At 41.2% G+C, this 72,089-nt stretch overlaps 2 protein-coding genes and 1 long non-coding RNA gene across 6 annotated transcripts; all 3 read right to left on the bottom strand.

The window, feature by feature from the left end:
• Positions 1 to 10,572: 10,572 nt before the first annotated feature.
• On the bottom strand, positions 10,573 to 21,325 carry LOC112259875. Its single transcript, XM_024434558.2, has 5 exons — positions 21,015 to 21,325; positions 15,085 to 15,381; positions 14,696 to 14,941; positions 14,393 to 14,538; positions 10,573 to 11,451 (listed from the first exon to the last, which is right to left on the bottom strand). Exons 1-5 carry the CDS (start codon positions 21,079 to 21,081, stop codon positions 11,089 to 11,091), a joined length of 1,119 nt encoding a protein of 372 aa, XP_024290326.1. The 5' UTR covers positions 21,082 to 21,325; the 3' UTR covers positions 10,573 to 11,088.
• A 9,233-nt stretch (positions 21,326 to 30,558) lies between these two features.
• LOC112259879 (SLAM family member 8-like) lies at positions 30,559 to 48,233 on the bottom strand. Of its 3 annotated transcripts, XM_042328218.1 has the most exons (8): positions 48,015 to 48,231; positions 42,299 to 42,598; positions 41,830 to 42,099; positions 40,933 to 41,052; positions 40,646 to 40,677; positions 38,131 to 38,202; positions 31,711 to 31,773; positions 30,559 to 30,953 (listed from the first exon to the last, which is right to left on the bottom strand). In XM_042328218.1, the coding sequence occupies exons 1-7, from the start codon at positions 48,079 to 48,081 to the stop codon at positions 31,729 to 31,731; spliced, it is 906 nt and encodes a 301-aa protein (XP_042184152.1). In that variant the 5' UTR covers positions 48,082 to 48,231; the 3' UTR covers positions 30,559 to 30,953; positions 31,711 to 31,728. The 3 variants fall into 3 exon arrangements, with proteins under 3 accessions (XP_042184152.1, XP_024290331.1, XP_042184153.1); XM_024434563.2 differs by lacking the exons at positions 30,559 to 30,953; positions 31,711 to 31,773 and adding an exon at positions 37,225 to 37,984 and having other exon boundaries at positions 38,133 to 38,202; positions 48,015 to 48,233; XM_042328219.1 differs by lacking the exons at positions 30,559 to 30,953; positions 31,711 to 31,773 and adding an exon at positions 37,225 to 37,980.
• A 9,310-nt stretch (positions 48,234 to 57,543) lies between these two features.
• Positions 57,544 to 61,338, bottom strand: LOC121847424. Of its 2 annotated transcripts, XR_006084266.1 has the most exons (4): positions 61,218 to 61,338; positions 60,533 to 60,829; positions 59,828 to 60,395; positions 57,544 to 59,677 (listed from the first exon to the last, which is right to left on the bottom strand). It is a non-coding gene; the product is annotated as an uncharacterized LOC121847424 (long non-coding RNA). The 2 variants fall into 2 exon arrangements; XR_006084267.1 differs by lacking the exons at positions 60,533 to 60,829; positions 61,218 to 61,338 and having other exon boundaries at positions 59,828 to 59,976; positions 60,150 to 60,475.
• Positions 61,339 to 72,089: the final 10,751 nt, after the last annotated feature.

Genomic DNA, 72,089 nt, shown 5'->3' with positions numbered 1-72,089 from the left:
CTATAAATACAAACCATATACACTCACTAGTCTACCCCTGTCCGGGGGTATCATCGGATGGGGCCACAGTGTCTCCTGACCCCTCCTGTCTCAGCCTCCAGTATGTATGCTGCAGTAGTTTGTGTCGGGGGGCTAGGGTCAGTTTGTTATATCTGGATTTTTTCTCCTGTCTTATCCGGTGTCCTGTGTGAATTTAAGTATGCTCTCACTAATTATCTCTTTCTCTCTTTCTTTCTCTCTCTCGGAGGACCTGAGCCCTAGGACCATTCCTCAGGACAACCTGTACTTCCGGCGCCGACAGAGATGGCCGCCTCGCTTCGCGTTCCTAGGAAACTATGCAGTTTTTTGTTTTTTTACGTGTTATTTCTTACACTAGTACCCCAGGTCATCTTAGGTTTCTTTACATACAGCCGACAAGAACTACTGAATATAAGATCAGCGTCAACTCACCATCAGTACGACCAAGAATATGTTTTTCGCGACGCGGATCCTGTGTTCTGCCTTACAACCAGTGTAACCGAGTGGATCACATGCAGCGACCAAAAAAAAAACGACTCAGAAAAAGAGGGAAACGAAGCGGTCTTCTGGTCAGACTCCGGAGACGGGCACATCGTGCACCACTCCCTAGCATTCTTCTTGCCAATGTCCAGTCTCTTGACAACAAGGTTGATGAAATCCGAGCAAGGGTAGCATTCCAGAGGGACATCAGAGACTGTAACGTTCTCTGCTTCACGGAAACATGGCTAACTGGAGAGACGCAATCCGAAGCGGTGCAGCCAGCGGGTTTCTCCACGCATCGCGCCGACAGAAACAAACATCTTTCTGGTAAGAAGAGGGGCGGGGGCGTATGTCTTATGGCCAACGTGACATGGTGTGATGAAAGAAACATACAGGAACTCAAATCCTTCTGTTCACCTGATTTAGAATTCCTCACAATCAAATGTAGACCGCATTATCTACCAAGAGAATTCTCTTCGATTATAATCACAGCCGTATATATCCCCCCCAAGCAGACACATCGATGGCTCTGAACGAACTTTATTTAACTCTCTGCAAACTGGAAACGATTTATCCGGAGGCTGCATTCATTGTAGCTGGGGATTTTAACAAGGCTAATCTGAAAACAAGACTCCCTAAATTTTATCAGCATATCGATTGCGCAACCAGGGGTGGAAAGACCCTGGATCATTGTTACTCTAACTTCCGCGACGCATATAAGGCCCTGCCCCGCCCCCCTTTCGGAAAAGCTGACCACGACTCCATTTTGTTGATCCCTGCCTACAGACAGAAACTAAAACAAGAAGCTCCCACGCTGAGGTCTGTCCAACGCTGGTCCGACCAAGCTGACTCCACACTCCAAGACTGCTTCCATCACGTGGACTGGGAGATGTTTCGTATTGCGTCAGACAACAACATTGACGAATACGCTGATACGGTGTGCGAATTCATTAGAACGTGCGTTGAAGATGTCGTTCCCATAGCAACGATTAAAACATTCCCTAACCAGAAACCGTGGATTGATGGCAGCATTCGTGTGAAACTGAAGGCACGAACCACTGCTTTTAATCAGGGCAAGGTGTCTGGTAACATGGCTGAATACAAACAGTGCAGCTATTCCCTCCGCAAGGCTATCAAACAAGCTAAGCGCCAGTACAGAGACAAAGTAGAATCTCAATTCAACGGCTCAGACACAAGAGGTATGTGGCAGGGTCTACAGTCAATCACGGACTACAGGAAGAAACCCAGCCCAGTCACGGACCAGGATGTCTTGCTCCCAGGCAGACTAAATAACTTTTGCCCGCTTTGAGGACAATACAGTGCCACTGACACGGCCTGCAACGGAAACATGCGGTCTCTCCTTCACTGCAGCCGAAGTGAGTAAGACATTTAAACGTGTTAACCCTCGCAAGGCTGCAGGCCCAGACGGCATCCCCAGCCGCGCCCTCAGAGCATGCGCAGACCAGCTGGCCGGTGTGTTTACGGACATATTCAATCAATCCCTATACCAGTCTGCTGTTCCCACATGCTTCAAGAGGGCCACCATTGTTCCTGTTCCCAAGAAAGCTAAGGTAACTGAGCTAAACGACTACCGCCCCGTAGCACTCACATCCGTCATCATGAAGTGCTTTGAGAGACTAGTCAAGGACCATATCACCTCCACCCTACCTGACACCCTTGACCCACTCCAATTTGCTTACCGCCCAAATAGGTCCACAGACGATGCAATCTCAACCACACTGCACACTGCCCTAACCCATCTGGACAAGAGGAATACCTATGTGAGAATGCTGTTCATCGACTACAGCTCGGCATTCAACACCATAGTACCCTCCAAGCTCGTCATCAAGCTCGAGACCCTGGGTCTCGACCCCGCCCTGTGCAACTGGGTACTGGACTTCCTGACGGGCCGCCCCCAGGTGGTGAGGGTAGGCAACAACATCTCCTCCCCGCTGATCCTCAACACTGGGGCCCCACAAGGGTGCGTTCTGAGCCCTCTCCTGTACTCCCTGTTCACCCACGACTGCGTGGCCATGCACGCCTCCAACTCAATCATCAAGTTTGCGGACGACACAACAGTGGTAGGCTTGATTACCAACAACGACGAGACGGCCTACAGGGAGGAGGTGAGGGCCCTCGGAGTGTGGTGTCAGGAAAATAACCTCACACTCAACGTCAACAAAACTAAGGAGATGATTGTGGACTTCAGGAAACAGCAGAGGGAACACCCCCCATCCACATCGATGGAACAGTAGTGGAGAGGGTAGCAAGTTTTAAGTTCCTCGGCATACACATCACAGACAAACTGAATTGGTCCACTCACACAGACAGCATCGTGAGGAAGGCGCAGCAGCGCCTCTTCAACCTCAGGAGGCTGAAGAAATTCGGCTTGTCACCAAAAGCACTCACAAACTTCTACAGATGCACAATCGAGAGCATCCTGGCGGGCTGTATCACCGCCTGGTATGGCAACTGCACCGCCCTCAACCGTAAGGCTCTCCAGAGGGTAGTGAGGTCTGCACAACGCATCACCGGGGGCAAACTACCTGCCCTCCAGGACACCTACACCACCCGATGCTACAGGAAGGCCATAAAGATCATCAAGGACATCAACCACCCGAGCCACTGCCTGTTCACCCCGCTGCCATCCAGAAGGCGAGGTCAGTACAGGTGCATCAAAGCTGGGACCGAGAGACTGAAAAACAGCTTCTATCTCAAGGCCATCAGACTGTTAAACAGCCACCACTAACATTGAGTGGCTACTGCCAACACACTGTCAATGACACTGACTCTACTCCAGCCACTTTAATCATGGGAATCGATGGGAAATGATGTAAATATATCACTAGCCACTTTAAACAATGCTACCTTATATAATGTTACTTACCCTACATTGTTCATCTCATATGCATACGTTGATACTGTACTCTATATCATCGACTGCATCCTTATGTAATACATGTATCACTAGCCACTTTAACTATGCCACTTGGTTTACATACTTATCTCATATGTATATACTGTACTCGATATCATCTACTGTATCTTGCCTATGCTGCTCTGTACCATCACTCATTCATATATCCTTATGTACATATTCTTTATCCCCTTACACTGTGTATGACAGTAGTTTTTTTTGGAATTGTTAGTTAGATTACTTGCTCGTTATTACTGCATTGTCGGAACTAGAAGCACAAGCATTTCGCTACACTCGCATTAACATCTGCTAACCATGTGTATGTGACAAATAAAATTTGATTTGATTTGATTTATGATGACTCCTTGCTGTCCCCAGTCCACCTGGCCGTGCTGCTGCTCCAGTTTCAACTGTTCTGCCTGTGATTATTATTACTTGACCATGCTGGTCATTATGAACATTTGAACATCTTGGCCATGTTCTGTTATAATCTCCACCCGGGACAGCCAGAAGAGGACTGGCCACCCCACATAGCCTGGTTCCTCTCTAGGTTTTTTCCTAGGTTTTGGCCTTTCTAGGGAGTTTTTCCTAGCCACCATGCTTCTACACCTGCATTGCTTGCTGTTTGGGGTTTTAGGCTGGGTTTCTGTACAGCACTTTGAGATATCAGCTGATGTACGAAGGGCTATATAAATACATTTGATTTGATATACAGATCATATACACACACACTCACACACACTACAATGACACTCCCACACAAAACCCCCACACATTCACATACACTACAACGGGTTCATGATTTTACTCTTGTTATTATCAATCCCTATGCCTAGTCACTTTACCCTTCCTTCATGTACAAATCTACCTCAAATACCTCGTACCTCTGCACATTGATCTGGTACTGGTACTCCCTGTATATAGCCTCACATTGATCTGGTACTGGTTCTCCCTGTATATAGCCTCACATTGATCTGGTACTCCCTGTATATAGCCTCACATTGATCTGGTACTGGTACTCCCTGTATATAGCCTCACATTGATCTGGTACTGGTACTCCCTGTATATAGCCTCACATTGATCTGGTACTGGTTCTCCCTGTATATAGCCTCACATTGATCTGGTACTGGTTCTCCCTGTATATAGCCTCACATTGATCTGGTACTGGTACTCCCTGTATATAGCCTCACATTGATCTGGTACTGGTTCTCCCTGTATATAGCCTCACATTGATCTGGTACTGGTACTCCCTGTATATAGCCTCACATTGATCTGGTACTGGTACTCCTGTATATAGCCTCACATTGATCTGGTACTGGTACTCCCTGTATATAGCCTCACATTGATCTGGTACTGGTACTCCCTGTATATAGCCTCACATTGATCTGGTACTCCCTGTATATAGCCTCACATTGATCTGGTACTGGTTCTCCCTGTATATAGCCTCACATTGATCTGGTACTGGTTCTCCCTGTATATAGCCTCACATTGATCTGGTACTGGTTCTCCCTGTATATAGCCTCACATTGATCTGGTACTGGTACTCCCTGTATATAGCCTCACATTGATCTGGTACTGGTTCTCCCTGTATATAGCCTCACATTGATCTGGTACTGGTACTCCCTGTATATAGCCTCACATTGATCTGGTACTGGTACTCTCCCTGTATATAGCCTCACATTGATCTGGTACTGGTATATAGCCTCCATTGATCTGGTACTATAGCCTCACATTGATCTGGTACTGGTACTCCCTGTATATAGCCTCACATTGATCTGGTACTGGTACTCCCTGTATATAGCCTCACATTGATCTGGTACTGGTACTCCCTGTATATAGCCTCACATTGATCTGGTACTGGTACTCCCTGTATATAGCCTCACATTGATCTGGTACTGGTACTCCCTGTATATAGCCTCACATTGATCTGGTACTGGTACTCCCTGTATATAGCCTCACATTGATCTGGTACTGGTACTCCCTGTATATTGCTCCATTCTTTGTTCATTGTGTATTTGATTTTTTTCCTCTTGTGTTACTATTTTAAACTCTGCATTTTGACTCCACTGCTTTTGCCCCCGGTGATGCGTTGTGCAGACCACACTACCCTCTGGAGAGCCTTACGGTTGTGGGCGGAGCAGTTGCCGTACCAGGCGGTGATACAGCCCGACAGGATGCTCTCGATTGTGCATCTGTAGAAGTTTGTGAGTGCTTTTGGTGACAAGCCGAATTTCTTCAGCCTCCTGAGGTTGAAGAGGCGCTGCTGCGCCTTCTTCACGATGCTGTCTGTGTGAGTGGACCAATTCAGTTTGTCTGTGATGTGTACACCGAGGAACTTACAACTTACTACCCTCTCCACTACTGTTCCATCGATGTGGATAGGGGGGTGTTCCCTCTGCTGTTTCCTGAAGTCCACAATCATCTCCTTAGTTTTGTTGACGTTGAGTGTGAGGTTATTTTCCTTACACCACACTCTGAGGGTCCTCACCTCCTCCCTGTAGGCCGTCTCGTCGTTGTTGGTAATCAAGCCTACCACTGTAGTGTCGTTCGCAAACTTGATGATTGAGTTGGAGGCGTGGATGGCCACGCAGTCGTGGGTGGACAGGGAGTATAGGAGAGGGCTCAGAATGCACCCTAGTGGGGCCCCAGTGTTGAGGATCAGTGGGGTGGAGATGTTGTTACCTACCCTCACCACCTGGGGGCGGCCAGTCAGGAAGTCCAGTACCCAGTTGCACAGGGCGGGGTCGAGACCCAGGGTCTCGAGCTTGATGACGGGTTTGGGGGGTACTATGGTGTTAAATGTTGAGCTGTAGTCGATGAACAACATTCTCACATAGGTATTCCTCTTGTCCAGATGGGTTAGGGCAGTGTGCAGTGTGGTTGAGATTGCATCGTCTGTGGACCTATTTGGGCGGTAAGCAAATTGGAGTGGGTCTAGGGTGTCAGGTAGGGTGGAGGTGATATGGTCCTTGACTAGTCTCTCAAAGCACTTCATGATGACGGAAGTGAGTGCTACGGGGCGGTAGTCATTAAGCTCAGTTACCTTGGCTTTCTTGGGAACAGGAACAATGGTGGCCCTCTTGAAGCATGTGGGAACAGCAGACTGGGATAAGGATTGATTGAAAATGTCCGTAAACACACCAGCCAGCTGGTCTGCGCATGCTCTGAGGACACGGCTGGGGATGCCGTCTGGGCCTGCAGCCTTGCGAGGGTTAACATGTTTAAATGTTTTACTCACGTCGGCTGCAGTGAAGGAGAGTCCGCATGTTTTGTTTGCGGTCTGTATCAGTGGCACTGTATTGTCCTCAAAGCGGGCAAAAAAAGAGACTTAGTCTGCCTGGGAGCAAGACATCCTGGTCTGTGACTGGGCTGGTTTTCTTTTTGTAATCCGTGATTGACTGTAGACCCTGCCACATACCTCTTGTGTCTGAGCCTACTTTGTCTCTATACTGAAGCTTAACTTGTTTGATTGCCTTGCGGAGGGAATAGCTACACTGTTTGTATTCGGTCATGTTTCCGGTCCCCTTGCCCTGGTTAAAAGCAGTGGTTCGTTCTTTCAGTTTCACGGAATGCTGCCATCAATCCACGGTTTCTGGTTTGGGAATGTTTTAATTGTTGCTATGGGAATGACATCTTCAATGCACTTTCTAATGAACTCGCTCACCGAATCAGCGTATTCGTCAATGTTGTTGTTGGACACAGTGTGGAACATAACCCAGTCCACGTGATGGAAGCAGTCTTGGAGCGTGGAATCAGAACAGACCAGAGCTCGGGAGCTTCTTGTTTTAGCTTCTGTCTGTAGGCAGGGAGCAACAAAATGGAGTTGTGGTCAGCTTTTCCGAAAGGAGGGTGGGGGAGGGCCTTATATGCATCGCGGGAGTTAGAATAGCAATGATCCAAGGTTTTACCAGCCCTGGTTTGGCAATCGATATGCTGATACAATTTAGGGAGTCTTGTTTTCAGATTAGCCTTGTTAAAATCCCCAGCTACAATGAATACATCCTCAGGATATGTGGTTTCCAGTTTGATCGTCCCCCCCCGATCAATCTACACACAATAACCCATAATGACAAAGCAAAAACAGGTTTTTAGATTTTTTTGAAAAATATAACATTTACATAAGCATTTAGACCCTTTACTCAGTACTTTGTTGGAACACCTTTGGCAGCGATTACAGACTCGAGTCTTCATGGGTATTACGTTACAAGCCTGGCACAGCTGTATTTGGGGAGTTTCTACCATTCTTCTCTGCAGATCCTTTCAAGCTCTGTCAGGTTGGATGGGGAGCATCGCTACACAACAATTTTCAGGTCTCTCCAAATATGTTCAATCGGGTTCAAGTCCGGGTTTTGGCTGGGCCACTTAAAACCTCTTGAGACTCTAGGGGCAGTATTTCATTTTTGGATAAAAAAACGTTCCCGTTTTAAACAAGATATTTTGTCACGAAAAGATGCTTGACTATGCATATAATTGACAGCTTTGGAAAGAAAACACTCTGACGTTTCCAAAACTGCAAAGATATTATCTGTGAGTGCCACAGAACTGATGCTATACAGGTGAAACCAAGATGAAACTTCAAACAGGAAGTGAGCTAAATTTTTGAGGCGCTGTTTTCCATTGTCTCCTTATATGGCTGTGAATGCGCCCTGAACGAGCCTACACTTTCTGCCGTTTCCCCAAGGTGTCTGCAGCATTGTGACGTATTTGTAGGCATATCATTGGAAGATTGGCCATAAGAGACTACATTTACCAGGTGTCCGCCCGGTGTCCTTTGTCGAAATTGGTGCGTAATCTTCAGCTGCAAGCATTCTTCCATGTGATTCAGAGGAGAAAGCAGACTTCCACGAACGATATATCATCGAAGAGATACGTGAAAAACACCTTGAGGATTGATTCTAAACAACGTTTGCCATGTTTCAGTCGATATTATGGAGTTAATTTGGAAAAAAGTTCAGCGTTTTGATGACTGAATTTTCGGGGTTTTTTGGTAGCCAAACGTGATGAACAAAACGGAGCGATTTCTCCTACACAAAGAATCTTTTTGGAAAAACTGAACATTTGCTATCTAACTGAGAGTCTCCTCATTGAAAACATCCAAAGTTCTTCAAAGGTAAATGATTTTATTTGAATGCTTTTCTTGTTTTTGTGAAAATGTTGCCCGCTGAATGCTACGCTAAATGCTACGCTAGCTATCAATACTGTTACACAAATGCTTGTTTTGCTATGGTTGAAAAGCATATTTTGAAAATCTGAGATGACAGTGTTGTTAACAAAAGGCTAAGCTTGAGAGCTAGCATATTTATTTCATTTCATTTGCGATTTTCATGAATAGTTAACGTTGCGTTATGGTAATGAGCTTGAGGCTGTATTCATGATCCCGGATCCGGGATGGCTAGTATCAAAGACTTGTCTCGAAGCCACTCCTGCGTTGTCTTGGCTGTGTGCTTACAGTCGTTGTCCTTTTGGAAGGGGAACTTTCCCCCCCCGTCTGAGGTTCTGAGCACTCTGGAGCAGGTGTTCATCAATAATCTCTCTGTACTTTGCTCCGTTCATCTTTCCCTCGATCCTGACTAGTCTCCAAGCCCCTGCCACTGAAAAACATCCCAACAGCATGATGCTGCCACCACCATGCTTCACCATATGGATACTACCAGGTTTCTTCCAGACGTGACGCTTGGCATTCAGGGCAAAGTGTTATATCTTGGTTCCATCCGACCAGAGAATGTTGTTTCTAATGGTCTGAGAGTCCTATAGGTGCCTTTTGGCAAACTCCAAGCGGGATGTCATGTGCCTTTTACTGAGGAGTGCCTTCCATCTGGCCAATCTACCATAAAGGCCTGATTGGTGGAGTGCTGCAGAAATGGTTGTCCTCCTGGAAGTTTCTCCCATCTCCATAAAGAAACTCTGGAGCTCTGTCAGAGTGACTATTGGGTTCTTGGTCACCTCCCTGACCAAGACCTTTCCCCCTGATTGCTCAGTATGGCCAGTCGGCCAGCTCAAGGAAGAGTCTTGGTGGTTCCCAACTTCTCCCTATTAAGAATTAATGAGTCCACTGTGTTCTTGGGGACCTTTAATGCTGCAGAAATTGGTTTGTATCCTTCCCCGGTTCGTGCCTCGACACAATCTTTTCTCTGAACTCTATGGACAATTACTTTGACCTCATGGCTTGGTTTTTACTGTGACATGTGCTGTCAACTATGGGACCTTAAATTGACAGGTGTGTACCTTTCCAAATCATGTCCAATCAATTGATTTTCCACAGGTGAACTCCAATCAAGTTGTAGAAACATCTCAAGGATGATCAATGGAAACAGGATGCACCTGAGCTCAATTTCAAGTCTCATAGCAAATGATCTGAATACTTAGCGACGATGTCAAAACCTAAACTATACTGAAACTAATTTCACAAATAGAGTAAGCCTATAGACACGACTAAATTGACATAAATATGATGAGTGACCAAATTAGGCGTATCAGTTGTCAAATAATACATGAAGGGATGGGTGTATCTTGTCATTGACATATGCAGGGAAAGCAGCATCACTTTATCAAATCCTCCTTCAGAGTCACATGCAGGTAAAATATTTTATCCATATGTTTTTACACACACACATTATTTCTACGTAGCTGCTGTTCACACTCAACCTCCCTCCACGTTTCTCTCTTTACTCACCATCCTCTGAACCATGATGATGTGGCCAAAGTCTCTGCCTCATTAGAACGAACATTCAAGGCCTTAATGAAGGTTAGAACCTTCTCTGTTTTAATGGCAATTGCAGTTGCACAAGCAGGACGCAGTCTCCACACATTGCATTGGAGCAAAAACAATCTGCGTTGTATGTGATGATGTATGCTAATGGCAGTGGAGAGCTGAGCAGCAGATCTGTAGGCAGCGAAGTAGGCAGCCTCTAAATACATGTATAAAACGATTATCGGGTTTACAGAAAATGCAGAACTGCAGCCAATCCGATATGTGAGCTTTTGTCCACAGGACAAATGCTTTTAGTCAGAATTGACTGCCATATCTGTAGTTCCTCCACATAACCAGGTAGATGTGACAGATACCTTTTATAGTTATATTTGTAAATATAAATTCACATCGTATAAAATAATTAGACATACAGTATGTATGAAAAACAACATTATTACATAGTCGGTAGGTTGTTGCTTGATTTATTTATTAATTGAATGATTGGTTTATGTATATATTTATTGATTGGTCGATTTGATTGATTGATTGAATGGATGGGCTTCCCATTTTCAAACCGCTGCTTTGTGTATAAACACTTTTTTAAAGCATGTATAGCACTACTGTATTCATCTGCATGTTTCCATTTTCGTTTACAGAAAATAAGACTGTTTTACATACTTTCTATCGGGGAAAATCTGAAGGGGAAATCTGCAGTCTAAATAATAACAACACGGGTACCCTGCCACCAATTGTTTTACAAATACAGTTTTAACAAACAATGGAATTAAACAAGCATATGTTGTATTCTGCATGGATTAATAGTTATATACAATTCAATTAAAAGTACGTATGAATTGCAGATTGCCACTTTAAATATGGATGAAATTAGCCGGAAATGTTAAAAACCCATTATCATGATTCTCTCCTTCATAATTTCCCCTGTGTTTGCATTCGGTACCTGAGTCTATGGGTACAATCTTAATCAAAGCAACATCCGTGGGTCTCTGAGAAGGATGGAGGGGTAATATCCTATTGTGCAGTACACCGTGTCTGGTTTCTTTAGATTATTTCCTTTGCCCACTGGGTGGCGCTGTGCTGCAGCTGGTATCTGTAGGGTGCTGTAGAATGTCTCTGCCTGTGGGGGGGACTGTGGTTCTATCCTCTCTTCTGGTGAAGTGTACTCCTTGTCCCCTGGATGCCCCTCTTCTCCTTCTGCTGATGCTGGTACTGCTCCTGGTCTGCCTGCAGTAACGTAGATAGATGTCACCTCAGATCCAGGGGTGTTCTGTGGTTCTGGTCTTCCTGGTATAGTGCTCACTGGGTTGTCAACTTCTGGAACAACGGCCTGTTAGGAGATAAGTAATCATAACATGCAAATTATCATTGTTTAAAATTCTCTAGACTCTAAGACATTGGATGGTGGGGGAATTGCTTTAACATGGTCATACAATGCATCATTTAGATATTTGATATTACATTGTAAATGTTTTGATAAAATATTAAATTTGGCCTTTAGTCCCAAATCCCATAGAAATGCATTGAATAACACATTCATAAATGTGACAGTTAAAAATAAGGAGTACGGTTTTGAAGAGTCTGTCCTATATCTAGGAGATACAATATCTAGGAGGTACATCTCAGGAAATATTTTAGCTTCTCCCCCCCCACATATTTAACTATACCTCCATACTTCCATTATTTTTTTTAACCAGTACCGGTTACCTTCAAACAGGTCATAGAGCAAAATCCCCTTTCCACTGTGGGGTCACATTAGTTTGTAGCCCAAACCATTCAGACGCTACAGATGTTTTCCTGAGACAACGGATTTCAGGGATGTCTCGTGTTCTGACGAACATCGCTGTAGCATGGGCTGCATCTCAATCTACTGCATCTGCCTATTGCGGCCCATGCAAAAAAAACGGATACAGTGGGGAGAACAAGTATTTGAAACACTGACGATTTTGCAGGTTTTCCTACTTACAAAGCATGTAGAGGTCTGTTTTTATCATAGGTACACTTCAACTGTGAGAGACGGAATCTAAAACAAAAATCCAGAAAATCACATTGTATGATTTTTAAGTAATTCATTTGCATTTTATTGCATGAAATAAGTATTTGATCACCTACCAACCAGTAAGAATTCTGGCTCTCACAGACCTGTTAGTTTTTCTTTAAGAATCCCTCCTGTTCTCCACTCATTACCTGTATTAACTGCATCTGTTTGAACTCGTTACCTGTATAAGAGACACCTGTCCACACACTCAATCAAACAGACTCCAACCTCTCCACAATGGCCAAGACCAGAGAGCTGTGTAAGGACATCAGGGCTAAAATTGTACAAGGCTGGGATGGTGTTAATGTAATTTCATAATTCCAATATGTTTTCATTAATTGAATTCACTTAGTCTATTTTATGAGAATGTTTAAGATTCTGATTTGCATAAAATAGACAGAAAAATTAGATAATAGTATTTATTCTCGGAGCGCGCTGCCATGAAACCACGAACAACAGTTTATATACAAAATATGACGTCATAGGTTATAAAATGTCCTTCCTCCTATCGACAAGGGCAGAACAGGTTAAAAAGTTTATTCCAACCCCCTCGCTCGCTCACTCCAGACACACACTTATCAAGATTAACTTCTGAAATCTCACCTTCATCTATCACTATTCAGAAGACAGCTCCAGATAATGGAAAACCTAGGAAAACACTCACTGCCTTATCTAAACATCCCAGAGCTAAGTTGAGTCGGTTCAACCATAGGTTAACGATTCTTTCTGCTTACTTAAAACCCACAATCTAGTCCTCCCCAACCTAGCTGGAATGGTATTTATTTTATTTAATTACCCCCTGTTTCATGCTCCACAATCCCTTCCTTATGAATTAATGTTATTAATCAGATATAATAAAACAGAGTATAGTTTTAATTAGTTATAGTTCTATTTAAAATGTAGATATTGTTTAGTCATTATTCATAAAATTCCTAACAGATGGGATACAGGACAATAGGCAAGCAGCTTGGTGAGAAGGCAACAACTGTTGGCGCAATTATTAGAAAATGGAAGAAGTTCAAGATGACGGTCAATCACCCTCGGTCTGGGGCTCCATGCAAGATCTCACCTCGTGGGGCATCAATGATCATGAGGAAGGTGAGGGATCAGCCCAGAACTACACGGCAGGACCTGGTCAATGACCTGAAGAGAGCTGGGATCACAGTCTCAAAGAAAACCATTAGTAACACACTACGCCATCATGGATTAAAATCCTGCAGTCCACGCAAGGTCCCCCTGCTCAAGCCAGCACATGTCCAGGCCCATCTGAAGTTTGCCAATGACCATCTGGATGATCCAGAGGAGGAATGGGAGAAGGTCATGTGGTCTGATGAGACAAAAATAGAGCTTTTTGGTCTAAACTCCACTCGCCATGTTTGGAGGAAGAAGAAGGATGAGTACAACCCCAAGAACACCATCCCAACCGTAGAGCATGGAGGTGTAAACATCATTCTTTGGGGATGCTTTTCGGCAAAGGGGACAGGATGACTGCACCGTATTGAGGGGAGGATGGGTGGGGCCATGTATCGCGAGATCTTGGCCAACAACCTCCTTCCCTCAGTAAGAGCATTAAAGATGGGTCGTGGCTGGGTCTTCCAGCATGACATCGACCCGAAACACACAGCCAGGGCAACTAAGGAGTGGCTCCGTAAGAAGCATCTCAAGGTCCTGGAGTGGCCTAGCCAATCTCCAGACCTGAACCCAATAGAAAATCTTTGGAGGGAGCTGAAAGTCCGTATTGCCCAGCGACAGCCCCGAACCCTGAAGGATCTGGAGAAGGTCTGTATGGAAGAGTGGGCCAAAATCCCTGCTGCAGTGTGTGCAAACCTGATCAAGAACTACAGGAAACGTATGATCAATTCAATGTAATTGCAAACAAAGGTTTCTGTACCAAATATTAAGTTCTGCTTTTCTGATATATCAAATACTTATGTCATGCAATAAAATGCAAATTAATTACTTAAAAATCATACAATGTTATTTTCTGGATTTTTGTTTTAGATTCCGTCTCTCACAGTTAAAGTGTACCTATGATAAAAATTATAGACCTCTACATGCTTTGTAAGTAGGAAAACCTGCAAAATCGGCAGTGTATCAAATAATTGTTCTCCCCACTGTATCTCTAGCTTAACCTGACAGATTTGTACCTGGATGTTATTATTTTACATATATTTACTCAATGGTGCGTCAATAGACTCTACAATTGTTTAAACATAGATTAATGAGAGGGTACCTTCAGAAGCAGTATTTCTTTAGGGGATCGCCATCTTCTGGTTGATATGATGCATCCTACACCAACTAAGAGTAATCCACCAGTAACAATGCCCACAATGATGCCAACTAGTGATGCTGCAGCGATCCCCTTCTTCTCAGCAATACCTGAGACGTCTCACACACACACACACACACACACACACACAAAGAGCATTGTCAACATTTTTTGCTGGAGAAGAATATAACTGCAATGATATTACAACTTTGTTGATTTTTTTTTACAATGCTAGAGGAAATCACAGAAAGTGGAAGTTAGACTTACATATGTCATTCATGCGTTGTGATTTGGTCTCTGTGCTGACACGATTGTTGACGATACACTTAATGAATCCATTACCACTGGAAACAGTGATGTTGACCTCAGAGACTGACAGAGAATCCTTGTACAGTGGGCACTGACCTCCATCACAGACAGAAAACATCCAGCCTGAACAATTCACTGTGATGTTACAACGTCCTGTACTTGAGTTGTAGTATGTCACCTGCATGGCTGGAATGGGAACAGCTTCTACAACAACCAACACAGTTCAGAAAGATACATTTGACATGTATGACTGGTGAAGACACAAAAAAAGGAGATTCGCTATTTTAAGCAAAACAGAAACACATAGCAGGCTACCAAAACACAACAAAAAAAATCACAAAACTCACCCAACACCTTAAGTTTGTATGAAGACGTTGAATCTGTCCAATCTATTTTCTTTGCATTTGCAATGTAAATTCCACTGTCTGTGTCCATCAGAGTCTTAATGCACAGAGTGTGGTTCACTGGGTTATAATCTACCTTCTTCTTGTATTTAGGAGATATGTCTTTATCATCCACTATTACATCCTTTCGGAACTTCCATGTAATTCCTTTGAGTTGATCAGGGGGTTCTGCAACAGCCACACATACCGAACCTCCCTTCAAGCCATACTGGTCTATTGGAGGGACATCAGCCCAGGTCCCTAAAGAGAGAAGAAGAGTCAGTTTGTTCCTGTTTATTCAGATAGGGATCATCTTAATAAGTGTTCATCTAGAAATACATGTTTTTACTGAGTTACAGTTAATTTAAGGAAAACAGTCAATTGAAATATATTTTATTACAGAGAGAAATACTCCTCAGCACCGGATGTGGAGGTCTTGGGCCAATTGCACCCTCCCTCAAAACTTAAGTCATCTGTGGCATTGTGATGTGCGACAGAACTGCACATTTTAGAGTGGCCTTGTAATTGTCTCCAGCATAAGATAAACCTGTGTAATGATCATGCTGTTTAATCAGATTCTTGATTTGCCACATCTGTCAAGTGGATAGATTATCTAGGCAAAGGAGAAATGCTCACTAACAGGGATGTAAACACATTTGTACATAATTTGAGAGAAATGAACTTTTTGTTCACATGGAACATTTCTGGAAACTTTTATTTCAGGACCAACACTTTACATGTTGCGCTTTTATTTCTGTTCAGTATAAAAGCTTTCCACAACGCAATTCTCACATTGCTTTCAGTATGATTGTCTTCTCATTTGTATTTTTGATGATGAAATGTTGAGCTATGATGATGATGATGTGTTGTATGATGTGTCTAATCAGCTTTATACATTAAATTCTGAGGTAGAGCCTATACTTTTTGAAGATAGCATCAGTGAGGACATGGATCACGATATAGATCTTCAAGATACGTTTCTCACAGCCTTTTACAGGGCTCTAAAAGCCAGATAAGTCCAGCTACACACACGTATGGTTGCTTTACTAAGACTGCAGTACAGCCAAGATCTATTCTTCTGGAAGAAAACCATGCCACGCTTGATAAGCACCAATCTGATTAAAAAATGCCCAAACAAACAATAAAATATGTATGTAACATGGATACTTCTAGAATACCACCAGAACTGATCTCTTTAATTAACCAAATGAATGAGCTCACCCCTCCTTCAACACCACACCCCACACAACAACACTCACCTCCTATTTTAAATCATGCAAATGATGACACATTATCACAGGTACCCACAGAACTTATCTCCTTAATTAACCTAATTAACAAGAGGGGCCCAACCCCCACACATACATTCACAACTGCTATAACTCCTACACATAATCACACATTATCACAGGTACCCCCAGAACTGATCTCCTTAAATAACCAAATGAACGAGCTAACCCCTCTTTCAACAACACCCCCCACACATAAACACATGGCACCTACAAGCCCTGCAGGTTATGAAGACAATGAGCAACCACATGATGATTTTGATGAATTGGAATATTGTGTAATACATAAGATGGGGGACGGTATTGATTGAAGTGTCCGTGTTTTGCACCGCAATACATTTAACTATACAGAGATTCGTCAGTTATTTTAATTTCACATGTATGAATCAGAGCCATGATTATGCAGTTTTTTATGTGATGATTTTGAATACTCTAGGAGAACTTTTAGAACGGGCTACAGATGTGGCCACAACTCATGAAATACGAGTTGAAATATGTGGTGATCGTCTGCAAAACACAGTATATCCTGTTTTACCAAATGGTGAAGCAGATCTTGAACAATTTACTGCCCTGTTGGAACGTCTTGTTCTATCTAATGTATCCATCATAGCTGATAGGACCTTAGAACTTGTTGTACAAATAGTCCGCCAAACCTTAGGCGGAGGGGGTCAGAGAAGGAAACATGATAGTCTCATGCAATCAGAAATCATAAAAAATAAGAAGGGCTATCTCATAAACGTCAACAATCCTGGTAATCAGTTATGTTTTGCAGAAGTTCTATAACATTTACTCATTCCTGTATGTACTGATCTAGATGCTTTACAAAAGGCCAGTGGCCTGTCCAATGCAGCCGTTACACCTAACACCATGTGAGGATTGTCATCGTACATGTCGTTCCTCCGACTGCTACGAAAAAATGTCCAAACCTTAAAATAGACAATCCCCAACATGTGGTATCCTACGCCTTAATTTAACTAGGCAAGTCAGTTTAAGAACAAATTCTTACTTTCAATGATGGCCTAGTGCCTTTTTCAGGGGAAGAACAACAGATTTTTACTTTGTCAGTTCAGGGATTTGATCTTGCAACCGTCCAGTTACTAGTCCAATGCTCTAACCACTAGGCTACCTGCCACCCAAATGTTAAGAGCATTTGAAAAGCAGAGACACTGAAGTGGTTCAAGAAGTGGAACATGAGTGCTACATTCAACCATTGACTAGAGATGAACATTCAGAGAAAAATGTGTTTTATGACTTCGAGAGAAATCAGAAATCAGGGGTTCATCTGCCTATTTTCGTATCTACGATGACTTTCAGGGTTGAAAAGACTATTCTTTCTAAAACATTTCAGAAATCCCCAGTACAAAAACTTCGCTTTTTTAGCTCACAATTCTAGAGCCTATGATTCCTATCTTCTTTTGAACCCCCTTTATACAACAAGGCGTTGCACCCAGTGTCATATCCCAAGGTAGTAAAATCTTGTGTTGTGTAGACCCCGCCTTCAACCAGAGAAACATTAACAGTTGAAGTTTCTTCACATCTGAGGAGAACCTACATTATATTGGATCTTATCCCAGTCCTGAAATGTACAGGTGTGATCAAATGTCTCCCAAAGAGAGAGAGAGATTCATGACTTGGTCTGAGACTGTACGTCATAATACCTTTGATTTCCATGAATAGATGGAATTATACTGTGACAATGCTGTGGTTATACTGCATGACGGATGCTTCAGATTCAGAGAAGAGGTAATCAAAGATGTCTACATTGACCCCTTGAGTTGTACGACTATTGCATTAGCATGCATGAAAACCTATCATACACACTTTTTACTTCCAGCATCTATAGCTATTCCATCGCCTGACTACTACCGCCGACAATTCAAGTCATACTCTAGCGGTTCCATTCAATGGTTGAGATCGCTAGTTGGGGCTACCCATAAAGAACGTAAGGCCATCTTGGGTCATTATTCTTCAGATCTCATATTATCACTATGTGAGATTACTTTGAATCTTCTCAAAGGATGCATTCTGCTCACCCTGACCCAATTAACAAAATTAAAGAGACAAAAGACAGCGATCAAACTCTTTGCCAATAAAAGGGCCAGTCTTCAAAAGAAAAGATAACTTTGTAATCCATTACCCACTTGATCAACATAGTATGATACATACAAGATGGTGGTTGTGTACCATAACCATTTAAATGTATTTTTGTTTTTTATTATGTTTATATAAAAAATATATGTAATATATATAATTATAATAATATTTTAGATATGTAGAGAAGATTTGACAGGTCTAAAGTTGAGTTTTACAATCACTTTACAGTAAAATCTATATTTTAGTGCTGCTCCGTTTTAAGCTCAACCTGAATGTTTTCAATATATTTCTTGCTTACAAGTACATAGTGTGGCTTGTCATAGTTAAGACGCTACCCATCCCGTTAGCGGGATCATTTTCGTCAGCAACCACTGAATAGCATAGCGCCACAGTCAAATAATATTACTAAAAAATATTAATATTCATGAAATCACAAGTGCAATATTGCAAAACACATCGTAGCCTTTTGTTAATCCACCTGTCGTCTCAGATTTTGAAATAATGCTTTACAGCGAAAGCAATCCAAGCATTTGTGTAAATTTATCGATAGCATAGCACAGCATAACATTATGTACACTAAGCATTAAGTAGCTAGGTCACGAAAATCAGAAAAGCAATCAAATTAATCGTTTACCTTTGATGATCTTCGGATGTATTCACTCACGACACTCCCAGATACACAACAAATGTTCCTTTTGTTCCATAAAGATTATTTTGATACCCAAAATAACTCTGTTTGTTTGTCGCGTTATGTTCAGAAATCCACAGGAAAGAGCGGTCACGACAATGCAGACATATATTCCAAATAATATCCATAATGTCCACAGAAACATGTCAATCCTCAGGTTGTTTTAAAAATATATATTCGATAATATATCAACCGGGTGTGTAGGTTTTTCAATAACACCGGGAGAAGCAATGGCCGCTTTACTCTGTTGCGCAAAACTCACTCTCCCCATCCTATCCACTTACGCAATGTGATCTTTCTCGCTCATATTTCAAAATAAAATCCTGAAACTATGACTAAAGACTGTTGACACCTTAGGGAAGCCATGGAAAAAGGAATCTGGTTGATATCCCTTTAAATGGAGGATAGGCATGCATAGGAACAGAGAGGTTTCAAAATAAGAGGCACTTCCTGATTGGATTTTCCTCAGGTTTTCGCCTGCAATATCAGTTCTGTTATACTCAGACAATATTTTTACAGTTTTGGAAACTTCAGAGTGTTTTCTACCCGGCCGCGACCGGGAGGTCCGTGGGGCGACACACAATTGGCCTAGCGTCGTCCGGGTTAGGGAGGGGTTGGCCGGTATACAAATCCTTGTCTCATCGCGCACCAGCGACTCCTGTGGCGGACCGGGCGCAGTGCGCGCTAACCAAGGTTGCCAGGTGCATGGTGTTTCCCCCGACACATTGGTGCGTCTGGCTTCCGGGTTGGATGCGCACTGTGTTAAGAAGCAGTGCGGCTTGGTTGGGTTGTGTATCGGAGGACGCATGTCTTTCAACCTTCGTCTCTCCCGAGCCCGTACGGGAGTTGTAGCGATGAGACAAGATAGTAGCTACTAAAACAATTGGATACCACGAAATTGGGGAGAAAACGGGGTAAAATAAAATAATACATTTTTAAGTATAGAGTTTCACTCTACAGGCAGGGTAATCAAGCATATACCCCCATAGTTGTCCATTAGACATCAACACTTGATCTCTCAGTACAGTTACGGGAGGAAATTGGGTTCTATACACATTTTCTGGCGCATCATATATTGCTGATTTATACTCATCCCTTTCTCTATGTTTAGCCGTGGTCCTACTTCCGATGTTAAGGTCGTCACGGGCGTGTCAGTACTTAACAGATCCATGTTTTATTTATTTCTTCTTTAGAGTGTTCTGTGGTGTATCTCTCTTGAGGTGTCTTGTCGCTCGTAGTGTTCACAGCTCTTACTTATACTCAGGCATACCTACCCTTGAAATTACTTTTTCATATACACGCTCCCTAAACAGCAGATCCATAAGTTTACTACAACATTTCCCAACTGTTTCACATTTTCTTTCTGTTCAACAAGGTAACAAGGCTGTAATGTAACAAAATGTGGAAAAGTCAAGGGGTCTGAATACCGAATGCACTGTATATACACACATGGGAAACGGTGATTATTACATGGCAGTCTACAACCATATACTGTATTATAGGTTATCAATAAGATGCAGAAGGTTTGATTGGCCTGCAGGGGGAAGTTTACAATCATATGGTACAGGGTCATAAGATATCTTGCTTCTGGAAGCATTACAAAAAGCTGCTGACCCAACTACACCAATGACACTCGCATCAAATATATGTGAATGTGTTTCATTAAAAACTAATTGTATCAATATACCTTAGGAGAAACTGCAAAAAACTAACAAGGAAGTTAGCGAAAGCTAACTATATTATTAAATTTAACATACAAGCAAGCACATTTAATAGATACAAAACATGACCAGCAGAAAGTAAAGATTCCATACAATACTAACCATAGTGGAGGATAGAGAGTAGGAGTATTCCCTGTTTGAAGAAGGAGGAGAGGGGACTACCAGACATCTCTGTTAGGAGTTATATGTCTGTTTCCTCTGGCTGTACGTCCTCACTATCTCTCTGTGACTGACTGGTAGCTAGCTCGACCCACAAACACACACTGAGAAGAGTAGAGAAGAGAGAAAGAGACTTCCTTTGATGAGGGCTGCTGTTCTAGAAAATAATCCCTGTATGTTAGTTGGAAAGGAAGTCACAATCTATAGTCGTTCTCTGAAAATACCCCTTCACTCAGCTGGAGAGTTAGACCATCAGGAGTGGGTGTGTTTGGGGTCTGTTACTGTGCTGATCAGACTGATGGTATCAGAACAGTGTGTGTGTATTTTCATGTAGGTGTTGCATGCCTGCAGAAGGGTTTGCATGAGTTATCTTCCATGCCCATTTCTCAGTGTGGCTGAGGTACATGAAAAGCCCGCCCACTTGTGTGTTTTCAGGAGGAAGTGGGTCCTAGCTTACTGACAATGGCCTCATTCTATGTTTCAGGTAACATCTTGTGGTGATGTCTCTTCCTGTGTCTATTGATCTCTGTGGCAACCTGCTTCTGTTTCTTTGGTGAAGTGACTAAATGACCTCACTACTGTCTGTCTGTCTGACAAAACAACTATTTCAGCAGATTTCGTAAGTTTTTGTGAGACTTAATTCATAGGAAAGACACATTTTTATGCAGCTTAATTCCTAGGAAAAGACACACATTTTTGTGCGACTTCATTCATAAGAAAATACATTTTGGGGGGCGAACTTCAGAACAATCTTTTGAAAGTTATTGGAGCAATACATTTTGGACTTTTTTGTGTCCCACATTTATTTAGAAAAAAAAACTTTTTAATTTAACAAATCAAAATTGTTAATCAACTAGGTTGGCAGTGAAATACTTATAATATAACAGTAGCTTTATGTTTTTTTATTTTTATTAATGCCAATGCTGTTTTCTATGCTTGGTTTCGCTTAATATTTTGGGATACTTGTCACGGATTTCCTCCTCTTCATCTGAAGAGGAGAGGCGAAACGGATCAGAGGACCAATATGCGGCGTGGTAAGTGTCCATGGTAAATCTTTAATAAAGAAAGTACTGACACTGCATACAAAACAATAAACAAATGACGACCGTGAAGCTACAACATAGACAATCACCCACAAACAAACAGTGCAACCCAGGCTACCTAAGTATGATTCTCAATCAGAGACAACTAATGACACCTGCCTCTGATTGAGAACCATACTAGGCCGAAACATAGAAATGCCCCAAAACATAGAAAAACAAACATAGACTGCCCACCCAACTCACGCCCTGACCATACTAAATAAATACAAAACAAAGGAAATAAAGGTCAGAACGTGACAGTACCCCCCCCCAAAGGTGCGGACTCCGGCCGCAAAACCTTGACCTATAGGGGAGGGTCTGGGTGGGCGTCTGTCCGCGGTGGTGGCTCTGGCGCAGGACGCGGACCCCACTTCACCATTGTCTTAGTCCGCCTTATTGTCCGCCTCCGTGGCTTTCTCACCATGGCCACCCCTCTCAATGACCCCACTGGACAGAGGGGCAGAAGCTCTGGACAGAGGGGCAGAAGCTCTGGACAGAGGGGCAGAAGATCTAGTGCTTACTACACGCACCTCTCCCTTAGGCTCCACTCCCACATTCGCCCGACACGAGCGGAGCGCAGGCAGAGGACGCACTGCACCCTCCCAGCGCCCCGGAGACACAGCACGCAGAGCCGGCGCAGGATAACCTGGACCAAAACTGCGTACCGGCGACCAGACCCGCTGAGCAGGCACCATACGCCCTGGCTCGATGCCCACACTCGCATGGCACTTTCGGGGCTGCCCTATAGCGCACCGGGCTATGGGCACGCACTGGCGACACCGTGCGCTTAACCGCATAACACGGTGCCTGACCAGTAATGCGCTGCTTATAATAAGCACGAGGAGTGAGCTCAGGTCTGCTACCTGGCTTAGTACCACACCTCGTCTGCCCCCCAAAAAAAAAAAAATTTGGGGCTGCCTCTCGTACCTGTCGCACTGCTGTGCTGCCTCCTCATATCGCCGCCGCTCAGCTTTCGCTGCCTCCAGCTCTGATTTCGGACGGCGATGTTTCCCAGCCTGTGCCCAGGGTCCCTCTCCGTTCAGTATCTCCTCCCATGTCCAGGAGTCCTGTGATGCTGGCCGCTGTTGTTGCTGCTGCTGCTGCTGTCGTCGCTGCTGTTTATCACGCCGCTTGGTCCGAGTCGGGTGGGTGATTCTGTCACGGATTTCCTCCTCTTCATCTGAAGAGGAGAGGCGAAACGGATCAGAGGACCAATATGCGGCGTGGTAAGTGTCCATGGTAAATCTTTAATAAAGAAAGTACTGACACTGCATACAAAACAATAAACAAATGACGACCGTGAAGCTACAACATAGACAATCACCCACAAACAAACAGTGCAACCCAGGCTACCTAAGTATGATTCTCAATCAGAGACAACTAATGACACCTGCCTCTGATTGAGAACCATACTAGGCCGAAACATAGAAATGCCCCAAAACATAGAAAAACAAACATAGACTGCCCACCCAACTCACGCCCTGACCATACTAAATAAATACAAAACAAAGGAAATAAAGGTCAGAACGTGACAATACTGGTGCTATGTCAGATTTGATGAGGGGTTGCCAGATTGGCATAAAAAGCTGTATTTGTGGTATTGAAGAAGGTATTGGTTTGGGGAATGGGGATACATTTTCATGATGGGAAATTAATTAATCATTAAATGTGGGAAACAGAAGACCTGAAAATCTGTTTGGTTTGGTAAGCTGATAACACTTGGATAATACTTGTATCATTATTGTAGGGCTGTGAAACCCATAGCTGAATGGCTACAGACTCAGCATTTACATTTACATTTACAGCAGTATGTTGATTAATTATTGCTTTCTTCAGTGGAAATGCAGAATATGTATAAAAATGCAAAATATACCAAAAGCTAAATTAAGCATAGATTTACGACTTTTTAAACATGTTAATCATTAATGAAACATGCAAACTACAATCATTTAACCAGTTAAAGATAATGAATGATTGACAACAAGATACAACTATTTTATAAAAAATAATTCATACAAAAGTCAAGAGCTGGCTATAACATGAGTACAAACAGAGTGTGTGTGTATATGTGTGTAAGTTTGTGTGTGTATATTAGGGTGTGTATAATTTCCCATCATACAATGTATCCCCATTCTGCAATCAAATACCTTCATCAATACCATATACATATTTTTTGTCCAATCTGGCAACCCTCATAAAATTCAACATAGCTTTGTATAAAATTAATTATGGAAGAAATGGTGTAATGTACACGAAAAGTGGAGCCTTGTATTCAATTCATTTTGAAGAAAAATTTGTAATGTAAGCTCCACGAAATATTAAATGTGTTATGAAGAAAATTGTGTGTGCACCAGTATTCCAAAGTTAAGTAAAAACATAGAAAACAGTATTGGCATTAATACATTTAAAAAACTATCTAAGACTACTATTATATTATAATTATTTAGAATGTTTAATTATTTAGTGACAATTTAACCTCTGTAGGCTAGGGGGTGGTATTTTCACATCCAGATGAAAAGCGTGCCCAAAGTAAACTACCTGCTACTCAGGCCCAGAAGCTGGGATATGCATATGATTAGTAGATTTGGATAGAAAACACTCTGAAGTTTCTAAAGCTGTTTGAATGATGTCTGTAAGTATAACAGAACTTATTTGGAAGGCGAAACCCCGAGGTCAAACCATCCAGGATTTTTTTTGTTGAGGTCACTCTCTTTTCAATAAAATTTCAATGGGGATCTAGATTTCTAAGGCACTTGCTTGCAGTTCCTTTAGCTTCCACTGGATGTCAACAGTCTTTAGAAATTGGTTGATGTTTTTCCTTTGTGTAATGAAGACGTAGGGCAGTTCAGAATGAGGCTCGAGTCTAGTGTACTGTTTGTTAGAGGCGCGTGACCTGAAAGCTCGCTCCACTTTGTTTTTATCCGCTTTTGAGAGTTTATCCCGTCTTAAATTGTATTGATTATTTACGTAAAAAAATACCTAAATTTGTATTAGGAAAATTGTTTGAAATGTTTGTACAAAGAGTACAGGTAACTTATTAGATATTTTGTAGTCATGTTGCGTGAGTTGGAACCAGTGTTTTTCTGGATTAAACACGTCAAATAAATGGACATTTTGGATATATAACGACGGAATTTATCGAACAAAAGGACCGTTTGTGATGTTTATGGGACATATTGGAGTGCCAACAAAAGAAGATCTTCAAAGGTAAGGTATGAATTATATTGTTATTTCTGCATTTTGTGTCGCGCCTGGCAGATCGAAATGTGAATGTCATATATTTGTTTGGTGGGGTGCTATCCTCAGATAATCACATGGTTTGCTTTCGCTGGATTAACAACAAGTGTAGCTTTAATTTGGTGTATTGCATGTGTGATTTCATGAAAGTTTAATATTTATAGTAATTTAATTTGAATTTGGTGCTCTGCCATTTCACCGGATGTTGTCGAGGGGTTCCGCTAGCGGAACATCTAGCCGTAACAGGTTTTAACACGGTTTTTTTATAAAAAGAAATGTGAGACACAGAAAAAGTCTGTGTAGAACACCATTGCCCATAATACATTGCTCTAATAACTTTCAAAAGATTGTTCCGAAGTTTGCCCCCCCAAAAAATGTATTTTCCTATGAATGAAGTCGCATAAAAATGTGTGTCTTTGTCAACGGTGGGTGTAGCTGATGCATGGAAGTCAGGCGCAGGAGAGCAGAGATGAATGGACACTTTACTTAGGCAATCATAACACAGAACGCAACCACGTCACAACACAAATGCCCAAAGAACAACTGAGGCAGCACAAAGTACAAAACCCAAGTACAAAGTACCGGCTGCCACAAAGCACAGGTATAAAACAAAACCCGGCGCAAATCAGCCAGAAGCGTGCCAACCTTGACAATAAACAATACCCTACACAGACATGGAGGAAACAAAGGGCTAAATACACATGTTAATTAGTAAGAAATGTAAACCAGGTGTGCAGGAAGACAAGACAAAACAAATGGAAAATGAAAGGTGGATCTGCGATGGCTAGAAGACAAGTGACGTCGACCGCAGAACATCGCCCGAACAAGGAGAGGAACAGACTTCAACGGAATTAAGTTGCACAAAAATGTGTGACTTTTCACACTAATTAAGCCATATAAAAATGCCAAAAATTTGCTGAAATACCTTTTGTACATATTTGCATGAATTGAGTGTGAGATTGTATTGGATAAAAACACAGACACATAAACCCCCTAACTGGAACAGTGGCCTTACCAACCAAGCAGGGTTGTGACCTTTTCTGTAGGATGGTGAGGCTATGAGCAAGACCTGGTCAGGTAGTTTTCACATGGAATGTAACATAGTAATTAAAATATTGAATACTCTTTCAATGTAAATTGTCTTATGAGTCTGACCTTGCTTTCTTAGAAGACTCCTTTGCAAACATAGGCGTGCACGTCCACATTTCAATATTGAAAAACACACAAGGCATTTGCGTGTGATGGTTTTAGAACTAAAGTAGTTTAATGTTAGTGAGAGCTCCTTGCTACACTCTTAGAAAAAAAGATAATAGCTAGAACCTAAAAGGGTTCTTTGGCTGTCCCCATAGGAGAACCCTTTGTAAAAACCCTTTTCGATTCTAGGTAGAAACCTTTTGGTTCCATGCAGAGCCCTTTCCACAGAGGGTTCTACATGGAACTTAAAACAGTTCTTCCTGGAACCCAAAAGGGTTCTACCTGCAACCAAAAAAGTTTCTACAAAGGGTTTTCCTATGGGGAAAGCCGAAGAACTCCTTTGGACCCCTTTTTTTCTAAGAGTGTATCTTAGATGGGGGGTATAAAATGTTGCAAAGATTGCACATCACTATTTGTATTAGAGAAGGGTGTCGCGTCTCAAGATCATGATATGTATTTCTGTTAGTATTTCCTGACGTTGCAACTGAACTATAACTGATCACCAAAAGTTAAATGTATTGTATTGTATTCTATTTAAGGCACACCCTCAATAAAAAGTAATTAGGAACATCTCAATGGGTCTTCAATACATCGTTTGACATGTTTCTACTGACTGTTACGGAACTTTTTGACATTTCGTCAGCTTTTAGTGAATGCGCTTTCTGACTTTGGATTTGTTTACCAAACACGCTAACAAAAATAGCTATTTGGACATAAATGATGGACATTACCGAACAAAACAAACATTTGTTGTGGAAGTGGGAGTCCTGGTAGTGCAGTCCGACGAAGATCAGCAAAGGTAAGTGAAGATTTATAATGCTTTTTATGAGTTTTGTTGACTGCACAATTTGGCGGGTAACTGTATGGCTTACTTTTGTGGCTGAACGCTGTTCTCAGATTATTGAATATTGTGCTTTTGCCGTAAATCTGACACAGCGGTTGCATTAAGAACAAGTGTATCTTTAATTCTATGTAAAACATGTATCTTTCATCAAAGTTTATGTAGTATTTATGTTATTTGACGTGGTTCTCTGCAATTTCTCCAGATATTTTGGAGGCATTTCTGAACATGCGGAAATGTAAACTGAGGTTTTTGGATATAAATATGAGCTTTATCGAACAAAACATATGTATTGTGTAACATGAAGTCCTATGAGTGTCATCTGATGAAGATCATCAAAGGTTAGTGATTCATTTTATCTCTATTTCTGCTTTTTGTGACTCCTGTCTTTGGCTGGAATAATGACTGTGTTTTTCTGTGATTTTGCGGTGACCTAACATAATCGTTTGTGGTGCTTTCGCTGTACAGCCTATTTGAAATCGGACACTTTGGTGGGATAAACAACAAGATTTCCTTTAAAATGGTATAAGATACAAGTATGTTTGAGGAATTTTAATTATGAGATTTCTGTTGTTTGAATTTGGTGCCCTGCACTTTCACTGGCTGTTGTCATATCATCCCGTTAACGGGATTGCAGCCCTAAGAAGTTTTAATGAGTTATGTTCTTTCAAAATAAATAGGTATAAATAGTTCATTTAAAATTCCCAAAAATGTATGAACCATTGCCACTTTAACTCACAGATTGGGGAAGCCAATACTAGGCTGAAAGGAGGGCTGACCGAAGTAGCTTGTATGGAAGAGTTGACTATGACATCATCCATTTAAAATATTAATAATAAACACTGATGCCATCTGATGGATGAAAAAAAAAGTTTATTCAAGAAACACAATGCAAATATATTGTAAAAGTACATAGAATACCTATAATATTTTGTGAAATTAATATACAAATATGTTACATCATGAATTACATGAATAATTAATCAAAAATAATACATTTCAAACATTTAGAATGTACTTTACATTTTTTATTGCCATGATGGCACCTTATTTGGTTGTTTTTAAAGGTCTAATGCAGCTGATTTGATCTCAAAATCAAATCATTTATGGGTAACAATTAAGTACCTTACTGTGATTATTTCAATTAAAATTGTCATCAACAATCAAAAATAGCTTCTTAGCAAAAAGCGATTTCTCAAGCTAAAATGTTGCTAGGACTGACTGTGGTCTGAGTGGGGAGAGGAAAACTGAAAACTAGCTGTTATTGGCAGAGAGGTTTGGAACTATTTTTCGTATTGGTCTATTAACCGGTCTATTAACCGTTACCAGGTAGGTCAAAACGTCATCCCACCAAAACAAGCTGAAATTTCAGGCGTTCTTTTCATACAGCTCTTACACTAAAACCTATTACTGGGCTTTAAAACTTTTCGTATTGCAAATTTTCTGTCAGATTTGTGATTGCTTATTCAGAATCAGTGAATAATTGGTCATCCTGAACTAGGTTTAGGTTGAATTTGCTAACTAGTGTAACAAGCTATTCTGGAGTCTGTTTGGATGTGAATGGACTAGAATGCCACAACACTGGTTTGGAGAGAAGCAGAAGAAGTGAGAGGACTGCATGAGGAGATGGCTGGGACTAGTGGATAAGCTATCCTGACTGCTAATGTTATTCTTCTAGCACCTTTATGTCAGCATAATAGCATCACCCAAGTGGGTGCTACATAAAGTTAGTGAAGAAGAGTGGCTAGCCAGCTAAGCTAACTATCACCAGCCCAGATCACGGAGGACATGAGGGGACAGCATGGTGCCCTGCTGAGGCTACAGACGCTGACTGTCTTTCTCCCCTGACCAGCTCCCTCCTCCACTCATAGTATCACAAGTCTATCAGTGGTTCCTCAGATCTCAATGACATCAGATCTGCTTCTCTGATCATCCATTATCTTTTCCAGTTCCATTACTCTCAGAATTTAAATTTTGTTTTGCTCCCATTTATGCAACCAAACTAGGGCAACATGTAGCATAGTGGTTAGGAGTAACCAAAAGGTTGCTGGTTCAAATCCCCGAACCGACTAAGATTTTTTTTTAACTGTTTGTGCTTTGAGCAAGGCACTTAACCCTTAATTGCTCCTGTAAATCATTCTGGATTAGAGCTGCTGCTATATTACTAAAATGTCAAAACTAAAAAATGAATTAACCAACAAACAATACAATTCAATACACAATACAATGCAGATACAATTGCTGTAGCTGCAGATAGTATAAGATACATCATATTACACCATATCATTGTTCAAAAATATGTTACAAATCATCAATATCAAAATAATTTATATAGCCCTTCTTACATCAGCTGATATCTCAAAGTGCTGTACAGAAACCCAGCCTAAAACCCCAAACAGCAAGCAATGCAGGTGTAGAAGCACGGTGGCTAGGAAAAACTCCCTAGAAAGGCACAAACCTAGGAAGAAACCTAGAGAGAAACCAGGCTATGAGGGGTGGCCAGTCCTCTTCTGGCTGTCCCGGGTGGAGATTATAACAGAACATGGCCAAGATGTTCAAATGTTCATAAATTACCAGCATGGTCAAATAATAATAATCACAGTAGTTGTCGAGGGTGCAGCAAGTCAGCACCTCAGGAGTAAATATCAGTTGGCTTTTCATAGCCGATCATTAAGAGTATCTCTACCGCTCCTGCAGTCGCTAGAGAGTTGAAAACAGCAGGTCTGAGACAGGTAGCACATCCAGTAAACAGGTCAGGGTTCCATAGCCGCAGGCAGAACAGTTGAAACTGCAGCAGCAGCACGGCCAGGTGGATTGGGGACAGCAAGGAGTCATCATGCCAGGTAGTCCTGAGGCATGGTCCTAGGACTCAGGTCCTCCGAGAGAGAGAAAGAAAGAGAGAAAGAGAGAATTAGAGAGAGCATACTTAAATTCACACAGGACACCAGATAAGACAGGAGAAGTACTCCAGATATAACAAACTGACCCAAGCTCCCGACACAAACTACTGCAGCATAAATACTGGAGGCTGAGACAGGAGGGGTCAGGAGACACTGTGGCCCCATCCGATGATACCCCCAGACAGGGCCAAACAGGAAGGATATAATCCCACCCACTTTGCCAAAGCACAGCCCCCACACCACTAAAGGGATATCTTCAACCACCAACTTACCATCCTGAGACAAGGCCGAGTATAGCCCTACAGTAATACACAATTAAACCATGTTTCAATAAAAAATATTTTTTTTAAATAAAAAATACTATATAAAAATCCTTCATGTACAATGTGTTATTGTGTGTGTGTTTGTTTGTCAGTGTTTTTGTGTGTGTGTGTGTGTGTGTGTGTGTGTGTGTGTGTGTGTGTGTGTGTGTGTGTGTGTGTGTGTGTGTGTGTGTGTGTGTGTGTGTGTGCATGCCTGCATATGTGTGTGTGCATGTAATTGTGTGTGTGGGAGCCTGCATAATCCATGTTCCCAGGTTTCTCCTTCTCCTCCTCTGATGTTGTGTCCCTCCATCTCCCTCAAGGACCTGTAACATATCACCACACAAAGTTATTTATCCCTCCATCTCCCTCAAGGACCTGTAACATATCACCACACAAAGTTATTTATCCCTCCATCTCCCTCAAGGACCTGCAACATATCACCACATAAAGTTATTTATCCCTCCATCTCTTTCAAGGACCTGTAGTAGATCACCACACAAAGTTATTTATCCCTCCATCTCCCTCAAGGACCTGTAACATATCACCACACAAAGTTATTTATCCCTCCATCTCCCTCAAGGACCTGTAACATATCACCACACAAAGTTATTTATGCCTCCATCTCCCTCAAGGACCTGTAACATATCACCACACAAAGTTATTTATCCCTCCATCTCTCAAGGACCTGTAACATTTCACCACACAAAGTTATTTATCCCTCCATCTCCCTCAAGGACCTGCAACAGATCACCGCACAACGATTTTTTGAGGTATACTTTAAAAAGGTACAGTATACTTTGATATCAGGTGTAGCGTCTTCATTTGATCACCGTGTTTTTAAAGGAAATGTCCTGCAATGCAGGAAATGCAAACGTTTAGTGTTTTAAATTTCCACTTTAGATCTTCAGAATTGATTTTCCCTAACTACAAATATATCAAGCCCTAATTATAATTAATTATAATACACACAATAATTAACATTTCCTTTTGTTGCAAGATTGTTTTCCTACTGTGAGAAACTGTTCAAATGTAGATCCTACACCTGTATTAGTGTCAATAGCATATGGCTATTAGTCTTACCTGGGGCTGTGCATGGCTTCACATGACAATAGACTTAATCTGCCTCTGGTGGGGTTGCTGTTTCTATAGGAGGATAAACATCAGTATAAAATAATAGTTATATCCACAATAATAGCCAAAATAATATCAAGAATAATGTACAGAATAATATACAGCAGCTTTTCAATATGGGGTCAAAGAGGTGTGAGGTTCTTGACTTTGGCCCTCTTTTCTAGTTCAACCTCATCATACAGTAGGTCACATCAACAGGTCCAGCTGCTGCTGACAATGGACATTTCCAGTCAACAAATGCAGGAATGAGCTTATTGCATTCTGCCTCTTCATTGGAAACAGAAAAACACCATCAGGCTCAGAGAGGTGTAGAGCAGGGTGGGAAAATTATGTTTGACAAAATAAAATAAAAAGCCCGGAGAATAAAGAGAATAAAAATAAAATTGTGACGTAGAGATTCCAATTTGCGAGCCTGAATTTGTTATGGGAGTGCAAATCCAAACGTATGTTAAACAGTGAGGGACCATCACCAAAATGGCATTCTGAAATCAACACTAAAAATGGCATCACCATAGTCTCCAGACCAAGCCGAGTTCAACGAGACGCCCACTTGACCGTAGCTCGCTCTGAGTGCAGCAACCGTAAAAAAAGCAGGCTCAAAATAAAGCCTGGCTCTAAATTTCAGGGGCTTTTGGGGGACAGCGCCGGAACCGTTAGGTTTAGAAGGACAATTCAACCACAGGAATGTTCCTAAGGTCCTCCCGATCTGTGCAAGCCTAACTTTGACCGAGTAAAACAGAGTTTTCTGATTTCACAGATTACAATGACATCTCTCCCCATAGGAATACATTGCCTGCTCCCCTAAATTCAACCTAGAGCCTATGTGGCTTACCTGCAAATATGAAAATGACTGCATTCAACCCTGTGTAGATCAGTCAATTCTTAACATAAAGACTTTAAACTTGGAATTCTGTAAGAGCATACCCCAAGCAAGATATGTTTACTCATAGCTTCCTGTGCCAACCGGAAATACCTTTAATTGGGGTCACAGTGTCTGTTTCGAAGGGTTAAAAAAGTCACATCTTTCCAAAACTTCATTTGTGTGACTAGGTAACCCTCATGAACTGTAAATCAGTAATTTCTCCCAACAGATGTCAAAGAAAAACCTCTCACACGCACACACACACACAGCAAGGATGGAGTGACCAAGTGCGGTGCTTAAAGACACACAGAGACTGCAATGGCATTTCCATATTCTCAAGGCCGTGCCGAGTTTAACGAGATGCCCCGCTTGACCGTAGCTCGCTCTGAGTGCAGCGACCGTGAAAAAAGTAGGTCCAAAATGAAGCCTGGCCCTAAATTTCATTTGCTTTTGGGTGACAGTGAGAGAACCGTTAGGGTGAGAAGCACATTTCGACCTCAGGTACATTCCTGAGGTCCTCCCGATCTGTTCAAGCCTAACCTTGACCGTGTGGCATTAACCCTTAACAGTAAATCAGAGTTTTTCACAGATTACAATGACATCTCTCCTTATAGGAATACATTGCCTGATCCCCTAAATTCAACCTAGAGCCTATGTGGGTTAATAATGCCTTACAAACCTGTCTTCGATGACAATCCATCAGGCCACTATGAGGTCTACCTGTGTCGATTCTAAGCTTCCTGAAGCAACCGGAAGTGGTTAAAATCACCCTAAAAGTGTTTTTTCATACCCAACCTGATTTTTGATAGAAATAGTGCATTCAACCCTGTGTAAATCAGTCAGTTCTTAACGTAAAGACTTAATACTCAGGATTCTGTAAAAGCATACCCCGATGAGGATATGTGTTTACTTTTAGCTTTGGGTGCCTACCAGAAGTGCCATAATTGGTGTCATAGGGGCTGTTTCGAAGGGTTAAAAAAGTCAGATCTTTCCAAAACTTCATATGTGTGATTAGGCAACCCTCATTAACTGTAAATTAGTCATGTCTCCCATAAAATTTCCAAGAAAAACACACACATACACACAGCTTGGACGGAGGGACACAGTGTGGTGCGTAGAGACAGACAGAGCCTGCAATAGTTAACTTTGTTCGAACTATTAAAGAACCGTCAGACCTAGAGTTCTGAAACTTTAGAAATCTGTTCTAGAGCTCAGGTCGATAGTGCGCGGTGAGTTATGTGGCTCTAGAAGGTTCTTGGACGGAGGGACACGGTGTGGTGCGTAGAGACAGACAGAGCCTGCAATAGTTAACTTTGTTCGAACCATTAAAGAACCGTCAGACCTAGAGTTCTGAAATTTTAGAAATCTGTTCTAGAGCTCAGGTCGATAGTGCGTGGTGAGTTATGTGGCTCTAGAAGATTCTTGGACCGAGAAACAGCCTCGTACATTTGCAATAACGTCAATTAATTTTGACATCACGGAAATGACGACATTTAGAAATGTCCCAGAGTCACAAGACTAGGTGCATTGCAACCGCCTCGGCCCATAGAGACGGACCCCAACGTTTCTGTCCGATAACTCATTCAAAGACCCCGTGGCAAGGCATGGAAAAAAGTGGATTTTCAGCACCAATTAAGGTCTTGCTCGGGCACCGAATGACCTATCGAGCCGAAACTTGGGATTCAGGGTCGCCTCAGCTAGGCCTACATATAATGTCAGAACTGGACCCGCAGCTAGTACGTAACTTTGTGTTTTTATTATGGTTTGAACAGAAGGCGCTAAGAATTTTGGGCCAGCTCTGAAATATGTGATAGTTGGCTTCTAAACGATTTGGAAAAAGTGGGTGTGGGGTCAGTTTGTATCAGTTTGGTGTCAGAATGATATCTAATTGACTGATGGACGGTGACTTGCTGGCTTGACTTTTGTCCATTTGCAATATGTTTAAACAGTGAGGTACCATCACCAAAATGATATTCTGAAATCAACACCAACGAGCGATGGAGAGGAACCAGAATCACTGCCCGGCAATCCCGAGTTCATCGGGCCAGTCAATTTCGCATTCCTGCAGTATTTTTAAACATGACAAATTTGTGATGGTAAATGCCCATTGAAATATATTGCAAACGCACAGTGCATTTGCAATATGATTCAACAGTGAAAAAACATCACCAAATGGACATGATGAAATCAACACAACGAGCGATGGAGAGGAACCATTATCACTGCCCGGCCATCCCGAGTTCCTCAGGCCAGTCAATTTGGCAATTCTGCAGTATTTTTGAGATTGACAAATTCGTGATGACAAATGCCCATTGAAACATATTGCAAATGCACAGTGCACTATCACTGCCCGGCCATCCCGAGTTCATCAGGCCAGTCAATTTGGCATTTCTGCAGTATTTTTGAGCATGACAAATTCGTGATGGTAAATGCCAATTGAAACATATTGCAAATGCACAGTATACTATCACTGCCCGGCCATCCCGAGTTCATCAGGCCAGTCAATTTTCCACTTTCAAATCTTTCATATTGCATTTGGACATTTCTTATGGCTTGTGGCAAAAAAAAGTTACTTCTGACTTCGACTTTTGATTTCCTATGAAATCATATTGCAAATGGACAAGTAAAATAAAAACAATTATGATAATCAAATATGACAAATGTATGTTCATACAGTTCTTTTACATGTGTAATTGACAAAAAATCGAAAGAATTTCGTAAAATGGTGCAGAAAGCACTTTTTTAAGGAGGTGATAAGTTTTTGAATTTGTTTTTACATTTTCGACTATCGACTTCCTATGAAATCATATTGCAAATGGACAAAACATATGCCTCATGGACAAATAAAAAAAAATGATGATAATAATAAAATATGACTAAAGTATGTTGATACAGTTCTTATACATGTGTAATTGACACAAAAATCGAAAGAATTTCAAAAAACGGTCCAGAAAGCACTTTAAGGGGGTGATACGTTTTATTTTTTCAAATTTTCAAATTTTCAAAATGTTACTCTTGGGTCTTGACTTGTGTTACATTTGCAATATGAAAAATTACGGTGGACCACACTCGCCATCTATTGGATTTTTGCAGTGTTACACTTGGCATTTGCCATATGGCATTTGCAATCAACTTTGAATGAAACGACGCCGAATTGAGTGGTATTGGACACCGTGTATATATATGGTTGTTACAGTACCAATATGTTCCCATTCATTTTTGTCAATTTCAGGGGGGAGTTCCCTTACTAAAATGAAGATGCGTTGCAACTTATCTTTTGTGTGCTACGTGGAAAATAGAAGATATCACTGACTGCCTTGTTTAATGTCTGTCATAGAGTCCCTTACATGCTTATCATCCAGGTTCAACAAGTCACTTATCTTTAGAATCTACTTTCCAGTGGGTACAGACACCAATCATCTGAACTACTAGATTTGATTTACAAATGCCCCAATGCCCTTACATTGCTGATTTGTTTGCAAATCCAATCACTTTTCCACGTTGATTCAATGTCCTCACACAGACTGTTTTGGAAACAATGTTAATTCAACCAGTGTTTGACAAGTGGGTATGTACATCACATGTCTGTACCAAGGTGTGTTGGTATTTTGGGGCGTTTTTACAGGTGTCGAAGCATCAACCAGGTGGGTCCTACACTTTCGGGAGTTGAAAAAACGACGCAGCCTACCTATAGAGAGGAGCTGAACATCGTAGCCGTCAAACCAAATCTCCAGCCTACCTATAGAGAGGAGCTGAACATCGTAGCCGTCAAACCAAATCTCCTGCCTACCTATAGAGAGGAGCTGAACATCATAGCCGTCACACCAAAACTCCTGCCTACCTATAAAGAGGAGCTGAACATCGTAGCCGTCAAACCAAAACTCCAGCCTACCTATAGAGAGGAGGTAAACATCGTAGCCGTCAAACCAAAACTCCTGCCTACCTATAGGTTGTACCATCTATGCTCCCCCACTCACGCTACTACCTACCCATACCGCCTCAATGCCTTATCATCTGAAGCTGTTGAAGCTAATTGCCCAAGAATCTGCCAGATCCCTTTGTTTTTGTAAGTGACTATGAGGTTCTTAAATGAAAGTGCTATATAAAATATATGTATTATTATTATGTCATATAAAGGATAATACACCGGAATGTTGTAATTCCTGTTTTTCTATCACTTGAAGGTAGCCTTTCTCAAACAGAATTCTACCCCATCTCTTTATAATGATGAAGAATGATGAATGTTTGTCCATAAGAAAGAGGGACTGTTAGCAGGCAAGGAACTGTGGCAGACAACCTTTGACCACTGTGAAACTGATAACAGGGAAGGAAGACTCCCCACCTAGGGAGGGGAGAAACCTTGGGCTTGCAGTAGATTGTGTGACATATTGCAGGATGTGATAAGCAATGTATGCATAGGAGAAGACTTGTAAACTATAGTATCATTGTCTGAGAGGAGGAGGGTCATTTATGACAAAATGAGAGGTATATCAACCAATGTACATGAAATGATAGCCAGAGCTCTCGTAAATAAACGTTGCTGACTATTGTAGACTGGCCTCTGTCTGTTTCATTTCAACAAGAACCTTACAAATTCTTGGTAACAGACCGAGTAGTTTAATTGAAGTTCAGTTTATGAACATTGAGAACATAATTCTCTTAACAGAATCATTATATGATCTATGCATTATGATTGCTACAAATCGCTATATTTATTAGGATGTTCTCTCCCTTTTCTCAATATGTAAAGATGGTATTATTGTATTATTAAGGTCTATTCATTGTCTGATTTCACACAACAACAAAAGATAGTTAGTGAGTAGATGATGAATGTGATTTCTACAAAGCATGTCTGTGGAATGTAAAACATGTTACTGTACAATAGACACATCTAAACTACAATAAATAGAAATACAAATAACTTGTTTTCAACTCTTGTAGTCCCACAGAAACACAAGTAATCTTTAAGAATATCATTTGGAATTGCCGTTAGTCGTTAATACACAAATATAAACAGTTCATGCAACAATAGAATGCAATAGAACCTAACAAAAAGTTATGCAACTCAGAATATCTTGAAAATAACAAGTTGTACCACACAATGACCATGAACAGATGAAGGTTGCAGTTCTGAACAAGTAAGAAAATAAAAACAGAAATGTGCAGGTTGTGATGAAATTAAACTGTAACATCTATTACAGAAGGTACACATGTAGGATGCAGAAGATGCAGAGGGTTCTATATCTATAGAAGACCAGTTTATGACCACATCCTGTTCAGCTCACAGTACTTTCTGGTAGGAAGAACAGGGGGTTTCTGGCTGGCGTCCAAATGTGATCTTGTCATATAGAGTGCGACTAAATGTGACAGGCAACCAAGAACAAACTGTTTCAGCTTTATGTATACAATTTCCAAGTAGACTACATAGTCTCCCTTTCACACAGAGACTGTTTTGTTTTATTTATTTTCAAATATATCAGGTGTGAACATTCATATTTCACTCTCACCTTGTTCAGTCTTGGGACAGCCAGATCATCTACGTTCTCATAGATGGACATTACCTGACTGTTTGTTCTTGTCTGGAATAAAAACAGAAAAAGGTACTTAAACCAATAAACAAAATGGATGAACATTGCACAAAAACACTGCCTATTTGTGCCGAAATATACACAGCAATCAGAAATTACAGTACACAGTAGTGTAATACAGTACACATACAGTTGAAGTCGGAAGTTTACATACACTTTAGCCAAATACATTTAAACTTTGTTTTTCACAATTCCTGACATTTAGTCATAGTAAAAAGTCCCTGTCTGTCATGGCCGTCGTCGGACGGAAGGAGACCAAGGTGAAGCGTGGTAAGCGTACATTTTCTTTTTATAGATATAAATGTCGCCAACAAAAGAAGAACCAAAGAAACAACCGTGAAGTTTAACAGGGCTATAGTGCCACTAACAAAGATAACTTCCCACAAATAGCAAAGGGAAAAAACGCTGCCTAAGTATGATTCCCAATCAGAGACAATGGTAGACAGCTGTCCCTGATTGAGAACCATACCCGGCCAAAATATAGAAATAAAAGAACATAGAATACAGAACATAGAATGCCCACCCAATTCACACCCTGACCAAACCAAAATAGAGACATAAAAAGCTCTCGAAGGTCAGAGCGTGACACTGTCTTAGGTCAGTTAGGATCACCAGTTTATTTTAAGAAAGTGAAATGTCAGAATAATATTGAAAAGAATGATTTATTTCAGCTTTTATTTCTTTCATCACATTCCCAGTGGGTCAGAAGTTTACATACACTCAATTAGTATTTGGTAACATTGCCTTTAAATTGTTTAACTTGGGTCAAACGTTTCGGGTAGCCTTCCACAAGCTTCCCACAATAAGATGGGTGAATTTTGCCAAATTCCTCCTGTCAGAGCTGGTGTAACTGAGTCAGGTTTGTAAACCTCCTTGCTAGCACATGCTTTTTCAGTTCTGCCCACAAATGTTCAATACGATTGAGGTCAGGGCTTTGTGATGGCCACTCCAATACCTTTACTTTGTTGTCCTTAAGCTATTTTGCCACAACTTTGGAAGTATGCTTGGGGTCATTGTCCATTTCCGACCAAGCTTTAACTTCCGGACTGAAGTCTTGAGATGTTGCTTCAATATATCCACATAATTATCCACAATTTTCCTCCCTCATGACCAATCCCTTCTGTGCAAAGCACCCCCCAAACATGATGCTGCCACCCCCGTGCTTCACGGTTGGGATGGTATTCTTCAGCTTGCAAGCCTCCCTCTTTTTCCTTCAAACATTACAATGGTCATTATGGACAAACAGTTCTATTTTCGTTTCATCAGACCAAAGGACATTTCTGCAAAAAGTACAATCTTTGTCCCCATGTGCAGTTGCAAACCATAGCCTGGCTTTTTATGGCGGTTTTGGAGCAGTGACTTCTTCCTTGCTGAGCGGCCTTTCAGGTTATGTCGATATAGGACTCATTTTACTGTGGATATAGATACTTTTGTAACTGTTTCCTCCAGCATCTTCACAAGATCCTTTGCTGTTGTACTGGGAATTGATTTTCACACCAAAGTACGTTCATCTCTCCTTCCTGAGTGGTATGACGTTGCGTGGTCCCATGGTGTTTATACTTACTGTTACGGTTCTCTAGGTGTGAAGGATAGTCGGACCAAAATGCAGCGTGTAGATTGCGATCCATGTTTAATGACAAACACACTAAACACAAACACTACAAAACAATAAATGTAATGAAAACCCGAAACAGCCTATACTTGTGTAAACTAACACAGAACAAGGACATCAGGACACTAAGGACAATCACCCACGACAAACTCAAAGAATATGGCTGCCTAAATATGGTTCCCAATCAGAGACAACGATAAACACCTGCCTCTGATTGAGAACCACTCCAGACAGCCATAGACCTTGCTAGATAACCCCACTAGCTACAATCCCAATACACACACACCAAAACCCCAAGACAAAACACACCACAATTCAAAAACGCCATGCCACACCCTGGCCTGACCCAATACATGAAGAAAAACACAAAATACTTAGACCAGGGCGTGACACTATTGTTTGTACAGAGGAACGTGGTACCTTCAGGCATTTGGAAATTGCTCCCAAGGATGAACCAAACTTGTGGAGGTGTACATTTTTTTCTGAGATCTTGGTTGATTTCTTTTGATTTTCCCATGATGTCTAGCAAAGAGGCACTGAGTTTGAAGGTAGGCCTTAAAATACATCCACAGGTACTCCTCTGAATTTCTCAAACTGTTTAAAGGCACTGTCAACTTTGTGTGTGTAACCTTCTGACCCACTTGAATTGTGATACAGTTAATTATAAGTTAAATAATCTGTCTGTAACCAATTGTTGGAAAAATGACTTGTGTCATGCACAAAGTAGATGTCCTAACCAACTTGCCAAAACTATAGTTTGTTAACAAGAAATTTGTGGAGTGTTTGAAAAATGAGTACATAATAACGGCAATGCATACTTACATCTTTCATTCTTGTGTCGTCAGTCAGAGCTGCTGTGTATGACAAGAACAAAATATCAACCAATCAGATAGATACTAGTCAGAATATCCACAAACATACACAAGAATGAATAAATTACGCACTTCTGAGGTTCCATAATCTTTTTCCAATATCCATAATGTTCCTAAGGCCAACATTTTGAAAGAAAAATCTAATTAAGCGTATGCCACAACATAATTATCCTAAGAATACTTCCAGGGCCTAAAATGTCACTTTAAGTATAGATGAGACCCCTATGCTGTACATACCCATGTTAAAACGCCCCCTGCAGTAATACACTGCCACAGCTACAGTGAGGATCAGCAACACAGCGACGCCTACTGGTACCACGATGTAGATCCTATACCACTTCATCCATGTATCATACTCTATAACACAGATGTGATTAGACTGGTGTTTCTGAAACCTGCTCATGGAGACCCAAAGGGGTTCACGTTTCATTTCTTGCCCTAGACATGATTCCACTAATCAACTCATCATCATACCTTAGTGGAATCATGTGTGTAGTGTTAGTGCAACAACTAAAATGTGCACCCTTTTAGGTCCCCAGGACCAGGATTAAGAAATACTGAAGTGATTTCCAGCTCCAGTCCTCTAGTACCCCCAACGGCACACATTTTATGTTGTTGCCCCGGTCTAAAACAAACTGAATTGAGGGCCTGATGATTAATGACAAGTAGAATCATGTGTGCTTGTCACCGGAGCTTCAATAAAAATGTGTACTGTTGGGGGTACTGGAGGACTGGAGCTGGGAACTACTGGATTAGACTATGCAATATGCTAAAGCCCACAGAGTTCCATATTACATCTACCCAATGTCCTCACATGTATTACATAATACTGTATATTATGTCTATCCAATGTCATCACATATATACATAATACTGTATATTGTGTCTATTCAATGTCATCACATATATTACATAATACTGTATATTACATCTACCCAATGTCATCACATGTATTACATAATACTGTATATTATGTCTATTCAATGTCATCACATATATTACATAATACGGTATATTATATCTAACCAATGTCATCACATGTACTACATAATACTGTATATTATATTTCACAACATAAACATAGAAGCACACTATATGAAATGTGTATGGTGTATTTTTATTATATCTAGTTACCTGGGGTGGTTGTGTCATTACTACACTTTACTGTTGCTGAGGCAGATTTCTCACTGACTGAGTTGGAGGCAGTGCAGGTTACACTGATGTCTCCGTCTGCAGGTGACAGAGAGAAGTGTATCTGCTCGTCGTCCCTGTACGTGTCATTCCCTCTCTCCCAGGTGTAGGAGAGGTTGGAGCCGACTGACACGTTGCACAGCAGCCACACTGAACAGGACTCGTTGACCAATAGCGTGATCTCCTTCTGGATCACCACCTTGGATATAGGTCCTGAGAGAGAGAGAGAGAGAGAGAGAGAGAGAGAAACAGAGAGAGAGAGAGAGAGAAACACAGAGAGAGAGAGAGAGAGAGAAACAGAGAGAAAACGAGAGAGAGAGAGAGAAGGAGAGATAATTATTCTAAATGGACCATACCTCCAGGAGAAAGGCAATACAAGATAAAAAAGATGGAATAACACAAAGCAGCCTACCATGGACTTGAAGATGGATGGTCTTGGTCGGAATCTGTCCTCCTTTGTTTGATGCGGCAGAAACTAGAAATTCCCCTGAGTCTTGCAGTGACAGTTCTTGGATTGTTAAACTGAAGTTGCTGTCGTTCATCTCTAGTCTCCCCTTAAACTGTGATCTTGGTAAGGAAATGTTCCCATCAAATTCTGCAATGACCATTTTTTTATACTTCCACTCCATTGATTTGATACCTTCCCTTTCTAAGCCTGAGGGCAGCTCCACTGAGTCCCCCACTGCTTTGTTGAACAGAGAAATACCCACACCTGAAACACACAAATACACAACATGACATTCTGACATTGATCAATGGTTACACTTTACACTACAGGGTTCTAATTACTGTGTAATTTTTTACTCATGTAAGTACAGTGTAGAAGATATTGTAATTACTCATTGTTCACTGTACACAGTGTGCCTACACAAATAATGGCACAATAATACACTGCAATGTAAAGTCATAACCCATCAATGAATAGGTAATAATGGACTTCATTTAAATAGCACTTTTCCAAGTTTATATATACTGTATGACACTTTACATATCTGCATTTAACATATCTTTACATATTTGAGTGTGTGGGTCTACTTTACTTTTGTCCACTCCTCCTCCACATTCAGCAGAACAGGATGAGATTACAGGAAAAGAGAAATGGGGGTGGATCTTTATCAATAAATGTTCCTCTGCTCACGTCTAAGTACAAATCAACTATGTGGAAATGCAAACACCACATGTAAGAGACTTTGGATCCTTGAAAGTGCTACATAAATACCATGTATTATTATTATTATTACTATTACTATTATTATTATTAATTGTACTATTACTTTATTATTATTATTATTACATAATGTGTTTACTGTGTAATTATGCACCAGAAATGAATCATACTGTCACAGCCAGATCTGTTTCACCTGTCTTTGTGCTTGTCTCCAACCCACCCTGATCTGTTTCACCTGTCTTTGTGCTTGTCTCCTCCCCCCTCCAGGTGTCACCCATCTTCCCCATTATCTCCAGTGTATTTATACCTGTGTTCTCTGTTTGTCTGTTGCCAGTTCGTCTTGACTTGTCAGGTCTTACCAGTGTGCTTTCCTGTCTTCATGTTTGTCAAGTTCTGTTTCCTAGTTTTCCCGGTTCTGACATTTCTGCCTACCCTGACCCCGATCCTGCCTGCCGTCCTGTACCTGCCTGACTCTGACCTGATCACAAACCCCTGCCTGTTGTCATAACTTTCCTTCCTGGGTGAGGATCAGAGAGATCCCCCACTCCCACCAGAGAGGAAGGGGGGGAAGTGGGGGCAGTTGGACAGTTTGAGTGTCACAAATACCTTACAGGAACTCTCTCTCTCTCCCACTATGCAGAAATGAAAGTAAAAAATCCCTTTGTTACAACAGAGAGAAATTTTGCAGTACTGTAACATCAAAAGATTGGACATTGAAACCATATTTCTAACGTAAATAATGTGGGAAATGGTTGGTGAGACTTAAACAAAAATCAAATCAGTTGTTGTTTTGTGATATCATTAAGGATGGTATAACTAAATAACAGTATCTCTGAAAATGTATGTATTCAAGGGGTCAGGTTTACATCTAAATGTTGTACAAATTATATGATTAAATATGAAACTATTTGTGAGAAGATTAAATGTGACTTTAGCCTTCTAAATGAGATAATGTTTTTTCATAAAGACTTTTGCCAAGTCAGTAACCACGCCCACGTGAACACATACATTGTAGCAACAGGATGGAACCGCCTTCCAAGGCGAGAACTTAAAAGGACTTGCTGAAGAATTAACATATTAGACCAGAGAACGTGAGAATCTCTCAAGACCAGTATAAGTGCAGCGTGTGCTGAATGCATTAAGAAATGGTTTAATGACTATAATACCAGAAAATTGTAAGACCCTCTGAATCTCTCTCTCTCTCGAAGAAGAAGAAGACTACTGTACACAGGAACATTCAGTCTGCAGCTGTTTATGCAGTAGGAATGCCTAGGAAATTTGACCGAAGACGAGAGACGAAGAACAATTTTCTCTCATCACTAAGGTACCTCTATCTATTCTAAACAAACAGAGTGAAGGACAAGGCCCGCTGAACACCGCGTGGTACACCTCTAGAAGAACCATTCTAACAGACACTCTGAGACCAAGAAGCTATGACTACAAAGGACATGGTGACCTCTTGCACAGCCAGAGACTTCTGTCGAACTACTCTCCACAGCCTGATTGAGTGATTTCAACAGAGTGAGATGACAAAGACATACAAGCGTAAATATGTACATTGCATTTTTAAATTCGCATGAGTGGTTGTTAGGGTGCTAAATATCCATATTTATGATGAGCGTATTATTCAACTGTATGTACGAATTACTTCGTCTCTCCTCCTCCCTCTCTTTCTTTCCCCTCCATTTCATTGTGTAACAAGCTGTCATATCGGGTTAGTCCACTTGGGACTTTTCATTGCACTGTAGTAATCAATGCATAATCTATCCTGTGTGTGTGTTTATGTAATTCGGTGTGATTATTTAGTTAAATAAAATAAATAACTACGCCTATTTGTGTATCGCTGAGTCATCATGTAGACTAGGGTTTGTGCAGATTTAACAGATTATTATGCGAAGTTCAGAATGAGACTGATGAGGTAAATAAGAACGAATTAATTGACTGTGACTGATGTAAGAGATATTTACACTACCGTTCAAAAGTTTGGGGTCACTTAGAAATGTCCTTGTTTTTGAAAGAAAAGCATTTTTTGTTAATACAAATAACATCAAATTGATCAGAAATACAGTGTAGACATTGTTAATGTTGTAAATGACTATTGTAGCTGTGTCTGCATCTGGGTCAATATCCTGAGTCATGTTAGATATTACTGCACGGTCAGAACTAGAAGCACAAGCATTTCGCTACACTCGCATTAACATCTGCTAACCATGTGTATGTGACCAATAAAATTTGATTTGAGTTGAAACAGAATATTTTTTTATGGAATATCTACATAGGTGTACAGAGGCCCATTATCAGCAACCATCTCTCCTGTGTTCCAATGGCACATTGTGTTAGCTAATCCAAATGTATCATTTAAAAGGCTCATTTATCATTAGAAAGCCCTTTTGCAATTACAGTATGTTAGCAAAGCTGAAAACTGTTGTTCGGATTAAAGAAGCAATAAGACTGGCCTTCTTTAGACTAGTTGTGTATTTGGAGCATCAGCATTTGTGAGTTTGATTACAGGCTCAAAATGGCCAGAAACAAAGAACTTTCTTCTGAAACCTGATAGTCTATTTTTGTTTTGAGAAATGAAGGCTATTCCATGCGAGAAATTGCCAAGAAACTGAAGATCTCGTACAATGCTGTGTACTACTCCCTTCACAGAACAGCGCAAACTGGCTCAAACCAGAATAGAAAGAGGAGTGGGAGGCTCCGGTGCACAACTGAGCTATAGGACAAGTACATTAGAGTGTCCAGTTTGAGAAACAGACGCCTCACAAGTCCTCAACTGGCAGCTTCATTAAATAGTACCCGCAAAACACCAGACTCAACATCAACAGTGAAGAGGCGACTCCAGAATCCAGTAAATAATCTGAGAACTGTACTATCCGCCTCGTGTCTGCATCTGGGTCAATATATGGAGTCGTGATACATACACTGCATGGGCAACATAATACATTCATGGCAGTCTGCTATTAATCACATATCATTAACCTTTAAACAATGTCTTCTTTCATTAAGTAAGAATAAAATAATAAAATAATACAGTTACAACAAAGCAAAATGTAATATGTCGAACATAACAGCAGTTGTTCTTGTCCTGAAAAAAGTATTCAGACCCCTTGACTTATTCCAATATCTTATTGTGTTACAACCTTACTCTAAAATGGATTCAATTGTTATTCCCCTCATCAATCTCTACACAATACCCCATCATTACAAAGCAAAAACAGGTTTCTATAAATGTGTGCCAATGTATAAAGAATACAAAACTGAAATATCACATTTACATAAGCATTCAGACCCTATACTCCAGGCCTGGGGGCCTGATTGGTGTCACACTTTTCTCCATCCCTAGCAAACACAGCTGATTTAAACGAATTACATTTAAAACTGAAGATCATGACTAGTTGATTATTGGAGTCAGGTGTGTTAGCTGGGGCTGGGGCAAAGGTGTGACACCAATCACGCCCCCGAGGACTGGAGTTGCCCAGGCTTGCTTTACTCAGTACTTTGTTGAAGCACCTTTGGCAGCCATTACAGAATCAAGTCTTCTTGGGTATGACGCTACAAGCTTGGCGCACCTGTACTTGTGCTTTCCTCCCATTCTTCTCTGCAGATCCTCTCAAGCTCTGTCAGGTTGGATGGGGAGCGTCGCTGCACAGCTATTTTCAGGTCTCTCCAGAGATGTTCGATCAGGTTGAAGTCCGAGCTCTGGCTACGCCACTCAAGGACATTCAGAGATTTGTCCCGAAGCCACTCCTGCGTTGTCTTGGCTGTGTGCTTAGGGTCATTGTCCTGTCAGAAAGCAAACCTTCGCCAAAGTCTGAGGTCCTGAGCATTCTGTAGCAGGTTTTCATGGAGGATATCTTTGTACTTTGCTCTGTTCTTCTTTCCCTTGATCTTGACTAGTCTCCCAGTCTCTTTCGATGAAAAACATCCACACTGCATGATGCTGCCACCACCATGCTTCACCGTAGGGATGGTACCAGGGTTCTTCCAGATCTAACGGTTGGAATTTAGACCAAATAGTTAAATCTTGGTTTCATCAGAACAGAGAATCTTGTTTCTCATGGTCTGAGAGTCCTTCAGGTGTTTTTGGCAAACTCCAAGGCCTGATTGGTGGAGTGCTGCAGAGATGATTGACCTGGAAGTTTCAGTTTGGCCGGGCGGCCAGCTCTAGGAAGAGTTTTGGTGGTTCCAAACTTCTTCCATTTAAGAATGATGGATGCCACTGTGTTCTTGGGGACCTTCAATGCTGCAGACATTTTTTGGTACCATTCCCAGATCTGTGCCTCTGACAAAACCTTCGACCGCATGGCTTGGTTTTTGCTCTGACATGCACTGCCAACTGTGGTACCTTATGTAGACAGATGTGTGCCTTTCCAAATCATGTCCAATTAATTTAATTTAGCACAGGTGGACTCCAATCAAGTTGTTAAAAACATCTCAAGGATGATCAATGGAAACACGATCCACCTGAGCTGAATTTCGAGTCTCATAACAAAAGGTCTGAATACTTCTGTAAGTAAGGAATCCGTTTTTTATTTTAAATAATTTTTCAAGAAATTCTAAAAACCTGTTTTTGCATTGTCATTATGAAGTATTGTGTGTAGATTGATGAGAATGTGTATTTATTTATTCCATTTTAGAATCATGATGTAACTTAAGAAATTGTGGAAAAAGGGAAGGGGTCTGAATACTTTCTGAATGCACTGTAGGTGATCTACCGATGGTCAAACTATCAATAAACTATCAGTTGATAAGCAACTGCTTGCTAAGATTAAGTTAAGGTTAGGTTTAGAATAATGGTTGGGGTAAAGGTTAAGGTTAGGATAAGGGTTAAAGTTAGAGTTAAAAACCAAGGAAGTTAACCGTTTAACTATTATTCCTAACTTTATCATGCAAGCAAGCAAATGTAATTGATACAAAACGTGAGCAGCAGAAAGTAAAGATTCCATACAATACTAACCATAGTGGAGGATAGAGAGTAGGACTATTCCCTGTTTGGAGAAGGAGGAGAGGGGACCACCAGACATCTCTGTTAGGCGTTGTATGTCTGTTTCCTCTGGCTGTACGTCCTCCCTATCTCTCTGTGACTGACTGGTAGCTAGCTAGACTCGCGAAAACAAACAGAGAAGAGAGAGAGAGAATAAAGAAGAGAGAGAAGAGATTTCCTTTGATGATGGCTGCTGTTCTAGAATAGACTCGCTGTATGTTAGTTAAAAAGGAAGTCACACTGTATAGTCGTTCTCTGAAAACACCCCTCCATCAGCTTGAGAGTTAGACCATGAGGAGTGGGTGTGTTTGGGGTCTGTTACTGTACTGATCAGACTTATGGTATTGTGAATGTTTCAGTACTTAAGTGGCAATTATTTATTTCAGAAGGAGCCAGCAAAACTAGTTATGTGCTTTGGGTCATTTGACACTATTAGACATGCACAGATGGATATTCTTGTAACTATTATGGCCAACTTTTTTACTGTTGCTGTGGTTACACCTTTTGGGTATTTTCCAGAACAGGGATGTCCCTTTCAGAAGAGTTAGCAGGATGACATGTATTGGTTATTCCTGAAGAGTGCCAAGATCTGTCGCTATGATCCTACATGCATGAAACTATTTCTGTGACTATAGGTTCCATGTCCTACTATGAAGTCAATATGATAACGGTGGCTAAATACCAGAGGTGATGAGCCATTAAGAGTAGTTACTATGAGTATGACGTAAGGAGGACAAATGTGTAAAACGTGTGTGCCAAGACTGGAAGGCAGTTGTATTCATCATCCAGCTCGGCATTTATTATAAAGTAATAAAAAGTATATTTGAACTCACATGCTCCGGTATTTGTGAAATATGACAGACTAAATATTTCTATGACAATGGTTTCAGAACAATGTGTGTGTATATTTTAATGTAGGCGTCATGTGCCAGCGGAAGGGTTTGCATGAGTTCTCCTGCATGCTCATTGTTCAGTGTGGTTGAGGTACATGAAAAACCCGCAGACTTGTGTGTTTTCGGGAGGAAGTGGGCCCTTGACTACTGACAAAGGTCCCCTTCTACGTTTCAGGTAACATCTTGTGTCACTTCCTGTATGGTGGTCTCCGTGACAGAGACACAGTCTGTCTGTCTGTCCACATACAGTGCATTCAGAAAGCATTCAGACCTCTTGACTTTTTCAAGATTTAGTTACATTTAGTTACAGCATTGTTCTAAAATGGATTACATACATTTTTTTCCTCGACAATCTACACACAATAACCCATAATGAAGCCTCCCGGGTGGCGCAGTGGTCTAGGGCACTGCATCGCAGCGCTAGCTGTGCCACCAGAGACTCTGGGTTTGCGCCCAGGCTCTGTCGCAGCCGGCCGTGACCGAGAGGTCCGTGGGGCGACGCACAATCGGCCTAGCCGGTAGGGATATCCTTGTCTCATTGCGCACCAGCGACTCCTGTGGTGGGCTGGGCGCAGTGCGGGCTAACCAAGGTTGCCAGGTGTACGGTGTTTCCTCCAACACATTGGTGCGGCCGGCTTCCGGGTTGGAGTTGCGCTGTGTTAAGAAGCAGTGCGGTTGGGTTGTGCTTCGGAGGATGCATGGCTTTCGACGTATGAAAATAAAAAACTGAAATACCTTATGACATAAGTATTCAGACCCTTTGCTATGACACTCAAAATTGAGCTCAGGTGCATCCTGTTTCCATTGATCATCCTTAAATATTTTCTACAACTTGATTGGTGTCCACCTGTGGTAAATTCAATTGATTGGACATGATTTGGTCTCACAGTTGACAGTGCACGTCAGAGCAAAAACCAAGCCATGTGGTCGAAGGAATTGGGGAAGGGTACCAAAAGATTTCTGCAGCATTGACGGTCCCCAAGAATACAGTGGCATAAATCATTCTTAAATGTAGGAAGTTTGGAACCCACAAGACTCTTCCTAGAGCTGGCCGCTCGGCCAAACTGAGATATTGGGGGAGAATGGCATGAGTCAGGGAGGTGACTAAGAACCCGATAGTCACTCGGACAGTGCTCCAGAGTTCCTCTGTGGAGAATGGAGAACCTTCCAGAAGGACAACAACCTCTGTAGCACTCCACCAATCAGGCCTTTATGGTAGAGTAGCCAGATGGAAGCCACTCCTCAGTAAAAAGTACATGACAGCTCGCTTGTAGTTCGTCAAAAGGCACCTAAAGGACTCAGACCATGAGAAACAAGATTCTCTGATCTGATGAAACCAAGATTGAACTCTTTGGCCTAAATTCCAATGGTGGCTAGCATCATGCTGTGTGGATGTCTTTCAGACCCATGGACTGGAAGACTAGTCAGCATTGAGGGATAGATGAACGGAGCAAAATACAGAGAAATCCTGCTCCAGAGTGCTCAGGACCTCAGACTAGAGTAAAGGTTCACCTTCCAACAGGACAACGACCCTAAGCACACAGCCAAGACTACGCAGAAGTGGCTTCAGCGACAAGTCCTTGAATGTCCTTGATTGGCCAGCCAGAGCCCGGACTTGAACCTGATCCAACATCTCTGGAGAGAACTGAAAATAGCTGTGCCAAAAAAAATAGCTGCAACGCTCCCGATCCAACCTGACTGAACTTGAGAGGATCTGCAGAGAAGAATGGGATAAACTCCCCAAATACAGGTGTGCTAAGCTTTTAGCATCATACTCAAGAAGACTTGAGGCTGTAAACGCTGCTAAAATTGCTTCAACAAAGTACTGGGTAAAGGGTCTGAATACTTACGTAAATGTTAATTTTTCATAAAAAAATAAAAATAAATGAGCAAACATTTCTAAAAATGTGTTTTTCCTTTGTCATGAGTATTGGGTGTAGATTGATGAGGGTAAAACAACTATTTAATCCATTTTAGAATAAGGCTGTAATGTAACAAAATGTGGAAAAGTCAAAGGGTCTGAATACTCTCCAAATTGCACCATAGATATAAACACATACTGTACAGAAACCCCCTAACTGGAACAGTGGCCTTACCAACCATGCAGTGACACTGAAAATAGCAGTCACAGTCAGACAAACAGTGATTTCATAAATCACTATGACCTTGACTGTAGGATTTTGAGGCTATGAGCCAGACCTGGTCAAGTAGTTTACACATGGAACGTAATACAGTAATGGAAATGATGAATAATTTGGTACAGAATGGCACTTGCAACACCAGCGTTGTGGGTTCGATTCCCTCAGGTGACCAGTACCAAAAAGTATGAAAATGTATGCAGTCACTGTAAATAACTCTGTGTAAGAGCATCTGCTAAATTACAGAAAATGTACACCATTTACATGTAAATACCCCACACTTGATGTTGACCTTTGCTTACTTGGAAGACCTCTTTGCAATCACATTTCAGTTTTGGAAAGCAGGAGATCTTACGACCATGTTCTTGAAGCGTGTCATTTGTGTGTGTTAGTTGAAGAACTACAGTAGTTTAATGTTAAAGTATAGTGAGAGGTCCTTTCTATCTTAGATGTTATAAAATGTTGCACATCACTATTTTTATCAGAGAAAGGATGTCACGTCTCAAGTTCTATTTTGACATTTCTCTTCTATTCTATAATGTTCTATAATAGTCTATAATATTCTATTCCGTTTTATTACCAGGGGTATTCAAATGTAATGCCAGACATTCAATGATAGACTTTTGTTATCAGCAATGTGGTTCAAACTGAAATGTTGCCACCCCAGCACTTTTCCTGGTTTGGTAAAGAAGAAGTGATACACAGTACCAGTACTGACCAGCTCATCAGAACTGCTGCAGAGAGGATATGACATTAGAAAACTGTCCTTTTCAGGCACACCCTTCCCTAAAAAGTAATTATGAAAATCTCAATGGGTCTTCAGCTGATGGGGTACGGCAATTGAACTTAGCTCATGAGGCATTTATAAGTTACATTGTTCAAGAGTCAATGGGTATATATACCATTAAAGAGATTCTCCGGCACTTTTGTATACCTTTTAGCCAGTAGTTGTGAAAGTATCTCTCATGAGCCAAAAGTGGTCCTTGAAAATTGCGTACTACTTCACATATGTTCTGATTGCTCTCCCTCTGCTGTGATTGCATGATGTACATCTTGCTAGATGTCACTCATATGGCGAGGGGCTAAAGCTCCTTGGTAGAACTCAAATTGCTAGGGGGCTGGCCCACATGGGGGAAATGTAGGAAAAACTGAGAAAACTGGGAAAACTGAAAAGATTCAGTGACTGAGTTTACAAGCAAGTGAATAGGAGATGTAGTACCCACTGTTACTATTAAAACCCACCCTAACCAGAAACCGCGGATCGATGGTAGCATTCGCGCGAAACTGAAAGAGCGAACCACCGCATTTAAACATGGCAAGGTGACTGGTAATATGGCAGAATATATACTCCGCAATGCAATCAAACAAGTCAGTACAGAGATAAAGTGTAGTCGTAATTCAATAGCTCAGACACGAGATGTATGTGGCAGGGACTACAGATAATCACAGACTAGAAAAGGAAAACCAGCCACATCGCGGAGATCCACATCTTGCTTCCAGACAGGCTAAACACATTCTTTGCACGCGTTGAATATAACACAGTGTCACCGACGCGGCCCGCTACCATGGACTGTGGGCTCTCCTTCTCCATGGCCGACGTGAGTAAAACATTTAAACCCTCAAAAGGATGCCCAGTTGGCATCCCTAGCATTTCCTCGGGGCATGCTCAGACCAGCTGGCTGGTGTGTCTTACTGTACCCAAGAAGGCAAAGGTAACTGACTATCGCCCCGTATCACTCACCTCTGTCATCATGAAGTGCTTTGATGGCGCCGACGGAGATGGCAGTATTGCAACTAGCTCTTAAGCAACTCTGCAGTATTTTGTTTGTTTTTGTACTATTTTTTTAACGTTATTAGCTCAGGAATTGTTTTGTGTCATTACACCGGGAAGTATTTTGTTTGTTTTTGTACTATTTTTTACGTTATTAGCCCAGGAATTGTTTTGTGTCATTACACCGGGAAGAGTTATTGGATATTAGAGCAGCGGTAACTCACCAGAACTTCCATCATTACGACCAGGATTATGACTTCCCTAAAGTGGATCCCTTGTTTGCTCTCCCTAGAGAAGGTAGGCCTATTTGGTAAAAGACCAAGTCAATATTATGGCAGGAACAATCAAATAAACAAAGAGAAACAACAGTCCATCATTACTTTAAGACACAAAGGTCAGTCAATACGGAACATTTCAAGAACTTTTAAAGTTTCTTTAAAGTGCAGTTGGAAAACCCATTAAGCGCTATGATGAAACGGGCTCTCCCTCTGGCATTACTCATCTCATATGTATATACTGTATTCTATACTATTCTACGGTATCTTAGTCACTTAATAATGTTTACATATATTGCATTACTCATTTCTCATCTCATACTGTATGTATATACTGTTGTCATGACTTTGCCCTGTTGAGTGAGGATCATAAAACCCCCTTTCCCTCTCTTCCCCCTACCGGTTTATGACCCCTCCCCACAAAAACCTTTACCCCTTCTCTCTCCACTGACTTTTGAAAATCTGTTGTTACCACAGAGAGAGACTTTGCAATGCAGTAACATCAAATGGTTGGGAATGGAACCATATTTCTGTAATCCAACCAGTTGAAAGTATCCGTTGATACTTAAAGAATATGATGTCAGATCAGTTGTTGTCTGGGACATTATTACTGATGACAGGACAACATATATTGTATCTATAGTCTACACCTTCTAGTTATCAGATGCACATGGAATTGTTGTGCAATTTAAATGTTTAAATATGAAACTATTTGTGAAAATATTAAATGTAATTCTAGCCTTCTAAATGAGAGAATTGTTTTCATAAGTAAACTATGCTCACTCATTGGCCACACCCAAGTGAACAGACATTGGTTGGAGAGGGATGAAACACGTCCTTCTCTTCTCCAGTATAAAAGCCCCCATGACCAAATTCACATCAGACTTAGCAAACCCCAGCGTGAGCTGTTGTTGCGAATGTTTGAATTTCCACTCTACATAACGAAATTTACATGAGACCAGTTCCTGACGATGTGAGGACTGATGTCCATACATTTAAAAGGGCTAATTTCAACGTGGAGGTGACGATCACTGCGCTGGAAGGATGAGTTTCGACTAGACCAGCCAGAATACAGCACGAGCTGAGTATGGCAACTTGGTATTAACTTTGAACTCTTATTTTATTAAATAAGTGATACATCCTAGGCGTTGAGTTATCAGCTGCAGCTGCAAACAGAAAGGACAGGGAATCCTATGAGAAGACAGGGTACTTCAACGTATCCGCTCTACAACACTACGACCAGAAAGATTCTACAAAGGACAAGGCAATCTCTGCTGGGCAAACCAGTCTTCCATCTTCGACCCATCTATCGAAGTGCAGCTCAGTGAAAATATATATCTTGCATTTTCCTTTTCCCGAATGGCCATGACTGTATACTGTATTCTATACTATTCTACTGTGTCTTAGTCCGTTCCGCTCTGACATCGCTCGTCTATATGTATATAGTCTTAATTCATTCCTATTTAGATTTGTGTGCCTGGTATATATATATTTTTTTGTAGAAGCACAAGCATTTCGCACACCCGCAATAACATCTGCTAATCACGTGTATGTGACCAATACATTTTGATTTGATTTGAAAATGGAGCACCACTGTCAAACTAGGGACGTCCTGGCTAATTAGGGTAAGACAGTAATTATCCTCATACAACATAATACACTACTATATATACACTGCTCAAAAAATAAAGGGAACACATAAACAACACAATGTAACTCCAAGTCAATCACACTTCTGTGAAATCAAACTGTCCACTGAGGAAGCAACACTGATTGACAATAAATGTCACATGCTGTTGTGCAAATGGAATAGACAACAGGTGGAAATTATAGGCATTTAGCAAGACACCCACAATAAAGGAGTGGTTCTGCAGGTGGTGACCAGACCACTTCTCAGTTCATATGCTTCCTGGCTGATGTTTTGGTCACTTTTGAATTCTGTCGGTGCTTTCACTCTAGTGGTAGCATGAGACGGAGTCTACAACCCACACAAGTGGCTCAGTTAGTGCAGCTCATCCAGGATGGCACATCAATGCCTTTGTGCAAGGAAGAGCACGAGGAGCACTGCCAGAGCCCTGCAAAATGACCTCCAGCAGGCCACAAATGTGCATTTATTTGGGGGGCCGCACAGCCCTCCATGTGCTCGCCAGAGGTAGCCTGACTGCCATTAGGTACCGAGATGAGATCCTCAGACCCCTTGTGAGACCATATGCTGGTGCGGTTGGCCCTGGGTTCCTCCTAATGCAAGACAATGCTAGACCTCATGTGGCTGGAGTGTCAGCAGTTCCAGCAAGAGGAAGGCATTGATGCTATGGACTGGCCCGCCCGTTCCCCAGACCTGAATCCAATTGAGCACATCTGGGACATCATGTCTCACTCCATTGCACCACAGACTGTCCAAGAGTTGGCGGATGCTTTAGTCCAGGTCTGGGAGGAGATCCCTCAGGAGACCATCCGCCACCTCATCAGGAGCATGCCCAGGCGTTGTAGGGAGGTCATACAGGCACGTGGAGGCCACACACACTACTGTCCACAATAAATGCTTGATTTGTTCGATAATGTCCATCATTTATGTCCAAATATAATCCTTTTGTTCGCGCGTTTAGTAAACAAATCGAAACTCATGAGGCGCAGGCAATTCCAGCGGAAATGGTGGACGAAACTTCCAAAAAGTAATATTACTGGTCGTAGAAACATATCATGATTTCTACGACCAGTAATATTACTTTTTGGAGGTTTCGTCCACCGTTTCCGCTGGAATTGCCTGCGCCTCATGAGTTTCGATTTGTTTACTAAACGCGCGAACAAAAGGATTATATTTGGACATAAATGATGGACATTATCGAACAAATCAAGCATTTATTGTGGACCTGGGATTCCTGGAAGTGCATTCTGATGAAGATCATCAAAGGTAAGGTAATATTTATCATACTATTTCTTACTAATGTTGACTCCAAAACATGGCGGAAATCTGTTTGGCTAGCTTGGGCTCTGAGCGCCGTGCTCAGATTATTGCTTTTTCTGTAAAGTTTTTAAAAAATCTAACATGTATATAATCAATCTTTCGGATGTTTTCATTATAAATTTTCAATAATATCCCAACTGGAGAATCCCTTTGTCTGTAGAAAATCCATGGAAAAATAAGTCTCTTTCACATGACCGCGTGCCACGCACCCTGGGCTCTCTGCCAGACCACTCACTCAATCCCCTTTCATTCCCCCTCCTTTAGAGCAGATTCCTCAAAACAGTTTCTAATTACTGTTGACATTGAGTGGAAGGCGTAGGAAGTGCAACTTTAACCATATCACTCTGTGTATTCAATAGGGCAGAGTTAAAAAACTATTAACTATTAAGATTTCTCACTTCCTGTTTGGATTGTTCTCAGGTCTTTGCCTGCCATATGAGTTCTGTTATACTCACATACATCATTCAAACAGTTTTAGAAACTTCAGAGTGTTTCCAAATCTACTACTAATAATGTGCATGTATTAGCAACTGGGACTGAGGATATATGCATATTCTAGCTTTTACGGCTGAGTAGCAGGCAGCTTAATTTGGGCATGCTTTTCATCCAAAAGTGAAAATGCTGCCCCCTACACCAAAGAAGTTTTAAAGGGGCACACACACATTTAACAACACCATCACAGGATATAGAAGTGAAGTTATCACATTTCAATGATGTTATCTCTTCTCTCTTCTAGGGAATCAGAAGAGATGTAATACCAGTTAGCTGTGTTCTCCTGGCTGGGAGTTCTACAATGGATCATGTTACTACTTCTCTAAAGACAAACTGACCTGGGAACAGAGTTAGAATGCCTGCATCCACGATGGAGGACACCTGTTCATCATAGAGAGTCAGCAGGAGCAGGTAGGATTGGAGGTGTAGTACACTATATATACAAAACTACATGGACACCCCTTCAAGTCAGTCAACATTACCAACAAGTCAGTTCCATTTTTGTCCTGCTAAGGCTGCCCTGGTCAACTGTGACTGCTATTATTGTGAAGTGGAAAGGTCTAGGAGCAACAGCAGCTCACCCGCGAAGTAGTAGGTCACACAAGCTCAAAGAACGGAACCGCAGAGTGCTGAAGCGTAGCAGTCTGGCCTAATCTGCATTTGGTGGATGCCAGGAGAGCACCACCTGCCCCAATGCATAGTGACAACTGTAAATTCTGGGGCTGTTTTTTATGGTTCGGGCTAGGCCCCTTAGTTCCAGTGAAGGGAAATCTTAAAGCTACTGAATACAATGACATTCTAAACAATTTTGTGCTTCCAACTTTGTGGCTACAGTTTGGGGAAGGCCCTTTCCTGTTTCAGCATATCAATGCCCCCATGTACAAAGGGGGCTGTTATAGAAGCAAAGGTGGGACCAACTCCATATTAATGATTTTGGAATGAGATGTTTGACGAACAGTTGTCTCTTAGTCATTTAGTGTAATTTATTGTTACATGACTCTCAGATATAAGTGCAGACTTCACGTTAGGATACATCCTTCTTTCAGTATCTCTGTGTTTTGCATGTCGGTCTCAATTGGTTGACTTGAGTGGAAAGCATACAGGGCTCTCACTCTTCAAGTTAAAAATATACTTCATTTAGAATAGTATAAAAAATTAACGTTCAGCCAGCAAGGCTTTCATCAGGATGAGAACCATTGGTCCATTGCTTGACAAATGTGTGGTTTTCTCCATAGGAGTTTATAAAACAGTTGTAACACTGAGAATTGATCCTTGGATTGGACTGACAGATGAGAAGCAAGAGAAATTGTGGGTCTGGATGGACAATACAACTCTTAATGAGAACATCAAGTCAGGGTGTTTTTAAGGCATACATTTGCACACATCTACACACACACAGACAACTCAGCTGAACACTCAAAAGCAAAACATTGTATACATAGGTCAGTTGTGACCAAAAATATTGGCACCCTCCACTTTTATTAAGTAATTCCCTATTTCTTCTCAAATAAGTTGAAACAGAAAAAAACATTTGGTCTCTACCATAAAGGCCTGATTGGTAGAGTGCTACAGAGATGGTTGACCTTCTGGAAGGTTCTCCCAACTCCACAGAGGAACTTTGGAGCTCTGTCAGAGTGACCATCGGGTTCTTGGGCACCTCCCTGACCAAGGCCCTTGTATTGCTATTGTTGATTTACACTGTCATCTCAACCTTCTATTCAGGAAAATGTAACTATGTAGTTGGAGATGGGTTATAGCAATTGGATTTCATTTGTAAATTCCACTGTTTTGTATACATTTATATGTAAAGTATGTACAATGCTAGATGTAATTAGACATGAAGTAAAAAGATGTAAACATTTCATTCTCCATGTGTTTGCGGTTCGGTGTTTGAGTCTATGTCAAGTCTTAGTCAATGTAACAGCAGTGAGTCTCTGAGAGGGTTGGAGGGGTAGTTTATCTCCTGTTGTGCAGTACACTGTGTCTGGTTTGCTGACATTATTCCCAGATCCTTCTGCTTTTAGCTGTAATTGATTGTCTTACTTTTGTAGTTCATCCACACAACCAGCTGGATGTTACAGAACATACTGAAATGGATAGATGGATAACTTTCTAGTGAAATTAGTATTCATAATTAGACATACAGTATATATTATAGAAAAATAATAATATACTCAGATGACTGATTGGTTGGATGGTTGCTGGAATGGTGAATTAATTGATTGATTGAGTGAGTGAGTCCAATTCAGGAACTAAACTGAAATTGTATTTCAATAATTAAATGTTTTAATATTTTTTTTCTGATTACGTCTCAAGTCAGTGCAATGGAAATGCACCGTAGCAGGTAATGGAGAAGATGCATAAAGATGGCAGAATTCAGATATGACATCATTGTTTTAGAAATATCCACTGAGTCTTTAAATGACATGGTTTAATGTGCCAATAAATCAGCACAATCTACTTTTTCAAATTGCCAGCATCTTGAAGCTAAAATTGGGATCATGTATGCTGTGCTAATGAACGTACAGCAAAATATTAACAGAGAGAAATGTGAAATACTCAGAATTTAGCAAAACAAAGAATGTGTGGTTAAGTGCATGGAGGCCGCCATCTTTATGGACCTCCGCTATTGTCACATCTATTTTCTATGAACACTTGTTAAATGTTGACAAAAGGTCACTGGACAAATTAATGGGAGCCTAGCTACAGACATGTAACATCAGAGGGTTTCTGAGACGGATGTATCTCCCATTGTGCCGTTCACTGTCTGGTTTGTTGAAGTTATTCCACACTTTGGGTGGTGCTGTGCTGCAGCTGGTTTCTGTACGGTTGCTGTTGAAGACTGATATAGGCTCTGCCTCAGAAGCACACTTTGTCCACTTGATGGTGATCTTGTACCGCTGGTTGCTGCACAGTACTGTAAAATGCCTGTTGGGGGAACTGTAGTTATTTCCTCTCTTCTGGTGGTGTACTTGTCCCCTGGTTGGCCCTCTTCTCCTCCTGATGCTGCTGCTGGTACTGCTGCTCCTGGTTGACTTGCAGTGTTGTAGATTGATGTTACCTCAGGAAACCCTGTGTTCTGTGGTTCCAGCCTCTCGCTGACTGGGTTGACATGTTAGGAGAGACATACTGTAATAACATTCAAATAGTCATTCTATAAAATGTTATAGAAACAAAGCTCCAGCATCCTAGAAAGACCTTGTATCTCACATTTTGGTGATTTTAATTAGTTTGTACATGAATTGAAAGTACCTGCATTGTCAGATCCTATTTACACCATCTCCTGGTTGACATGATCCATCCTACACCAACTAACACAATGAAAAACAATCCACCACTAACACCACCCACAATGATGCCAACTGGTGATGCTGCAGCTCTCCCCTTCTTCTCAACAAAACCTGAGACGTCTCTCTCACACACACACACACACACACACACAAACACACAAATCAACATTTTGCTGGAGAACAATAATAATAACTATGACGTTAAAACCTTGTTGACATATAAATAGATTTGTATAATGATAGAAGGTATGAACAGAAGGTAGAAGTTAGTAAATTAGACTTACATATGTCATTCAGGCGTTGTGATTTGGTCTCTGTGCTGACATGATTGTTGACGATACACTTAATGAATCCATTACCACTGGAAACAGTGATGTTGACCTCAGAGACTGACAGAGAATCCTGGTACAGTGGGCACTGACCTCCATCACAGACAGAAAACATCCAGCCTGAACAATTCACTGTGATGTTACAAAGTCCTGTACTTAACTTGTAGTATGTCACCTGCATGGCTGGAATGGGAACAGCTTCTACAACAACCAACACAGTTCAGAAAGATACATTTGACCTGTATGACTGGTGAAGACACTTTAAAAGAGATTAGCTTTTGGAAACAAATCAGAAACACATAGCCGACTACCAAAACACAACAAATCACAAAACTCACCCAACACCTTAAGTTTGTATGAAGACGTTGAATCTGTCCAATCGTTTTTCTTTGTATTTGCAATGTAAATTCCACTGTCTGTGTCCGTCAGATTCTTAATACACAGAGTGTGGTTCACTGGGTTATAATCTACCTTCTTCTTGTATTTAGGAGAGATCTCTTTATCATCAACCATTACAGTACTATTGACCTTCCATCTAAGTCCTTTAAGTTCCTCAGGTTGTTCTGCTACAGTCAGACACACTGAACCTCCCTTCAACCCATACTGGTCAATTGGAGCGTCTTCAGCCCAGGTATCTAAATAGAGGAAAAGGTTGCATCTGCTTATTCAGTGAGGGAAAAACACCAAAAACAAACCAGGCTAAAACATTTTCAATGTACTTTTACAATTCTTATTTGAACTTTTTCTTCTGTCCTCAATGCTTAATCCCTTTGGAAAATACAGGTGCACCATTAAGTAAATCTGTCCATATTTAGTAAATCTGTCCGTATTGTATAATATCAGCCAGTATTTTTTTAAGCAGTGCTCACATTCCAAAACTGGTACCTGAATCTGTAATGTTTCTCAATTCATAACATTGTTTACAATTCCAATTGATATATGAATCCAATTCATACAAATCGTTAGACATTTTTTGTCCTTAAGATCCTGTTTAGTCACTTAAAATAAATGTATATAGATTACCTGTCAGGATGAGTAGAAACCACAGAATATTCCATTTAGAATTGATACAGTCTGGCATCGTTCAATGATCTCTGTAAAGATTAAGATTAAGTGAAAATAAAACTGGTGACTGGTGCATTACTCATCTCATTACTCATGCATTACTCATCTGGGGCGGCAGGGTAGCCTAGTGGTTAGAGCATTGGACTGGTAACCGGAAGGTTGCTAGTTCAAATCCCTGAGCTGACTAGGTACAAAAATCTGTCGTTCTGCCCACTGTTCCTAGGCTGTCATTGAAAATAAGAATTTGTTCTTAACTGACTTGCCTAGTAAAATAAAAATCTCATCACCTTCTTCAATTGTGTTTTTCATTGAGTCAGAGCAAAAAATATATATATATAAATGTTATATAAAAAAATATATAAGTACTTAGACCCTTTACTCAGTACTTTGTTGAAACCCCTTTGACAGCGATTACAGACTTGAGTTTTCTTGGGTATTACGTTACAAGTTTGGCACACCTATATTCGGGAGTTTCTCCCATTCTTCTCTGCAGATCCTCTCAAGCTCTGTCAGGTTAGACGGGGAGTCTTACTCGACAGCCATTTCCAGGTCTCTCCAGAGATGTTCAAGTCTGGGCTCTGGCTGGGCCACTTAAGGACATTCAAAGACTTGTCTCCAAGCCACTCCTGTGTTGTCTTGGCTGTGTGCTTACGGTCATTGTCCTGTTGGAAGGGGAACCTTCGCTCCAGTCTGAGGTACTGAGCACTCTGGAGCAGGTGTTCATCAAATCAAATCAAATTTATTTATATAGCCCTTCGTACATCAGCTGATATCTCAAAGTGCTGTACAGAAACCCAGCCTAAAACCCCAAACAGCAAGCAATGCAGGTGTAGAAGCACGGTGGCTAGGAAAAACTCCCTAGAAAGGCCAAAACCTAGGAAGAAACCTAGAGAGGAACCAGGCTATGTGGGGTGGCCAGTCCTCTTCTGGCTGTGCCGGGTGGAGATTATAACAGAACATGGCCAAGATGTTCAAATCAAGGATCTCTCTGTACTTTGCTCCATTCATCTTTCCCTCAATCCTGACTAGTCTCCCAGTCCTTGCCACTGAAAAACATCCACACAGCATGATACTGCCACCACCATGCTTCACCATATGGATAGTACCAGTTTTCTTCCAGATATGACACTTGGCATTCAGGCCAAAGAGTTCAATCTTGGTTTCATCAGACCAGAGAATGTTGTGCATCTCTACCATAAAGGCCTGATTCGTGGAGTGCTGCAGAGAACCTCCTTCTAGAAGGTTCTCCCATCTACACAAAGAAACGTTTGAGCTCTGTCAGAGTGACCATCGGGTTCTTGGTCCCCTCACCTTTCCCACCAATTGCTCAGTTTGTCGGGCGGCTAGCTCTAGGAAGAGTCTTGGTGGTTCCAAACTTCTCCCTCTTAAGAATGATGGAGGCCAAGGTGTTCTTGTGGACCTTCAATGCTGCAGAAATTGTTTTGTACCCTTCCCCACATCTGTGCCTGGACACAATCCTGTCTCGGAACTCTACGGACAATTCCTTCGACCTCATGGCATAGTTTTTAATCTGACATGCACTTTCAACTATGGGACCTTAAGTAGACAGGTGTGTACCTTTCCAAATCATGTCCAATCAATTGAATTTACCACAGGTGGACTCCAATCAAGTTGTAGAAACATCAAGGATTATCAATGGAAACAGGATGCACCTGAGCTCAATTTCGAGTCTCAGCAAACGGTTTGAATACTTATGTTAATAAGGAATTTCTGTTTTCTATTTGTAATACATTTGCAAAAATGTCTAAAAACCTGCTTTGTCATTATGGGTTATTGTGTGTAGATTGATGAGAAAAAAATGTGCTTAATCAATTTCTTAATAAGGCTGTAACGTAACAAAATGTGGAAGAAGGGAAAAGGTCTGAATTGTTTCTGAAAACACTATTATTACTCACTGGGGTATTTCTTTGTGGTGAAAAGTTTGTAGAGTGTTTTAGTTAAATAACGACCTTCTAAGGAGGCACATTGCAACAAAAAAATAAACAATTAATAACAATGCCAGATTTGAACTAGATTAACAGTATTTTTGCACAGATCAGGGCTGTTTTAAACCACAATCTTATTTGCTATAACATTGATCTGATGATTGCAAAGCAAATCATCAGAAAGAGGGATTAATAAACAATCTCCTAACTGGCCTCACCATAGACATTAGACTGCTTATACTAGCTCTACCTTTTAATCTCAAAATGGTTGAAAGACTGTCTAAATGGTAAAGATTGGCAAAGACAAGGATGATCAATGGAAACAGGATGCAGTTCAAGTTCAAGTCTCATTGCAAAGGATCTGAATACGTAGAGACAATGTCTAAACAGTTGTGTCTAAACCGATTACTACAGGGGTTCCCAAACTTTTACTCAACACAACCCCAAGAATAAGAAGACGTTAAAATCTGTGGTCAGGGTGAGGGGCGTAGTTTCCTTTGAGGTGTTGCATTTAGCAGCACTATTTAAAAATATATATATATATTTTTCACCTTTATTTAACCAGAGCAAGTTCTCATTTACAATTGTGACCTGGCCAAGATAAAGCAAAGCAGTTCGACACAGAGTTACACATGGAGTAAAAAACATACAGTCAATAATACAGTATAAACAAGTCAATATACGATGTGAGCAAATGAGGTGAGATAAGGGAGGTAAAGGCAAAAAAAAAAGGCCATGGTGGCGAAGTAAATACAATATAGCAAGTAAAACACTGGAATGGTAGATTTGCAGTGGAAGAATGTGCAAAGTAGAAATAAAAATAATGGGGTGCAAAGGAGCAAAATAAATAAATAAAATAAATACAGTAGGGAAAGAGGTAGTTGTTTGGGCTAAATTATAGGTGGGCTATGTACAGGTGCAGTAATCTGTGAGCTGCTCTGACAGTTGGTGCTTAAAGCTAGTGAGGGAGATAAGTGTTTCCAGTTTCAGAAATGTTTGTAGTTTGTTCCAGTCATTGGCAGCAGAGAACTGGAAGGAGAGGCAGCCAAAGAAAGTATTGGTTTTCGGGGTGACCAGAGAGATATACCTGCTGGTGCGCGTGCTACAGGTGGGTGATGCTATGGTGACCAGTGAGCTGAGATAAGGGGGACTTTACCTAGCAGGGTCTTGTAGATGTGTTGGATTTATTATGGATAAATGAATAAACAATATCCCCATTTTAAATAGAATTGCAACTAAGTAAACTTATACTCTGTTTTATTATATCTGATTAACAATATGAGTTCATAAGAAGGGATTATGTGACACGGACAAAGAGTAATAAAAGTTAATGAACACCATTCCAACTAGGAATAGAACGAATGGGTTGTGGACTGTGAAAACAGATAAGGTCGTTAGCCTATGGTTGACCCTACAGAAACTTAGCTCTGGGGTGTTTAAATAAGGCAGTGAGTTCATTCCTAGTTTTTCTGTTAATTAAAACTGTCAGTTCAGTGCTGATCGATAATGTTGAGGGGTCAAAAGTTATCTGGGATTGTGTTAGTAAGTTAGAATGAACTTTTCACCTAACTTTGTCCTGGTCGAGAGGAGGGGATTCTGTTAAAGCAATGAAATGACGTCATGATCTGTATATAAACTGCTGCACGTGATTAAGTGGGAGCGTGCTCCGAGAATAAATTCTATTACCTATTATTGAAAGACTGGTCTGCGTCTATTTTATTCAAACAAGAAATCTTAGAAATTCTCATAAAATAGATTAAGGGCTTTCAATTGATGAAAGCACATTGGCATAATTCAATTACAGTAACAAGATGACATGGAGCCAGTGGGTTTGGCGACGAGTATGAAGCGAGGGCCAGCCAACGAGAGCGTACAGGTCGCAATGGTGGGTGGTATATGGGGCTTTGGTGACAAAACGGATTGCACTGTGATAGCCTGCATCCAATTTGTTGAGTAGAGTATTGGAGGCTATTTTGTAAATGACATCGGCCCGAATTCGAGGATTGGTAGAATGGCCAGTTTTACAAGGGTATGTTTGGCAGCATCAGTGAAGGATGCTTTGTTGCGAAATAGGAAGCCAATTCTAGATTTAACTTTGGATTGGAGATGTTTGATGTGGGTCTGGAAGGAGAGTTTACAGTCTAACCAGACACTTAGGTATTTGTAGTTGTCCACGTATTCTAAGTCAGAGCCGTCCAGAGTAGTGATGTTGGACAGGCGGGCAGGTGCAGGCAGCGATCGGTTGAAGAGCATGCATTTAGTTTTACTTGTATTTAAGAGCAATGGGAGGCCACGGAAGGAGAATTGTATGGCATTGAAGCTTGCCTGGAGGGTTGTTAACACAGTGTCCAAAGAAGGGCCAGAAGTATACAGAATGGTGTCGTCTGTGTAGAGGTGGATCAGAGACTCACCAGCAGCAAGAGTGACATCATTGATGTATAGAGAGAAGAGAGTCGGTCCAAGAATTGAACCCTGAACCCTGTCAGTCCAAGAATTGAACCCCCATAGAGACTGCCAGAGGTCCGGACAGCAGACCCTCCGATTTGACACACTGAACTCTATCAGAGAAGTAGTTGGTGAACCAGGCGAGGCAATCATTTGAGAAACCAAGGCTGTCGAGTCTGCCGATGAGGATGTGGTGATTGACAGAGTCGAAAGCCTTGGCCAGATCAATGAATACGATTGCACAGTAATGTTTCTTATCGATGGCGGTTAAGATATCGTTTAGGACCTTGAGCGTGGCTGAGGTGCACCCATGACCAGCTCTGAAACCAGATTGCATAGCAGAGAAGGTATAGTGAGATTCGAAATGGTCGGTAATCTGTTAGTTGACTTGGCTTTCGAAGACCTTAGAAAGGCATGGTAGGATAGATATAGGTCTGTAGCAGTTTGGGTCAAGAGTGTCCCCCTCTTTGAAGAGGGGGATGACCTATGACTATGTGTGAGAGTGACACAGACACAGCTAGGTTTCCATCTAATCCATCTACAGATTCATGTGAATAATCAAATCTGCATAAAATCTGCATAAAAATATGTGCATTTCCCCACCAGAGGTGTTTCCATCAGACTGACTTTGTTGCGGATAAAAGGCTGTGCATGATGGCGTCCCTTATGGAAAAACACGATTCCACGTTTTGTACATGTAAAATCATGTGAAACCATGTCTTTTGGAAGAATTCAGGTGATATTTTACGTGAAGTTCACATGGATTTTCACACGATCGCATAGCCATTCACATGTGGATTCAAACTTTCACATGAGGCTTCACAGGTTATGCCCTGCAACAAAATGAGTCATTATGATTCACACACAGTGCTTTTAACACACACAACATGACCAAAAGTATGTGACACCTGCTCGTCAAACAACTCATTCCAATATCATGGGTATTAATATGGAGTTGGTCCCCCTTTGCTGCTATAACAGCATCTACTCTTCTGGAAAGGCTTTCCACTAGATGTTGGAACATTGCTGCGGGGACTTGCTTCCATTCAGTATCACGTTTTAAGGTATGACCTAGGTGCAGACAGTGTTGAAGAAACAAAAGTTTTTTCCTTGAACAGAGGCAGGCAAATGACCGGTCGAGGCAGGCAGGGGTCAATAATCCAGAGAGGGTGTAAGGTACAAGACGAAAGGCAGGCTCAGGGTCAGGGCAAGCAGAGCGGTCAGAACCGGGAAACTAGAAATCAGGAGCAAGCAACAGGCGGGAGCAGGGAAACAAAATGCTGGTAGGTTCTACGAACAAAACGAACTGGCAACAGACAAACAGATAGCACAGGTATAAATACCCAGGGGATAATGGGGAAGATGGACGACACCTGGTGGGGGTGGAGACATGCACAAGGACAGGTGAAACAGATCAGGGCGTGACATTCAGCCACAAGAGCATTAGTGAGGTCGGGCACTGATGTTGGGCGATTAGGCATCGGCATTGCAAATCATCCCTAAGATGTTTGATGTGGTTGAGGTAAGGCTTATGTAGGTAAGGGCTTTGTGCAGGTTAGTCAAGTTCTTCCACACCAATCTTGTCATGCTGAAACAGGAAATTACCTTCCGAGTGGCACAGCGGCACTACATCTCAGTGCTAGAGGTGTCACTAAAGACTCTGGTTGGATTCCAGGCTGTATCACAACCGGCCGGAATTGGGAGTCCCATAGGGCGGCGCACAATTGGCCCAGCGTCATCCGGGTTAGGGTTTGGTCAGGGTAGGCCATCATTGCAAATAATAATTTGTTCTTAGTTGACTTACCTAGATAAATATAAAAGAAAATTATAAAATTATAAATTATAATAATGCTAAAGAATTGGAAGCACAGAATCATCTAGAATGTCATTGTATGCTGTAGCGTTAAGAGTTCCCTTCACTGGTATTAAGGGGCCAAGCCCGACCCATGAAAAACAGCACCCAGACCGTTATTCCTCCTCTACCAAACTGTACAGTTGGCACTAGGCATTGGGGTAGGTAGCGTTCTCCTGGCATCCACCAAAACCCAATTCGACCCGTCAGACTGCAAGATGGCGAGTTTCCACTGCTCAAGAGTCCATTGGCGGCGAGCTTTACACCACTCCAGCCGACGTTTGGCATTGGCCATTTCATGAAGCTACAGATGAACAGTTTTTGTGCTGACGTTGCTTCCAGAGGCAGTTTGGAACTCAGTAGTGAGTGTTGCAACCAAAATGTTTACGCTCTATGCGCTTCAGCACGCAGCAGTCCATTCTGTGAGCTCATGTGGCCTACCACTACGCGGCTGAGCCGTTGTTGCTCCATGACGTTTCCACTTCACAATAACACTTAACGCTCAAGGGGGCAGAAATTTTATGAACTTACTTGTTGGAATGGTGGCATCCTATGACGGTGCCAATTTGAAAGTCACAGTAATGCCATTATACTGCCAATGTTTGTCTATGGAGAATGCATGACTGTGTGCTCGATTTTATACACCTGTCAGCAACAGGTGTAGCTGAAAAAGTCGAATCCACTGATTTGAAGGGGTGTCCACATACTTTTTATTACTGATTACTGAATCCATTAAATTAAATCAATGATAACCAAATAGTCAGATTAACTGATATCTAAAATAGCAGTCTAGATGGACCGTTCAGTCTAGATGAATATCAATAAAATAAGAAATGTATTTTTGAGGGAGAAAAACTGCAAGTGTTGAAAAAAAAATTAATGTGAAATTTCACGTGAAGTGCTCCAAAAACACGTTTTCACATGTGGTTCAACATATGATAACATGAAACTACACTGTTAGCCATGCTGTTAGTTTAGTAATTTTTTCTCATACTACTGTATATTTCAACAGTAATAGAATACTATACATCTACTGTCAATCGCAAAGTGCTTGGGTAGGCTACTTCTTTGGCCTGTCCTGCAAATTAACCTGGCACAACTCACTTGCAATTGCATTTCAGCTTATCGGATACAAGGTGTCAAAAGCATTCCACAGGGATGCTGCCCATGTTGACGCCATTGCTTCTCATAGTTATGTCAGTTTGCCTGGATATCTTTTGGGTGCTGGACCATTCTTGATACATACTGGAAACTGTTGAGGGTGAAAAACCCAGCAGCATTGCAGTTCTTGACACAAACCGGTGTGCCTGGCACCTACTACCATACCCCCTTTGAAGGCACTTAAATATTTTGTCTTGCCCATTCACCCTATGAATGGCACACATACACAATCCATGTCTTGATTGTCTAGTTTTAAAAATACTTGTTTAACCTGCCTCCTCCCCTTCATCTGCACTGATTGAAGTCGGTTTAACAAGTGACATCAATAAGGGTTCATAGCTTTCACCTGGATTCACCTGGTCAGTCTGTCATGGAAAGAGCAGGCATCTTTAATGTTTTGTGTACTCAGTCTACATTTCTGCACGTTGCTAAAACTTGCCTGAAATCAAGTCAATAATTGTGAGATTATCTGACAACACCAATGAGAAAGTAGCACTGCTCAGGGACACATGACATTAATGCCCAGATTTAATCAGATCAAGCGTAAAAATGGGACAGTCGACACCCGCATAGCTGGTGTTTTGGCAGTGTCAGAGGTGTATCTGAGTTACGGTACGGTGTTGTTCCATGGTGTACAAAAAGGTCAAAGGTACACATAAGGCACCCTCAGAGGAACTCACATGGTACTGGTCGATACCTTTTAGGGTAAATGTTCAGATAATCTAGTATAACGTTTTCTACCCAATATATTCCATTTAATGCTGTTTCTGGACACCAGTTGGATGCATTCACATGCTTTGAACTCTAAAAGCCAACAAGCTGCGTAAATCATAAACTAAAAGTACAGCTGTCATGCTTGTAAACAAATTTGTTTTCAAAAACCAAATAAAATAGAGTGCTTTCATTAATAATGTTTTGTTTTTGATTTAACCCTAGAATCGCCACAGGCGAACTGCCACTGACGTTTGATTTTGTAACAAATAATGTTGGTAACCAGCCAGGTGCTAATGCGTCTCCCTCTCTCCTCACTGAATGAATGGATGAACGGGCGATAATTGTGCACCTTACTTCAGTTTAATTTAAATTAGGCCTACCTGAATGATAAGGAGGGTAAAGAGGTTGATTTAATTTAGAAAGACAATAGTGTAATGATAAGTTTGTGTTATGCCTATTTATCAGCAGCAAATAATTTGACTGCGTGCAGTGTGGGTTGATACCATTCTCTTTTTACATTTTGTAAAAAGAAGCTGTTATGGGACTGTTTTATTTACTATAACTCTATTACCATTCTAATGTATTGCAAGGGAAACTAAAACATGCTACATGTTGCAGTAGGCCTTTAGAATAGTATAAAACATATCCTTGACTAAGTTGATGAAAGGGAAAGAAATGATACCAGTCAGCCTGCACAGCCGGCCCATCGAAACCTAAACTATACTGAAACTAATTTCACACATAAGAGTTAGCCTATAGACATGACTAAATTGACAATAATCTGATAAGTGACCAAATTAGGCGTATCAGTTGTCAAATAATACATGAAGGGATGGGTGTATCTTGTCATTGACAGATGCAGGAAAAGCACCATCACTTTATCAAATCCTCCTTCAGTCACATGCAGGTAAAATATTTTGATTTCTATATAATATCAGAAAGAGCATATTCTGCAGTTTCTATGACTCTTACCTCCGTCAAATAACTCTCAAAACCTAAGAGGTGCAGTTATATTTACAAATGTAACTTTTTCCAAGAATATCCATGCTGTCTATGCATTCAGTATATGACCACTCACACGGCGGCATTGCTCTTGCTACTAAGCAAAAACTATTAACTTAATGGGAGATAGAAACCAGATACAAGCTGATAATAGTCCATGTGACTTCAATGAACTGTAGTGTCTTGATATATGACATGCTATTTTATCAAATCAATTATCCAATTAATATTACCTGATTAACTTCTCTGGGATATGTGGGACGCTAACGTCCCACTTGGCCAAAAGCCAGAAAAAATGCAACGCGACAAATTCAAATATATTACTATAAAAATCTATCTTTCATGAAACCACACATGAAAGACACCAAATTAAAGCTACACAGGTTGTGAATCTAGCCAACATGTCTGATTTCAAAAGGATTTACGGCGAAAGCACACCAAACGATTATGTTAGGTCAGTGCATAGCCACAGAAAAACACAGCCATTTTCCCAGCCAAAGATAGGAGTCACAAAAAGCAGAAATAGAGATAAAATTCATCACTAACCTTTGATGATCTTCATCAGATGACACTCATAGGACATCATGTTACACAATACATGTATGTTTTGTTCGATAATGTGCATATTTATATCCAAAGATTTTAGTTTACATTTGCGCCATGTTCAGAAATGCCTCCAAAATATCCAGAGAAATTGCAGAGTCACATCCAATTACAGGAATACTCATCATACACTTTGAAGAAAGATCCACGTTTTACATAGAATTAATAAAGATACACTTGTTCTTAATGCAACCGCTGTGTCAGATTTCAAAAAAACTTTACGGAAAAAGCACACCATGCAATAATCTGAGACGGCGCTCAGATATAACAACATTTCTCCGCCATGTTGGAGTCAACAGAAATACAAAATTACATCATATATATTCCCTTACCTTTGATGATCTTCATCAGAATGCACTCCCAGGAATCCTAGTTCCACAATAAATCTTTGTTTTGTTCGATAATGTCCATTACTTATGTCCAAGTAGCTACTTTTGCTAGCACGTTTAGTGCACATGTCCAAACGCTCGCGCAGCTGCAGACGAACTCGGACAACAACTTCAAAAGGTTATACAGGTCGAATAAACTGGTCAAACTAAGTAGAGAATCAATCTTCAGGATGTTGTTATCATAACTATCCAATAACGTTCCAACCGGAGAATTCCTTTGTGTCTCTAGAAGTAATGGAAAGCAAGACGATATCATTTGGAATGCGCGTGACCAGGAACTGGCAGACCAATGACTGAAACACCTCCCATCCGGCTCAACATCACAGTAGAGGCTTCATTCAATGTTCTACAGACTGTTGACATCTAGTGGAAGGTGTAGGAAGTGCAAACATATCCATATCTAACAGGGATTTGAATAGGAGATGAGTTGAACATCGACCAGCCTCAGAATTCTCACTTCCTGTTTGGATTTTTCTCAGGTTTTTGCCTGCCATATGAGTTCTGTTATACTCACAGACATCATTCAAACAGTTTTAGAAACTTCAGACTGTTTTACATCCAATAGTATTAATAATATGCATATATTAGCATCTGGGACAGAGTAGGAGGCAGTTCACTATGGGCACGCTATTCATCCAAAAGTGAAAATGCTGCCCCCTATCACAAAGAAGTTTTAACTAATCATGAAAATGTAATTAACTGGGAAATCGGCGCACCA

The sequence above is a fragment of the Oncorhynchus tshawytscha genome, linkage group LG10 (assembly GCF_018296145.1).
Source record: "Oncorhynchus tshawytscha isolate Ot180627B linkage group LG10, Otsh_v2.0, whole genome shotgun sequence".
NCBI classification, from domain to species: domain Eukaryota; kingdom Metazoa; phylum Chordata; class Actinopteri; order Salmoniformes; family Salmonidae; genus Oncorhynchus; species Oncorhynchus tshawytscha.
Note: the sequence above shows the minus strand (reverse complement) of the source record. Positions and strands in the feature narration are given on the sequence as shown.

Bases quoted from the DNA above. Each gene is read 5' to 3' on its own strand.
- LOC112259875 (XM_024434558.2), bottom strand. From the start codon at position 21,081: ATGTCTGGTAGTCCCCTCTCCTCCTTCTTCAAACAGGGAATACTCCTA. The intron at 14,539-14,695 runs GTAAGTCTAACT...GAGACGTCTCAG, and splicing joins ACAACGCATGAATGACATAT to GTATTGCTGAGAAGAAGGGG. The intron at 11,452-14,392 runs GTACCCTCTCAT...ATCTCCTAACAG, and splicing joins AAGAAATACTGCTTCTGAAG to GCCGTTGTTCCAGAAGTTGA.
- LOC112259879 (XM_024434563.2), bottom strand. From the start codon at position 48,081: ATGTCTGGTGGTCCCCTCTCCTCCTTCTCCAAACAGGGAATAGTCCTA. The intron at 38,203-40,645 runs GTAAGTATGCAT...TTTTTATTCCAG, and splicing joins ACGACACAAGAATGAAAGAT to ACAAGAACAAACAGTCAGGT. The intron at 37,985-38,132 runs AGGTGAGAGTGA...TGCCTGTCACAT, and splicing joins GGCTGTCCCAAGACTGAACA to TTAGTCGCACTCTATATGAC.